This window comes from Colobus angolensis, unplaced genomic scaffold (assembly GCF_000951035.1).
Source record: "Colobus angolensis palliatus isolate OR3802 unplaced genomic scaffold, Cang.pa_1.0 Scaffold77, whole genome shotgun sequence".
Classification (NCBI taxonomy): Eukaryota; Metazoa; Chordata; class Mammalia; order Primates; family Cercopithecidae; genus Colobus; species Colobus angolensis.
In genome coordinates this window covers 3,639,361-3,705,490 of record NW_012121487.1, presented here as the reverse complement: position 1 = coordinate 3,705,490, position 66,130 = coordinate 3,639,361, and the positions used below count along the sequence as shown (strand labels likewise).

The following is a 66,130-nucleotide window of genomic DNA, read 5'->3' as shown; positions in this document are numbered from 1 at the left end:
AGGATGGTCTCGATCTCCTGACCTCGTGATCCGCCCGTCTCGGCCTCCCAAAGTGCTGGGATTACAGGCTTGAGCCACCGCGCCCGGCAGGTTTTATTTTCTAAGATGTCCATAACAAAGTCTCTGCTCCTTCATGCTCTTCTTATAGGGGCATTATCCATCATCCCATTGAGAGGGAGCATCCCATCCACAGCCCCTCCCTTTGAATCTGGGAAGGCCTCTAACTACAGTGAAAGTGAGATTATGTGACTTATGGCTTCCACCTGGTCCTAAGGGCCATTTGCTCTGGGAACCCTACTGCCATGCTGTGAGGAAGTTGAGGCCACATGGAGAAGTCCACATCTATATGATGTTCCTGTTGACCTTCCCAGCTGAGGTCCTAGCTGACAACCAGACATATGAGGAAGCCTTTGAGATGACTCCAGCTGCTGTCTGCAACCACATAAGAGACCTGTCAAGCAACAACTGCCTAGTTCAGCCCAGTAGAGCTCAGGACCATAATAATAATGAAAGAATGTTGTTTTAAGCCTCTAAGTTTTAAGGTGGTCTGTTACATAGCAATAGATAAATGGAAGAGTGGAGCTGAACATTTGCCACTGTTTTAATCTAATATAGTCAAGTGTTTTTGCACCAATAAGCCACCTTCTTGCTAAGTCTGCCTTTTCTCTTTCCAGACAAAAGTGCTAACCAGGACAGGGCAATGTATGGAGCTACCAGTGATATCTCTCCAAGCTGACTCAGATTTATTAACAAGATTTTCTGGGTATAACTGTTCCATTAACACACAGTAGGCATTCACTGACTATTTGTTAAATGAATGAGTAATGTTGTCCATGTTCCTGCATCTTTTAAAAAAGATAATATAATCAACCTAATGAAATGCTTTCATAAAATTCAGATGCATTATGCAACACTCCTCAGCAATACCAATCTATTAAACCCTTTTATTATAAAAAGCCTACAGCAAATTTTTCTTTCCTGAGTTCCCTTTTCATTAAACAAATAAAATAACGTATATATCATCTCAATGTAAAAGATTCAAGTCATACGTACAAAAGTAAGGTAAAATATATCTGCATCTTCCCCAGAAATAAACCTTGTTGATAATTTGGTACAGATTCTTCCAGGCCTTCTTTCTATACATTTGCCCTCATATATATGTTCATATTGTGGCAGAATGTATTTTCCAAATATGGCCACAACATTTCCCATTCCATGGGCTCTTCCAAAACCCTGAGGTTTGGAGCCTCCACATGAGGTGGAAGGCTCTGTCGTCTACCCTAGAACATGAGCAGGACTCTGTGACTGCCTCCACTAATGTATGACAGCGATGCTCCGTGATACCCAAGGCTAGGTCATAAAAAGCAATATTGATTCCCCTTAGCTCTCTATCTCAGGATAATGCCTTCGGAGCCCCAGTCCTCCTTGTAAGAAGGCTGGCTACCCTGAAGCCCCTGTGCTGGAGAGACCACAAGGACCACGAGGAGAGACCAAAGACAGAAAGAGACTGTAGCTGTTCTGGACGTCATCTGCTTAAGTGTTCCCAGCCTTGGTGGCAGACATGTGAAGAGACCCCTGATTCAAACCTTGTCACACTGCAACAGCATGAGACCCTGAGGGAAAATCACCTGGTGGAACCCAGTCAATCCCCAAAAACAAAACCAGTCATTGCTGTTTTAAGTCACTGAATATAGATAGTTGATGAATACACACATACCTATACATGCTTATTTACATAAATAGTCTATTCTGTAGATTGCACTGATAATTACTTTTTTCTTTTTTTTGTTCTTTTCTTTTTCTTTTTTTTTTTCTGAGACAGAGTCTCGCCCTGTCACCCAGGCTGGAGTGCAGTGGCACGAACTCGGCTCACTGTAAGCTCCGCCTCCCGAGTTCATGCCATTCTCTTGTCTCAGCCTCCCGAGTAGCTGGGACTACAGGCGCCCGCCACCACGCCTGGCTAATTTTTTGTATTTCTTAGTAGAGACGGGGTTTCACAGCGTTAGCCAGGATGGTCTTGATCTCCTGACCTCGTGATCCGCCTGCCTAGGCCTCCCAAAGAGCTGAGATTACAGGTGTGAGCCACCGTACCTGGCCTTTTTTTCTTTTTTGAGATGGAGTTTCACTCTTATTGCCCAGGTTGGAGTGCAGCGTCGTGATCTCAGCTCACTGCAATCTCTGCCTTCCAGGTCCAAGCAAGTCTCCTGCATCAGCCTCCTGACTAGCTGGGATTACAGGCACCTGCCACTATGCCCAGCTAATTGTGTGTGTGTGTGTGTGTATTTTTAGTAGAGATAGGGTTTCACCATGTTGGTCAGGCTGGTCTCAAACTCCTGACCTCAGGTGATCCGCCCGCCTCAGCCTCCCAATGTGCTGGGATTACAGGCATGAACCAGCACACTAGGCCCTAATTTTGTATTTTTAGTAGAGACGGGGTTTCTCCATGTTAGTTGGGCTGGTCTTGAACTCCCGACCTCAGGTAATCCACCTGACTCGACCTCCCAAAGTGCTGAGATTACAGGCATGAGCCACCACGCCTGGCAGCTGCTTCCATCTTTCTTTCTTTCTTTCTTTTTTTTTTTTTTTTTGACAGTGTCTCACTCTGTCACCCAGACTGGAGTGCAGTGGCGTGATCTCGGCTCACTGCAACCTCTGCCTTCCTGGTTCAAGCGATTCTTGTGTCTCAGCCACCCAAGTAGCTGGAATTATGGGCACCCGCCACCACGCTCAACTAATTTTTGTACTTTTAGTAGAGACGGGGTTTCATCATGTTGGCCAGGCTGGTCTTGAAATCCTGACTTCAGGTGATCTGCCCGCCTTGGCCTTCCAAAGCGCTGGGATTACAGGTATGAACCACCACGCCTGGCCTGAGACTTGCTTTTTTCACTAAACAATTTGTCTCTGGGACCACTCTGTCAGTGGGCCCAGATCCAGTTCATGCCTCATAAGGCTGTGCAGCATTCCATAGCACAGATGCTCCACAACACGGCACAGACGAGTTTCAAACATCTTTCAAACATCTTTGGCTGTGGTCCGGCTCTTCAAAGGAAAGCTTAGTTGGAAGCCCACTGTGTAAAACAAGTGAACGAAGCCACGGGGCAAAGGAGGCAGAACCCCGCCCTGAACAGTGCCCTCCAATCCTCTCCTGGAGGACGAGGTTCTTAGCTTTCCATGGCACCTTTATAATCACTCACCTATTTATAGGGTTCAAGAACAGGTTACGGGCTGCGCACAGTGGCTCACGCCTGTAATCCCAGCCCTTTGGGAGGCTGAGTGGGTGGATCACAAGCTCAGGAGGTCGGGACTAGCCTGGTCAACATGGTGAAACCTCGTCTCTACTAAAAATACAAAAATTAGCCAGGCATAGTGATGCGCCCCTGTAATTCCAGTTACTCACGAGGCTGAAGCAGCACAATCGCTTGAACCCGGGAGGCGGAGGTTGCAGTGAGCTGAGATCGCGCCATTGCACTCTAGCCTAGGCGACAGAGCAAGACTGTCTCAAACAAACAAACAAACAAACAAACAAACAAAACGAGCAGGTTATGGCAGTGCATCTCGGTCTTGAATGTACATTTGAATCACCTATGCCTCTTGTTAAAGTGCAAACTGTGATTCACAGGTCTGGAGTGGAGTAGGATCCTCTGACGTCCTGACAATCTCCTGGGTGATGCCCATTTAGCCAGGGATTAATTAGTGAACCCCATCTAGCGCCTGATCGTCCCTCTTTTTTTCTCTAGCCTTCCACAACAGTCATAGGAATGAAATCCCAGAGTTTTGAAAATATCTTTCCCTCTTCTTAAAGATTAGAACCTCCTATTTTCATCTATAGTATTTTTACACCTTTTCTATTCTCCAAAATTCTTCACACACCAGGGACAATGCCACCACAACCATCTGGGCAAGTTCCCTCGATGCCTCTGGTGAACTTCACAGAGTGGAGATAGGAAGTCACTGAACGAATGGGGCTGTAGATTTGTTTCTCACATTTTCAGAACTTCAATTCTCTTATTTCCACTTTAAACATCTGTCTTAGGAGAGAAACGAGAAGGAAATAGGAGTTGGGAGTTCTATTCACTCTGTCATCTGCCACCGTTACTCTACCTGCTCCAGCAGAAGTCCCTTTTTTGGCTTTTCTTGATACTCTTGCTCCAAAAATGACTCCCTCCCCCCGGTTCCCTCCTCCCACCCATCACCCCCCACCCCCTCGAGAGAGAGATAGGGCCTTTTGCTATCCTTTACCTGTTCTACAAACCTCTGCAAGGCTTTGGCCTTCCTGATACTATACCAACAGATTTGCACCCTCTTGAATTTGTTCTTGGTTACCTCTTCCTCCTTCTGTAGAGGACGGAAGGAGAGGCGCCATCCATTGCTGCAAGGCCACGAAGTACATTGCACATAGTTTACATGATCTATTGTAATTTTGGCAGCACTTCATGAACATTGCTGTCACATAATCATTGAGAAAACTGAGACTCAGAAAGGGCGAGTGACTCACCCAAGGTCACACAGCTGGAAATGACTGAGCTGAGATTGGATCTCAGGTCTGTTTGACCCAATCTTCTCTCCCCACCTTCTCCAAATCTGAGCAATTGAGAGGTCCCTGGGTGACTGGATCTTTCAGTGCCCTTTCTGTCTCATTAGCACTTTATTTATCTATTTATCTATTTATTTATTTATTTATTTATTGAGATGGAGTTTCACTCTTGTTGCCAAGACTGGAGTGCAATGGCGCGATCTTGGCTCACCGCAACCTCCGCCTCCCGGATTCAAGCGATTCTCCTGCCTCAGCCTCCCGAGTAGCTGAGATTACAGGCATGTGCCACCATGCCCGGCTAATTTTGTATTTTTAGTAGAGACAGGGTTTCTCCATGTTGGTTAGGCTGGTCTCAAACTCCTGACCTCAGGTGATCTGCCCACCTTGGCCTCCCAAAGTGGGGGGTTACAGGCATGGGCCACTGCACCCAGCCTTCATTAACACTTTCAACATTGAATTTGTGAGGGTATTATCCTAACAGTACTCTATGGGTTGAAATCCCGGAGCCACTCACTTTGTGCTGTATGAACATGAACATCCTCCTTCAGTTTCACCATCTGTAAAATGAGGCTGATCATTCTTTGTCAGATGTCAGACAAAGTATTATGGGCTATTGTCTGATGATGAAAATAGTGCACACAATGCCTTTCAGAGCGCCTGGCATCAAGCAGGAATGAAAGCAAAACAAGCCTGTACCCTTCTTGTCCTCAATGTGGCATCTTTCTCGTGTGCCTCACGTTGCCCCTGTGTCTTCTCGGCAATGCAGCCTCTGGGGTGTGTGAGATGGAAGACTCAAAACTTCCTAGCCCTTAGTGAGAGAGGGAGGGGGCTGAAGCACACCCTGTTCCCTGCGGAATTTGGGGACCGTGCCAGAATGGACAGCAAGAAGCTATTCACCAGTATGTGCAGCATGTGTGAGTGTAGCGTCTGATGGGAGAACAGGAGCCTGCCAAGATACCAGAGAGGAGACGGGCACTGTGGAGGAGGGGCTGGGTGTCCGCCACCACGGAACACACCCCTCATCACTTCCCCAGCACCCTGGCTGGCAGGTCATGAGTGCTTGATCCATGCTTGCTGAATGAAGGTGCCCTCTTCTGGATAGGGGCTGAGGCAATGCAGGAAGTGACAGAAAAAGGGAGACAATGGCCCTCTGTCACCCCTGAGCTGCTCCTCACATTTACAGGCCCACAAGCCTGTTAGAGATGCAGTGAGGCAGGTGACAGGGTCAATCGACAAGTCTTTCCCTCTTGATCATTATCTCATTCAAACTCCAGTCCACCAAAAAATAATAATAATAATAATAATAAAAGAGAAGAAAAATAATGGCAAATAGTGCAGCACTTCAGTTTTGAGGACACTGAGACTTCCAGCAGATGGCTGATGGGTGCAGGGCCCCTGTTGCCCCGCCACCTCCCTTCTGTGTAGGCTCCTCAGTAGCCTCTGTGACTGGGAGGCTGGCCCAGGGTCCAACTGGCTTCCCTTCCCATTCTGTCACCTCCCTACCAAGTTTTCTCCCTCAGGTCTTTGCACTTCCACAGAAGTTCCTACCTTTTAGCAGACGGGCAAGTCCTCGACCTTCCTCCAAGATTGGTGTGAAAGCTGCTCACCCTTGTCTTTCATGTCCTAGCCCTTGCCCTCTCCAACTCTCAGTCCATGGAATGTCACACAGGTTCGCATGCACAATCGCAGCCTCCCGGAGGATTGTGAGCTAACTCAACAGGCTTCCTGAGCGATGGGTCCATACCTCTGTAACTGTCTTGGGGAGGCTGGGAGAGGGAGCCTTGAGCTTGGTCAACCCTTTACTGTCTCCCTGCCTCCCCCATATCGTTGGTGACAGGGTCTTCTCCTAGGACCTCCAGGTGCACAGCCTCTCGTTGCTTAGCGACGGCGTACCTCTTCCCCATAGCTCAGCCACCTCCCACAGCAGCTCAAAGAGCAGCCGTGAAAAGGAGAGCTGAGCTGGACCTTGCAGGAGCTGCCACTGCTGCTGACGGAGATGTGTGGGAACAAACCCCAAAATAGGCCTGAGTGTGAAACCCAAGGCTCTTTTTAAATACTCAGGTCCCACACTGACTCTTGGAAAGCCCTGCCATGCTCCCCTGTCCCCGGCTTCTGCCACGATGCTGCCTTCCCCCAGCACACTGGGCTTCTTACTCCACTTCTGTGCTCTTGGCTGTCTGCCCCTCTGTCTGCCCTGGGTCTCTGGGTCTGCTCCTGGGGTCTCTCCCTCTCTTGGGGCTCAAGTATCACTTTTGCCGCCCCTTGTCCTTCTGCCCATCCTATAACTCCTGTCCATGTGTGGGTCTCTGGGTCTCTGTGGCTGCCACAGCCTCTCTTGCCCTCCTTCCTGCTCAAGCTGTGTAACTGCCAGTCTCTCCCTCGCTAGCAAGAATCCTCTCATTCCCAACCCCATGGGCTGCTCACTGTGATAACCCCACATTGCCAGAGCCACCATGACTATAATCCTGTTACTACCTTTTTAGGAAACGCCTGTGGTAGGAGGGGTCACAGAAGTGGCCATCAGGGAGACCTGCCTTTCTCACTTAGCCTGCCCTGTGCTTCTGTTTCAGTGGAAACTGACATTGGACTTCAGCGTAGTCCAATTAGAAGAGGACCAGGCCCGGCTGGGCACGGTGGCTCACGCCTGTAATCCCAGCACTTTGGGAGGCCGAGATGGGCGGATCATGAGGTCAGGAGATCAAGACCGTCCTGGCTAACACGGTGAAACCCCATCTCTACTAAAAATACAAAAAAATTAGCCGGGCATGGTGGCAGGCGGCTCTAGTCCCAGCTACTCGAGAGTCTGAGGCAGGAGAATGGTGTGAAATTGGGAGGCGGAGCTTGCAGTGAGCCGAGATAGCGCCACTGCACCCCAGCCTGGGTGACAGAAAAAAAGAAGAGGACCAGGCCCAGGAAAGAAAAGAAGGACTGCCTTACCTCCATCCCTTCAGCTACCATGTCAGAGTTCCCAAGAGAAGCTCCTGAAGAGGCTCAGCACCCGTGACAGCCAAGAGCTGCCCCACCCAGAACAGTGTTCTCCACCCCCAGCTGATGGTGATGCCACCCAAGGGCCTGGTGCCATCTCCCAGTCTCTGTGTTCACCAAACTAGTCCTCTGCCATCCCATCTCCCTCCACTGCTGATGCTTGGGTCTAACAATATCATCTGCGGGTTAAGAATCCTGAACTAGGGAGTAGGTTGGCAAAGGGACAGCTGACAATAAGTATGGCCAGAGTCAAGTGGGGTGGGGTGGAGGACAGTTCCCAGGAAGGATAGGGGCTGGAGGGGTGCTGAAGTGAGGGCACGAGGGAGCTTTGGGAGGGAGGCCTGGGTTCTGCCTTCTAGCAGAGGAAGCAGCCAAACAGCAGAAGGAACTTTCAGGCCGGAGGCTGGACCAAGTGACCTCACCCAAACACTGTGGTCTGCTGCTATTGCAACCTGGCGAGTCTCCCAGCTCTCCTGGGTCCCCAAGTAGGAGAGCTTTTTATAGTTCACTCCCCAACTTAGGTTTGAATAATTAAACAAGACAGACAGAAATAGCAGCCGGACAGTGAAGGCAGGTTATTTTGGGGTTTTCTGGAACACAGTGCTCCTGGGTGTCACCCCACCCCTGCAGGGGGGCGGAGCTAACATCAAGGCTGATGGGAGATTCCTGTGGGGGAAACCCACCCACACCCCCAGGGTTCCTTGTGTTGAGGAGGTTGCTTTCAGCCAGAGGAGGGTCTCACCACTTCTTCCTCCTCCTCAAGGAAAGAGAGGGCTCTCACTGCCTTCTGATCATAGCTATTCCCCTGGCAGGAAGTCCCTCCTGTTGTCTGTCAGGCCTTCTACTTCAGAGATGGTGACAGATATTGAAAATCAGATCAATAAGCAGCTGCAAGACAGGCTGAACAAGGACAAGGTGGCTACTGCTCCTCTGGCCAAGGAACTGGAACCAGGTGATAGGAGGTCTTGTCCCCCCTCCACTATAATCACTGGGGAGGTGTGGAGGGAATGAAGGTGGGGGTGGGGAGTGGGAGCCAGAGCTAGGGACAGGAGAGGAATTGGCTGGGGGTCAGGAGTAAGATGAGGCTCCAGAGAAGAAAAGGTCAAACGTGGGTTAGTGTTTGGATGAAAAGCTCCCCTTTTCCAGCTCTCTTTTAGTGTCCTCTGTCCTTGACAGAAGCCCAGCCTGGGTTTCTTGGGACAGGGTTTCAGTAGCTAAACTGGGGATGAGGAGAGGTCAGAAGCCCCCTTCCCCACCCAGGTCTTCATCGCAGACCAATCCTTTGTGGCTTGTTTGCATAATACAGTACTTTTGGTTCAACTGTAGAGATTAACCTCAACTCTACCTTGAGGTTCTACCACAGAGCCTTAAAACCTGGGGCACAGAAGGGGCACAACAGGTGGTAAGGGGGTATTTAGAATGTTTTCTTCCTTTGGATAACAACTTCAGATTTGAGTTTGGAGGTCAAATTTCAGGGAATACTGAAATTGTTCATGTATCCATTTAATTTTTAAAATTTTTATTTAAGAGATGATGCCTCGCTGTGGCCAGGTGCAGTGGCTCATGCCTGTAATCCCAGCACTTTGGGAGACTGAGGTGGGTGGATCACAAGGTCAGGAGTTCAAGACCAGTCTGGCCCATATGGTGAAACCCCATCACAACTAAAAAGATAAAAATTAGCCAGGCATGGTGGCACTCACCTTTAGTCCCAGCTACTCAGGAGGCTGAGGCAGGAGAATCGCTTGAACCCAGGAGGGGAGACGGAGGTAGCAGTGAGCCGAAATTGTGCCACTGCACTCCAGCCATCCAGCCAGGGCAACAGAGTGAGACTCCATCTGAAAAAAAAAAGAGAGATGTTTATTCATTCAAAAAACTTTTTTTTCCTCCTTGAGACGGAGTCTCGCTCTATTGCCAGGCTAGAGTCCTGTGGCACGATCTCAGCTCACTGCAACCTCCGCTTCCCCAGTTCAAGCGATTCCCCTGCCTCAGCCTCCCGAGTAGCTGGGACTACAGGCACGTGCCACCACACCTGGCTAATTTTTTTGTATTTTAGTAGAGATGGGGTTTCACCACGTTGGCCAGAATGGTCTTGATCTCCTGACCTTGTGACCTGCCCACCTCAGCCTCCCAAAGTTCTAGAATTACAGGTGTGAGCCAACACACTCGGCCCTTTTTTTTTTTTTTTTTAAATAGAGACAACGCCTCACTATGTTGACCAAGCTGGTCTTGAACACCTGGCCTCAAACTCCTGACCTCAAGTGATCCTCCCATCTTGGCTTCCCAAAGTGTAGGGATTACAAATGTGAGCCACTGCGCCTGGCCGAAAACATTTTTAAAGCACCAATTATAAGCCTTCATCCCCCAGCTTGATGCTGGGGAATAAATCAGGATGGCAAGGTCCTTGTTCTCAAGAAGCTCACACTTTAGTGGGAGAGAGGGCCATGTTAAAACCTACCCCCCACAATTATTGAATGCTTACTATGCAACAGGTACCATACTAGAACTTCACAGAAATGGATGCATTTAATTCAAACAGCAAGTCTAGCTCTAAGTAGCATTAACCCCATAGGACAGTTATTACAACTAAGATGAAGAAACTTGTCTAAGGTCACTCCACTAGTAAACAGTATTAATGGAATTGTAACCTAAGTTTATATTATTCCTAGTTCTGTGCTCTTAACCACTGCTCTCATGGCCTCTAATGCATGGAAGGAAGCGACAGGTTTATTAATTGCTGTGAGCGTTCAAAAGACAGTGCAATTGTCTTTAGCTGGGCGTGTTTGTGCTATGCATGCTGGGTGGAGCAATCAAGGAAAGCCACCTAAAGGAGGTGGTTTTGCACTGGACTCAATGGATCAGTTCATTCATTCTACAAATACTGTGCATCCAAGGATTCAACCAACCTTGGATGGTGAATACTCAGAAAAAAAATTGCATCTGTACTGAACATGAACAGACTTTTTTTTCTTGTCATTATTCCTTAAACAATACCGTATAACAACTATTTTCATAACATTTACATTGTATTAGATACTAAGTTCTCTAGAGATGATTTAAAGTGTATCGGAGGTGGTGCATAGGTCACATGCAAATATTACATTGTATCACAGATTCAGCAGATTTTGCTATGGGAAGTGTCCTGGAACCAGTACCCCATCAGGTACGGAGGAAGGACTGGACTTAAATTGAGTCCCTACTACATGCTGCTTTCTAGATGCTGGCGACACAGAAGTGAAAGAAGTCCTTGTGCTTATGGACATGCGGGGCAAGGATAAGGGAAAGGCTAAAATTATAACTGGGCGAGTCTCAAATGCCAAGCCTCCACTTTCACAGTGGTTCTGCTCTCCTGCTCCTGGGTTTCTCTCTCATGAGCAAATACACCCTCCTACTCTGGGAAGTCCTTCTTAACGTCTACCCTGCATTTCTTTTTTGTTGTTTTTGAGACGGAGTCTCGCTCTGTCTCCCAGGCTGGAGTGCAGTGGCGCCATCTCGGCTCACTGCAACCTCTGCCTCCCGGGTTCAAGCGATCCTTCTGCCTCATCCTCCCGAGTATCTAGGACTACAGGCGCGCGCCACCACGCCAGGCTAATTTTTGTATTTTCAGTAGAGATGGGGGTTTCACCATATTAGTCAGGCTGGTCTCGAACTCCTGACCTCATGATCCGCCCACCTCGGCCTCCCAAAGTGCTGGGATTGCAGGCGTGAGCCACTGCGCCCGGCTCTACCCTGCATTTCTTTCTGCTCCAAGACATTTCCCCACATCCCATTTCGTTCCTCCCAGGCCAAGTCTCATAGCCAAAACCTGGCAGGCCGTGAGCGTCTGGCCCTTTAAGTGTACCTTCTTCCCCCCACGTGCCGTCTGGTTGGGCTGGCGACGCTGACGCACGCGTGACGTCAATGGCAGCTGGTGGAGTCTGGGCACGAGGAGCGAAGTTGGGATGGGGGTGGGGGGCGAGAGAGAAGGCGGTTAATTTGCATTTAAAGGGGCCACTCCCTGGTTAGCGATCAGGGCTCTAAAGAAATGTGTATTCGGCAAACTTTCTGTCCTGGGTTATGGGGCAAGAAAAAGGCGTGGTACAGCTGAAATAGGCGGCGACTGGAGTTTGCGATGACAATTATGTCCTTCCGCGGAAAGGGGGAAATAGTCCGTCGGTGCCCTGGCTGGGAGCACGTGACCGGGAGGGGGCGGATGTGGGGGGGGCAAGAGAGAAGGAGGGAGGAGCTGGGGAGACGACTGTCAGGCTGTGTTTCAGCTGCCCCCACCCCCACATCCTGCCCACTCTCCTGCAGCTGCCACCACATCCTGCCCAGCCGGGGGCAGGGAGCTTCTGTGGGGGTGATGCACTGACCGAGGACCTGGCTTTGGCACCCCCTCCCTGCCCGCTTCAGCTCCAGGGTGGGCCGTCTGCCCTTTGCTCCAAGCACCTTGATCCTGAGCTTGGGGCACAACTCTGCCAGTACAGCCTGACACCTCTCTGCCTGACTGCCCTTTCCCCCCAACTCTGGCCTAAACTTAAGTGGGACTTGTGCGGAGTGGTGGGACAGGCCAGACCATAGCCCCATCCTCAGGCTAGCACAGTTTTCAATGGACAAATGAGGTGTTCAATAAACGGTTTTATAATCTGAACTCAGATACATAGCTGCACACACATACACACACACATATACAGATTCATGTTAACACATTTGCTGAGTGCATTCTATGCCAGGTCCTGCAAGGCCCAAAAGACTCAAAGTCGAGTTAGATTGCTGCCCTCAAGGGGCCCAGGATCTGGTGAGGAGTGTGCACAGAGGAGGCAGATACACAGAACAGAGTGCACTGTATAAGCAGGTGCAGAATAATACCCAAGTCCACACACAGCATGTATACACAGAACTGCTGTACACCTGCTGATGGCTTTTCCTCTCACAAGACAAGGTGGCAGATGTAGGGACTGCTGGGATCACTTGAAAACTGGGGGAAAAATGATCAGCTCAATGGAAGGGATGAGGTGGATGGACATAGGGGACTGGAGATTGTCCAGATGGCTGCAGGGAAGGTGAGAGGGGGCCAACCAAGGTGCCAGACAGATTAGAGGCTGGACCAGCAGTAAAGGCTTCCCAGGGCTACGGGATAGGCAGGCAGAGAAACGGCCCTTGGGACACGAGGATGAGGAAGACTTTTACAAATTTAAGTTGGATTAGGGATGCTTGGGAAGGGGTGAACAAAAAGAGTTGTCTATGTCCCTCTGTCATATAAACTTACGAAGATGATATGGTGGAGAGGAGTTTACACACACTTTTAAAAGACTTCAGTGAGCATGTAAGTGTTTGATTCCTAAAGGATTTTATAGCAGCTTTGGCCTGTTAGGTAACTTTTCTCTAGGAAAAATGGATGGGTAGCCAGAGTGGGAGGAGGAAAAATGAGACCTAGGCATCTGAACTCGCTCAGGTATACCCTACCCAGGGGATTCTGGAATGGGAAATCCAGGGGCCAGAAGAAAAAGATTTAGCGAGACACTTTGAGGAAGTCCTTATTTCAATCTAACTTCCAGCAACATTACTCCCAAACCCTTTCTTACCCCTCCATGGGTATTAAGGCCCTATGTTTGTTACTTTTGCTCACTCATTTGGTTTTCTCTGTATTCTAAATTATACCCCAGTTGTAGTGTCTGCCTTTCCTACTCTGTTCTCTAGGGAATTTTGTCAGCATCTTGGGGGTTCAGCACACTGCATCTCACCCACTGAGCTCTTCCCTCCTTTCCCTTTTCCCTCCTGCTCCTGGCCCTTTAAAACCCTCCCCAGGTGACTCACCTTCCTTCCTCATTCCTTTGTTAAGGACCCAACATTCCAAGACTGGGAGGATCAATCAGCCAATCACAGCCCTGGCAAGCCTACCTCAGGCTTGAGATTGGCTGGAACTGTGGTTGGCGGGAGGCTCACCACGCTGATATAAAGGATGTTGGGGAGGGGGTTTCTGGGAATCGGCCCTGGGAAAGAATTTGTTCTGGTGTTGGTTAGTTTTTGGAGAGACTCCTTCAAGTAGAGCTGGAGCCAGAGGGTTCTTCGACTTGGAGAGCCTTGAAACTGAAGGTGGCTGAGAACCTAGCTCTCTTGGTCTCCTGGGGGTTTGGCTGACCGCTGCCCACTTTCTTTTCTTTCTTTCTTTCTTTTCTTTTTTTCTGTGATCTGGGACCCAGAGGTCTGAAGGCTGAATTCCCAGGCCTGATCCTAAGAAGTCTTTTCCAGCAGCCTTGGATCTCTTCAGTCTCAACATTCTGCTTTCCCGACGTCGGAAACAGCCGGAAAATAAACACCCTGATGACTAAACGGTTTCTCCAGCTAGAGCCTAGGGAAGCACTAAAAATAGAGGCCACAAGTGAGGGGAGGTTCCCCACTTGAGGGGGGTTGGCACTTTCCCATCCTGCTACTGCCATAGCCTCAAGCCTGGCACAAGGCTCTGTTCTTCTCTGTCCTTGGGGGAAGAGGCAGATGGGCTCCCCCTGCCTACCCTGAAGTCTTTTGGGCAAACTAGCCCTGCTGGCAGGGGTAACTCACATCTTCTGGTGTTGGGGGCCTAGCCTCCCAGACCCAATGAGGAACTGAGAAGCTATATTTGGGGACACGGTGGGACACTGTTTCCTGAAACGGGGGTCAGGTAGAAGGGTTGGAAACTGAGGCCAAGGAAATAGGAGCTTGCTGGCTTCCTGTCTTAGGACACACAAGATAAGTCTCCAACCTATTTGCAGAGCAAGTCCACTGAACTCATCTCCTTTGAGGCTTGCATGGGCCAATGAAGGCCTAGAGGGTTCTTTGCAGACCAGCCCTTGGCCCAACGGTCTGGTTTGGGTTATTATACAGTATAAGACATTGTACTAAGCAATCTGCTTAGAAGAACTAATTTAATCTTCACACTAAATTTCTGAGTTAGCTACTATTATCACCATCTCTTGTCTACCCATGAGGACCATGAGGTAGGGGGAAGTTAAATAATGTGCCTGTGTTCACAGTTAATGAATGATGGAGTGAGGATCTGAACCACGGCAGCTTGACTGCAAAGTTGACATTTCTAACCACCATGACATGTTGTCTCTCTCTATATATTGAAGTCTTTGTCCGGTAAATCAGATCCAGCCAGATAGAAATCAGGGTGTGTGTCTGGGCGCGGTGGCTCACACCTGTAATCCTAGCACTTTGGGAGGCCGAGGCGGGCGGATTGCCTGAGCTCAGGAGTTCGAGGCTAGCCTGGGCAACACGGTGAAATCCCGTCTCCACTAAAATACAAAAAATTAGCCGGGAGTGGCGGCATGCGCCTGTAGTCCCAGCTACTCGGGAGGCGGGAGGCGAGGCAGGAGAATAGCTTGAACCTGGCACGCGGAAGTTGCAGTGAGCCAAGATCGCGCCACTGCACTCCAGCCTGGGCGACAGAACAAGACTCCGTCTCAAAAAAAAAAAAAAAATCAGGGTATGTGAAGAACTCAGTGCCCTTCTGTTCTGCAAGGTTCTTTGAGATCTAAGCCAGATGCCATCATTTCCTTACGCTCCTGGGACAAAGCAGCAGGACTTGGAAGTAACGCGGATACTGAAGAGGACGGGTCAGTTGTCCAGTAGGCATGGCACCCACACTCCTGTTGTAGGGCACGTAAAGATTCACCACACCCTGGAGCAACCAGGAATTTGAAAATAAAAAAAAAATTGAAGAGCTACTACTGCTCCTTTAATAAGATATCTCTGGGTGTTTACTGTGCGGCGGGAGGTGGGGAGGAATTAGGGTCCCGCCCCTTTAAATTGCCCCCTCGGCAGTTAAGTGCTGTGGGGCCCCGCAAGCACTGGAGATTAGGTCACCCAAGAACTATGAGCTGTCGCTTTAAATTGCTGGGCGTCTGCCGAGCCGGGCCCTGGGACGGGAGGGGGCCTGTCACAGGTAGAGGGAGCAACTGAGCTCCCTAGGTAACCCTCACACCCCCAAGAATGTCGCCCTTAAGTGGGGCTTTGTCACACACCAAGTGGGGGAGATGGGAGCTTTTCACCACTTCCAGTCTCCCCTTAATTTATCTACTTAGACTCCCACCTCCCAACTCTCCCGGGGCCCGGGGCCGGGAGGAGGTCCCGAGGTGGCGCGTGTTGAGAGTGTGCGTGCAGCTCGCATGGCCTCCCCGGAAAAGACCTCCTGGAGCACGCGGTGGCAGCAGCGCCAAGCGGGCGGCCGGCGTGCTCCGAGGGGCACCGTGGGATCGGACCGATCCCTTTAAAGGCCTCTGGGTCTCTCTTTCCTACTTTGCCTCGCTTCGTCCCTTCCTCCCTCCCTCCCGGCAAGCGGAGGGATCCGCTGCTCCCGGCGCCACAGCCTAGCTTGAGAGGGCGGTAGGGCGGGGGCCGACCCGACTCGGCCCGGCCCGGCCAGCCCTGTGGAAGCGAGGGGCGGGGCCGCGTCCTCAGGACCGCCCCAGCCCCGGCTCCGCCCCGCAACCCCCACACGTGCCTCCCATTGGCCCCCACACCTGTCCGTCACCCCGTTCTCCCCACCCCTCAAGCTAGGCTGAGCTGTGACTACGTCGGCCTCGACTCCCGGGGGCTGGAGGAGTTACCTTTGGAGCCCGAAAGGAGGAAGGAAGCAAAATATCAACAACAGCCAAGGCGGCTCGGGCGCTCGGCCCCGGTTCCCTGCTTGCCCGCCGCCCGCCTGCTGGCCCCCGCGCCCACGACGGGGGCCCAGGCCCCACGGCGCCGCCCAGGGCCCGCGCGGACGCCGGCCTCATTTATTATTCCCCCCGCCCGGAGCTGCGGCTTCCTGGTGTTGAAGATCCCCTGGACCAGGGGCGAGGGCTACCCGCTCTTTGCCGTGACAACACCGTTCCCCCAGGCGGGCTGGTGAGTAAAGAAAAATAATGCGCCTGCCACTTTAAGAGGCCCCCTCCCCCACCCGGTCCAGGGGTTGGGGTGGAGGGTGGTCTAGACCGTCCCCCTGAGGGGTGGGATTGGGCAGCCCCCGGGCCGGGAGGAACTCGCGAAGCGGGCCGTGTTTTCGTGTGGCGTTGGCGGGGATTATCTAGGGGACTGTTTGTGTCAGGGAGTCTGCCGTGGGGGACAAGTGGAGTGGGCTGCAATTCCCTTGGGTGTTGGGAGTACGGGGTGGGGACGGGCGGATTGGGGGTGCGCCCGCTTGTTCGCCTAGGGGGTTTACGACGGCCTCCGAGCGGTCTGGGACGGGGCGCCATCCTCCAAGGGGGTCTCCGGTGACAGCCGGGAGCGACTGACATTTTAACAGCCGGCCCTCCCTCCCTCTCCCTCCTCTCGCCGCCTGTTCCCTCCTCCTTGGCCCGAAATGGTGCAGAAGGGGGCCTGGGAGGGCGGCGGGAGGGTGGAGGCGGGGGGAGCCGCAGCTGTTTGGGAAGCGGGGGAGGGAGGGGGGATGTTGTTCAGATGACACCGGGGTGGTGGGTTGGGGTGTGTGAGTGTGTGTGTCTCCGGGGCCCGTGTTTGCCGGGTGCCTGTGGAGTTGGGACGCGGAGTCGCCACGAGGTGGGCACGCAGGACCCTTTCTTGGGACCTCCTAGCCCCGCTTCCGAGACCCCTGATGTGGTTTGTCAGCAACCCCAGCTGGAGAACTCCCTGGCCAGAAGTTTGCAGCTGTTCAACATCTGGGCAAGAGTTCTCTAGTCCCTCTCTCCACCTATGGCAGGCGGAGCTGGGCTGCGAGTGGGGGTTTAGGGAGTTTGGGTGGGCTTTTGGGAGGGTGGGCCAAGGAGACCAAAATGCATTTAGTCCCCCACTCCAATGCCAGCCTCCTTCCTACCAGGTTTGGGTCTTAGGGGGATGGGGGAAAGGGGCCCCCTCCCCTAGTGAGTCACGCTGTCCTCTCAGCAGCCTTCTGAGGGCTCCCCCTGAAAGGAAGGCACTCTAGGAGCCACCGACTGGGTTATCCCAGGTTTGCCTTTCTGAGTGGGAGCCTCCCTCTGCCTCCCCTTACTTGGTGCACTGTTGATGGATTGGGGGAGGGTATCGCGGGCTTGGGGAGATCCTGTGTCCCTCTTTGCTGTGCCTAACCCCCATTCGAGTTTTCCTCAGAGTCCTGGTTTCTTTGCTTTGGGGTGGGGGTGGCGCTTATCCACTCCTCCTATCCCTTCAGTGGGTCTCCGCAGCAATTCAGGGTCCAGCCTAGACTATGGGAAGTTTGCCGTCTGGGGCGGTGACCTTGGGCTGCTCTGGCCTGGAGATAGGAGGGAGAGTGCAGGTCAGCCTGAGATTGGGTGTTTTGGCGTTTGGGAGCTGTCCACCTCCCACTCCTCTCCCAACCCCAACAGGAAGGTCTCAGTAGCTGAGGAGAGCACCGAAAAGGCACATGTCAGTGTTCACAGATGTCCACCGCTTGTGGCCACGGGGTCACACCCGCCCCAGGACTTAGTCTGGCTCTCCCAGCTCCCACGGCCCTGCCTGGGAATGAATTTCCTTCCTGTGGTTTCCCAGTGTGTTGGGCAGGAGATGGGGGTGGGGTAGGACTATTGTGGGAGTGGCTGAGGACCTATTTATATGGGGTGATTGGGGGACACTGGAGCTTATATGGAACTCCTTCCCCACTTGCCCCAGCATAGGCATTTGGGCCCTTGGGTCTCAGTGGTTATATTCTCTTTGTTGTAACTCCCCTGCCCCCGCCAACACACCCTGTATGTTTGCATATGTGTGTATATGTATGTGTGTGCATGTACGTTTGTAAAGGGAGGGGTCTCTGGTCTCTCTGGAGGGAAGGGGGAAGGGAGGAGCTTTTACTCACTCCTGTAGGGACCAAAAAGGTTGAGTTTTTTACCTGAGATCACACAGCAAATCTGTGTAAGAGCTTTCGTCTTTCCACTCGTTTAGGCACAACTTCATAGTGGGGAGGGATTCTAGGAAGGGAGACATACAGTCCGTGTTCATGGAAGCCCCAGTCCAAGGGGAGAAGCAGGACCCAGAAAGCGTCATGATCCTTATGTTGGGGGATGGGCGTGGGGAATTGGCTAGAGCTTCTGTCTGCTGTACTCAATGCCTGAGAGAGTGGTGGAGGACTTGGAGGGGTGGCAGGTGCTGTCCTTGTCCACTCCACTCTGCACTTGGTGCCCCTGGGCTGGAGGGCCTGGGCATCCTGGCTCTGCCCCCTTGGCTCCTGGTTCTCCTCATAGGCTGGGAGATATGATAGTCTTTCTGGCTGCTGTTATATAATCTCTCTGTAGCAGGGTTGTTTTTTTTTTTTTTTCCAATCTTTCCTGGGAGATGTGATGGGGAAGAGAAGGCAGAGGGAGACTCTTCAGGTTGGGGGGCGCTAAAGGAGCAGTAGTAAGGAAGATTGGGGTGGGAGGTATCTTGGCCCCTGAGGAGGCCTTGGGGATAGGCCCTCATTGATTATGGCCCAGCCCCTCCGACCCTTCTCCTCTACTGTGCCCTCAAAGGGTCCCTCTGCTGTGGTCGTCCCTTGCTCTTATACCCCCAGAGAGGCCTGGACCTCTGCCCATTTTGTCAACCTTCTCTTCCTGGCCAGCTGGGCCCCCTGCTCTCCCTGGTTGGCACTGGATCCAGAATCTCAGTGCTTTTGCTGGCCTGGTATGGGCCCTTGGTTGCACACTTTGCCACACACCTGAGTACCTCTATGGGGACAAGGGAAGTCCAGGATCTGATGGGTGGGCCCAACATTTCCCTAGTTGTATTTGAGCCAGGCCCCCTGTTTTTTTGCCCCTCTAGTCCAGAGGGTGGTGGCCTTACTGGAAAAGAGGAGTTGAGGGCCTTGACTTAATACAGGCCTTGACCTCTTGGACACATCGTTGCTGTTCATCAAGTTCTGTAAGTGGATATGAGGATCTGATGTGAGCTTGGAACCTGCCATCAAGGGTTGGGTTCTCAGCCTCCCGGCACTGTGGTGGTGGGATTCTCCCCATCCGCCGGGACCATGGCTGGGACTCTCGAGACTCTCTCAGGCCAGCTGGTTTAAGGCAACTATCTCTCTTTTATAGGGAAGGAGGAAATGGTGGCAGGCCGGCACAACCTCAGCATCACTGTAATCGCTGGTGGCTTTTATGAGCCAGTCATGGGGCCGGAGTCCGGCCAACTGTCTGTCCTTCTGTCCCAGTTTGGTGACTTACTCATGGAGGGAGGGGCGGTTAGGTACTAGAAGCTGTGTTCTAGAAGCTGGACGGCTGACTGTATTGTGGTTGATGTCACTCGTCTATCCCTGATCACATGGATATATCACATATAATCTCTCTGTAGCACGATGGAGGTAGGATGGAGCTTAGACTTCAAGAAGAACTTCCCAGTGGGGAAGCTGGGGAGAAAGAGATGGCTCTAATTTGGCATAGGAAAGGAGGGGAACTCAAAGCGCTTTCTTTTCCAGTGGCTCTCCTGAAAGGCCTTGACCTTTTGGCCTGGCGGGGTCGGTGCTGTTTGGATCTTGGAATATTTATTTTCTTTTTCCTCTCCCTGCTTGTGGCTGAAAGTATTCTGAGGCATTTGTCCTGAAACTGTGGGAGAACTAGCCATTAGGCCCCTTTCTCCTAGTAGTGGGAACTAGATAGAGGTCTCATGTAGACAGGCATGCCCAATGCGGTCCACAGCATTTAGTGGTACACATGCAGGAAGGTGTGCAACGCATACACACTGGTATATAGACACCCACAGAGCAGCTGCTGCACTGCGGGAGGTGGGGGGTAGTGAATGGCAAAGATGATTAAAGGATTGGAGAGTTGGGATGGGTTTGAGGGGACCGGAGGCAAGAAGGCGAAGGGCATAGCAAGAACTTTGAAGAGAGAAGGGCTGACTGGAGCAGGAGGGATTAAGGTTAGACCACAGATGGGCAGGCAGAGCTCTGTCTGCAAAATAAAGAGCATGGCTTGTGAGTCAAGGAGCCTTGGCTGACTTCCATCCGTGCCCCCTACCCCTCCCTCACATGCTCCTCTCTGTGGTCCTGGCACAGCCTGCCTCTGCCCCTCACACTGACCGTGTGTCCCCGGGTCACTCCTCTTGGGCCCCAGCTTTCCAGATGTACAGAGTTTCGCCTTTCGGTGATTAACACCTGGGTGTTTTGGTGGTTTGTCGCTGGTCTCTGTTGCCCTCCCCACTCACCTTGATGAGCAAGGCCACTGTGAGGCATCAAGGCTACATCAAAGCCCTCAGGCATTTGGGGGTAGGTCCTTGGCCTAGGTGATCCCCAAGGCCCTCTTCATCTGACATTTTCCTTTTCCTGTGGCCGAGGCTACAAGCCTCTCTTTTCTGAGAGCCAAGTCATGCTTCTGGTTAGTCCTGGCTGGTGTGGAGACAGGGGAATGCATTCATTGATTCTGCACAGGACCCTGATAGCCAAGGGGGTGAGAGGCTCTTGTGCCTGTCTTACTTCTCTTCTTCCTGCTGTAGGCTGGGAGGGGAGGGACATGTCCAGAGCTCTGGCCTGTCGCTTGCCACACCCAGGCGGGACCATATTTACTCATTTAAACTTACCCTCCCAGGAGGCTCTGGGCTCTAGGCCTGGTCACTGACCTTGGCTTGTTGCCTCTGGCTAGGTGCTCTGGCCACTCTCCTAGGAGCTGGGCAGACCAGGAAACCATACAGAGGGAGCTTTTTTTTTTTTTTTTTTGGTCCCCTGGTCAAAGGAGCTTCACCCTCAGCATTACCCCACTTGCCCAACTTTCCAGTATACTTTGAAGACCAAAAACCAAAACTTTTTAATTTTTTTTTGAGGCAGGATCTTGCTCTGTTGTCCAGGCTGGAGTGCAGTGGTGCCATCATGGCTCACTGCAGCCTCCCATTCAATCGATCCTCCCACCTCAGCCTTCTGGGTAGCTGGGACTCCAGGTGTGAGCCATCGTGCCCCGCCCAAAAACCAAAACTTTTGAGATCCCAGTGGAGAGAGGTGACGGATTCTCAAAAGGGAAGAAGGAAACTTCCATTTCTTTTCTTGTGTTCGTGTGTAGACAAGCTTCGTACTGAGCATGGGAACATAAGAAGACTGTTTCTTTCTAAAACTGTTATTTTGGATTGGAAAACAGAGTCTCGGAGATTTAAGTGACTTATTTAAGCTTTCCTAGTTATTAGGTGTAAAGGGCTTTTGTCTGAGATTAAAGGAGAGATCCTGCCCTGCAGGACAGGGCAATGGAAAGGAGGCCTGAGAGGAGGAGGAGAAATTGAAGGGAAGAGAAAACCAGGATTCCTCAGCAGAGGGCGGAGAACCAGCCTTTGGTGGCAAGGTGAGGGAGGTATTGCTTTGACTTGAGTGTCATGGAGAAAGCCCCCAAAGCAAGGGTTTGAGGGCAAGATCAAATGACACTCCAAGACCCCTCCTGCTATGCCTGTGAGCTGCCGCATGGGACTAATGAGAAGACACTGGAGTGGGAAGGCTTGAACCACAAGAGGCTGGGCTTGTCTCAAGGCAGACACAAGGCCAGTGTGAGCCTGCCAGGCCCAGACCTGGGGAGTTGGCCCTGGAAGGAATGTGCTAGAACTCCCAGACGGAGGGAGACTCGCTCCCACTCCCATCCAGGTTGTGAGCAGAAGCCCTGTGCCCAACAGTCAGTCTGCCTCTGCCCCTTATTTCTGGTGACCTTGAGCAACTCCCTGCCCATCTCTGTGTGAGTTTCCATACCTGTGAAAGGGAAGTGGCGCTACCTGCCTCACATGGGAAGGGAAGGGAAGGGAAGGAGGTTCCGCCAGAAAAAGTGTGATGGTTGCATCTTTTCTCTCAGACCTTGAGCTTTAGGCTGGCCCAGGACTTGCCTGAAACAGGGGTGGGGGCAAGCAATGCCTTTGGTGTCCAGGGTAGGGATTGAGGAGGCCTTGAGGGTTCCTCCTGGCCTAGGGCTCTGTTTGGCCCTGGGATGGTTTGGGAAGCTGAGCCCAGCCCTCCCCTCCCCATCCAGCCATCTCCTTGTCTGAGAACCTGCCTCCTCCACACTTAGCCCCACGAGTCTTGCCAGATCCCTCTGGCTGCTTGATTGCTTACCCCTCATGATTCTCTCATCCTCAACCCACCAGCAAATACCTAGGGTTGAGGTTTGAGAGAACAAAGAATACGGAGAGAGCCCATCCCTGAGTTTCAAGTAGAAATGCGCGGCAGGAGGCTGGAGTGAGGAGAGGGGGCTTGGTCCCTTTTCCTGGGGTCTTTCCACTCCAGCTGGATCAAGTAATGTGTAGGCAGGGGAATAGAGCAAGGGGTTTGAGGGATGATCTCAAACCTTGAGATTTTCCCTTTAAAGCGTGCGTGTATTGTGCATTTGGTGAGAGATGATGGTTGGGGTAGATTAGGAGGATGGGAATGATCTGGAAGTGGGTTTTTCAGACCTTCCTGTCACCTCTTTCCTTAACCTATGGGCCCCTTTCCTCCAGCCACCACCACTGCCTCCTCTGTGCTGAGTCTCCTTATGCAGGCCTCTGGGGCCGGGAATGGCTGGGTGGGGACAGGTGTCCTAGCCCAGCTGCTTCCTCTTGTCTCCCCCACCTGTCAGCCTGGGGGTGGGGAGCTAAGGGGGCGGGGAGTCAGGGGAACCACTTAGCCCCTCACCTGTTCTGAGGGGTAGGGCCCTGGTTGTAAACTGTAGCAGGGGAGTCAAGAGTAGACAACAGGCAGGACTCCCCTCAGAGGAAAGATAACTGCAGATCATAGTAATGGCAGGGAAAACTTGATAGGCAGAGGTCCTTGCTGGCAAAAATCTGAAGGGTCCCTGCACAGTATCCTCATGAAAGGGTTAGAAGCCAGGTATCGGTAAGGGGCACGGATTTGGGGACATGTATCTGCATAGCCTTGTGCAGGTACTGCTCTCCCTACCCCCTTCCCTCTGGGCCCCCCCTCCATCTGGCTGGGCATCTTAGCCTCACCTGGCACCTTTCCTGAAAGCAGCAAGCTAATCCTGTAAGAGCTGCCTGGCTGGCCGCCTCAGCAGGCCCACGCAGCCACGATGCCCGCCCTCCCTCCGCTGCCAGGGGCTTAGAGGACTGTCCTTCGAGTTAGAAGGAGACCCAGCCATTGCCCTGAACAGCCCCTTTAAATCCTCAGTGGCTTCTCGAGGTCATGATGTCTCTAGGAGGATTTGCTTTCCCTGATTGGATTGGCCTCTTTCGGGTCCCCTGTCATCGTCGTAGGTGAACCCTTCATGTTCTCCACCTCCCCTTTCCTCATAATTAGTGCTGTCCAGTCTGAGGTCCCAGACCTTGGACTCTCTGCCCTCTCTCTTTGCTCTCATGTCCCAGCAATGAGGGCTCAGACCCCTTCATCTGCTTCAGCCAGAGCAGCCTTGTCTCAGTTCTGTGGGTCAGAAGAAAGGATCTTGCTGCTTTAAGAAAGGGGACAAACACTGCCCAGGAAGAGAATGCCCTTCTGAGACTGTCTGCTGCCTGCCTCTCTCCATTTTTCTCTCTTCAGCCTGCCCTTCCTTTGGCCAGGGGCCCACACTCCTCATTACCCCATGCCCTTATTTCCATGGAAAGTCCCTCCCCTGGTCTAACCATTAGCCCACCCGCTGCAATGGCAGGCAGCCCAGACCCAGCACTGGTGGCATTATGCTCATTCCAACGGCTCTCAAGCAGATCCGCCCCCAAGGCCCCAGCTGCCACTTTCACTTCTGTCTCCTGAGACCCCAGAGGGAAGTTGGGTTGGGGAGGTGGAAGGTGACACACTAACCGTCCCAACGGCCCCCACCTCTCCTCAGTCAGGGCTTCTGATGGCTAAGGGCCCCTGTCCATTTCTCTTGTCTAGATGACCAAAGTGGGTTAGGTAATAGTGGAAGGATTGGCTGCGGTGGGAGGGACGGCAGTTAGATAGCAGGAAGGACTTCCTAGGATTGGAGACCACTGCTGGGCTTCATTGTTTCAGAGGATATAGGGAGCGGTGTAGATACTCTGGACAAATGTAGGTCAGACTTAAAGGTAGGTAGGAGATTGGTTGTCTGCAGCTCCCGTTGGTTGGCATACAATGCTGGGGCCTCCATGCCCTCCCACGTGTCACCAGCCTCACATGCTTGGTTGGAGGGCTTCTGACAAAGCAAGTTTGAGCCCCAGAGACTACTTTGAGTCCAATGACTCAGCCCTGAGAAGTTCTTTCTGTAGTCTTATATCTATCCTACCTGCTGTCCTGGGCCATTTCCTCCCACCCTGCGCTGTGGATGGGTTTTGGAAATGGAGATAGAAATGGAAGTAAAGGACAGCTCACCTCCATCCTGCTGCTGCTGCCCCAACCTTGGCACTAAAGAGGGGAATGGGATTCTTCTCCTGTGACGCCTCAAGGCAGTGACAGAGCCACGCTTCACCCTGTGAATCTTACCAAACTCCTGTAGCGGCCGTACTTACTTATTCCTCGTGATTTCACACCCCTCCCCCATCTCTGCCTAGACAAGAGTAGGGGACCCAGTTGGACTGAGAGCTCTAGACTCTATCACTGTGGGTTACTATAAACACAATAATGCTTTCTGGTGGGGAAAGATGGGAACAAAGGCCTGAGGTGCCAAGAACTCCACTTGGTGTCCCCAAGTGCCTATGGATCCTGGGTGGGGGTGACCCACGTCCTGGAATGGGAAGTTGAGCCTGAAGGAATAAGGTCAGAGACACTATGCAAATCCTCATGCAAATGAGTGGTGGTGAGTCATTGCAGCTTGGCCTGCTGGGATGGAATCTGAAGACAGCCTTAGGCTTGGGTTCTAGAGCTGGTCCCACCAGGGACCAAACAGTGACCTTGGGCTAGTTGCTACTCAGTAACCACAAGCAGGTGGTCTGATAGGCATTCCCAGTGTGTGAGGGGATTGGGATGGCTGAGCCTCTGCCACAAGGGCATTGTGTGCCCCACTTGGTACTTGTTCTGGCTGACCAGAGCCTTTGTCAACCCTTGGCCATCTGTTGGAGGGTTACTGTTTAGAAGACACCTGCCCCTTCACCAGCCCCATCCTGACTCTCTTCTAGCACCCTCATTGCCTTTCCTCCCCAGCAGGAGGATGACAGACCCAACCAGGCCATCTCTTTGGTTCCTCTCCATGAATTACACAATTCTGACCTCCCTTCCCTTTGGGCTTCCCCAGAGAGCACAGGAGCCATGTGTTCGGGCCAGAAGGGCATTTGGGTACCTAGTCCACCCAGCTACCCATAATACGGGACAGTGGGGTGAAGCCTGTAGAAGGCAGTGACTTACTCAGGATCACACTTTAGACCAGAGCAGGGACTAGAACCCAGGTATCCAGAATCTCAGCTTAGAGACCCCATATTTCCCTAAGTTGTTCATTCCCCTGCCTCACCCATCCCTTCTCTACTGGGACTCAATCTCCTGTTGCTCCCAAATACTTCCTGAGATCAGTCTGGGTAGCTCTAGGAGCTTGTTTTGCGGGGTGGGGTGGTTACCTAGGAGCCAGTCCAGAGGCCATAAGGGGAAGGTCAGAGCTGGAGTGGGAAGTGCTGGACCCTGGGCCTCACAGCTGCTACAGGAAGGATGAGAGCTAGACTACAGGAAGGACAGGCTGGGGTGGGGGAGACATGGAGGAGGCTCAGGAGACAGACCCTCACTGGAGAGGCATCTCCTGGGCAGAGAACAGGATGACCCCATCCCAGGAGACTTGCCAGGGAGAAGAGGGCGGGAAGCCTAGGGTGGGGCTCAGGAGAGTTGTCCAGCGGAAGCTAGAGGGAGGGCTCAGCCCTGCTGTCCATACCGGGTGCTCCCCTTGGCAAGTCAGTTCCTGTGCCTTAAGCTGAGACTGCAGGACCTGCCCCCCACTTGAGTTCCTAGGGTGCCTGAGGCCTGAGACCACCCCTGCCCCAGGCCCAGCTTTCCTGGACTGCCTGCCCCCACAGCCCGACAGCCCGCCCCCAGGTCCCCTGTGGGTGAGTTAAAATTAGCTCAGTGCCCAGGCTAAAAATAGCCCCTGCCCAGCCCTGAGGCTGCTGGACTGGGGGAGGGGAGTCCCCGAGGGAGGGAAAGACGGTGGGAACCAGGGATTTGGGTAGTGAGCCTGCCAGACAGAACTTTGAAGGGTTGGGGCTGGGGCCCTGCTTTGAGATCAGACCCTAGAAGCACTTCTGGGGTAAAGAAAAGAGGCTGCTGTGGGAGGGGGCGGGGACAGAGAGGGGGCAGAGAGAATGCAGCATGAGAGGGAGACCCAAGAGGGGCCCAGGAGCAGGGGCGTGGGGAGCAGGCCATGCAGCTGGGGGTGTGAGAATTGGGCTGTGTGTGGAATGGGGAGAGGGACAATGTGAGGCTCCTGCCTTGGCTCAGACTTCAGAGAAGTAATGCCCCCCACTTCCTTTGTGAAGGAAGAGCTCACTATGTGAACCACAGAATGATCCTGGACCATCTTGCCTGGGTGTTTGGGGGCATCACCGGGTTCACCTCGCCACCCTGTCTCCCAGAGCTCCTTAGCCTGTGTCTCTGCACTAGGGAAGAGGTCCCAGGGCTGAAGTTGGGAGAGAGAAATGACTAGAAAGGTTGTGAACCTCGGGGTAGACTGGGTAATAAGGCAGGGCCTGGGGATCGAGCTGGGCAGCCGTGGTCCTTGGTCCTCGGTCCTCACTTCTGCTGCCTCTTAGGGCTGGCCTGCCTGCTCTGGGATGCTCCTTCCGGGGCTGTGTCTGGGTCCAGTCCAGGCCCCCGAGGGCCCCCTTTCGTCTCCCTGCCCTTGCCCTGGGTGGGACCTGCCCCTCCCTTGTCTGTCTATTGGCTGGACTGCAAGTTCTCAGAGGGCAGGGGTGGTGTCCTGTTGAGTTATTCCCCCAGCGCTGGGCCAGGAGTCAGTCCTGGAAGCCGTTGTTGAACCTGTCTCTTGTTCTCTACCTGCTTCTCTCTGAGTCTTTGTCTCTGCGGGTCTCCTGCCTCTCCCTCTCCTCTAGCCCTCTCCTTGTCTGTCTCTGCTTCTGCCCCATAATGCCTTCTGGCCTTGCTGCCTCTTTTTCTCTGTTATCTTTCCTGTGTCTGTGTGTCTGTCCCCCCTCTGCCACCCTCTTCTGTGTCTGCCTCACCCACGCCTCCTCCCTCATTAGTGAGCAGGCTGCTTGAGGCCGCCTGACTGTGGGGGTGACAGGTGGATTGGATTGTCACCCCCTCCCCCAGTGCCTGCTGCTTATTTCATGCCCTGCAGCCCAGCCACAGGGAAGGGGCGGGAGGAGGGATGACAGCTGTCTCCAGCGCCTCCTGCCTTACCCTCCAGTCCTCAGCCTGCAGCCCAGAGCAGCCTGGGAGGGAGAGATGTAGGGCCTGCCTAATGAGAGCTCCCTTTCTTACCATGAGGAAGAGCAAGTCGAGGCCCACTGCTCTGTGATGCGTGGCTGCTCACTCAGCCTCTCTGGGCATCTGCTCCCTTTTGACCTGTGCTGGTATGGGAACTCTGGAAGCAGATGCCCTGTGGTTTCTTTGAGCCTTGGGACCACTAGGATGGGAACAGATATGGGTGGAAGGGTATAGGGGAGAAGGAAGGTAGGTACTCCCCTGCCAAGAGCAAGAAAGAGAGGATAGAGGCTGGCCATGGAAAAGGAATTCCCCTGCAGCTCCATGGGAAGGACAGCTCTGCTCAGCCCTGCTGCAGCTGCAGGGAGGCTGCCCTGACCTCTCCCCTTCACCGCTCTCCCCACTGGCCCCAGGCCACCTTCACACAGGAACTGAGATAGCATCATTCTGAAACCCGAGAATGGTTTGAATATTGCTCAGGTACCAAGAGGTGTTGCATTGGGGGAGCCAGGGACCTGTTTCTTCTCCCATGCCCCTTGCAAACTAGTCCTCCTTTAGGGTACCTTTTGCACATCATTTGTAGCTCATTTGTATGTAAACACAACCCACAGGTTCTAATTGGGTCTGTACCTGGGCTTGGAAAAATGGCTATCAGTGGGGTCCTTCTGGATTCCCCCTGGTCCCCTGAGCTCTCCTTCTTGTCAAGGGTGTTGTCAGAGGGGCCTCCTGTCCTGCATCCTCCCTGCTGTCCATTTGTGAAGTCTTCTCCTCAGCCACCCTTCTCTATAGTTGGTAAGTCTGTGCCTGCTTCCCTCTCTGGGCATCTGCTCCCTTTTGACCTGTGCTGGTATGGGAGCTCTGGAAGCAGATGCCCTGTAGTTTCTTTGAGCCTTGGGACCACTAGGATGGGAACAGATATGGGTGGATATTGCCAAATGGCCTCCCCGTCTTTGCTTCTCACATGTATACCAGGAAGGCCCTGCCTCTGCCTGTCCCAGCCCCCTGCCACCCACGAGGTTCACCCTGCCCCACCCTTGTCCTATCCATGGAGTCAGGTGAATCAGAGTCAAGCAGCCAGAGCCTTGAGAGCCTTTGAAGGGGAACTTTTGGTGACATGGATACTGTCAGCCCGAGGAGTCATAGCTGTGGCCTGAGGTCAGGATTCGGCAGGCCCTGGGGCCGTCAGAACAGGAAGGCCATCCTGACCAACCCCATCTCTTTGGTAGCCCAAGTCCTCCTGAGCCCTGGGCTCCAGATACCAGGCAGGGTGAAGGAGAGAGGGTTAGAAAAGAAGCAGCCAAGGGCCAGATCATCTGCGAGGGCTTCCTAGAGGAGGAGTAGACCAGACAGGAGAAGAATGGGGCCAGAAGAGACTGGAGAGGAGAGACTCACATCTGGAGAACAGATGCCCAGGCCTCTGGCTCCTGCCAGTTGGTTAGGTAATTAGGCAGAGGGCCAATTAAGGAGGTCCAGGTGTTCATTAAAACCTCCCTAATTGGGTAGGAGGGAAGTTTAGCCAGGATAGGCCTCCAAACCTTGGATAGGGTCAGGTTAAGGTATTTTGTGCCTACCTAGGCCCCAGCTACCCCTTCCTCCAAAATGAGGGTTGAGTTCATGTTGTTGCCTCTGGGCTTTCAAAGACCCTGCAGCAATGTGGGATGGAGAGCAGAAGGAAAAAAGGTCAGTACACACTACGCCTGCTTTGTAGAGAGATTTGTGGTTAGATGGGAGGAAGGACTGCCTAAGGCAGGGGCATCTCCTCCTCTGGCAGTGTTGGCACAGAGGTGGGAGCAGCAGTGGGGAAAGGGCCCTGGGAAGCATGGAATTATAAAAAGTGCTTTGGGCTAGCTTGATAGGGAGTGTGGATAGATGGGGCCTGGTCTTTTTAACCCTGACTTCTCTCTGTCAGACGATGCTCAGTGAATCTCTGTGGCTTCCCTGTCTTCTCAGCCCTGATCCCTCTCTCGTCCCAGCTCCCCCAGCTTGAGGCGGGGGTGGGGGGGGGCGGTGTAGGAGATCAGCCAGGGAGCTGGTTGCCAGGCGACAGTTGCCTAAGCAACCCCATCCTCTCCATCTCCATGTGCTCAGGGCTGCTCCTTAGAAGACTTTAGAGTCTCACCCTCTGCACCAGCCAACCTGAGGGTGGGAAGGGTTGAGGACTAGGATACCAGGCGTGGTTGGAGGGTGGGTGGTGTCCAAATCTTCAGGGGCCGTTGGGAGAGGAAGGGTTCTAGCTCCATAGAGGATAGAGTGAGAGGAACTGGTACTGCAGCAAGACTATTGGAGGTTAGACTGCAAGAAGGACTTCTCACAGCACCACAACAATGAAATAGTATTTTCTTCTTTTCAACAGATATTTCCTGACCTCCTTCTGACAGGAGATAGAGTAGTGAAAAAGACAGATGTGATTCCTGCCCTCATGAAACTTTAGCCTCATGGAGGAGCCAGGCGTTAAATAAAAGCATAGAATCATAGTTATTCACAATGGTGATAAGTGCTAGAAAGATTACAAGAGTGACTTTTCTGAGGGTCATGAAAACAAAGAGGGATTTATCTTCCAGTTCGGAGGAAGAGGCAGTATTGGTCATAAGCTGACAGAGGTTACATCTCAGCAAGAATTTGGTTATGAACTAAAGGTGCTAAGAGGGAGATAGTAAAGGGGAGAGAGGGAAGGTAGATGCTCTGAATCAGAGGAGCCCAGTAGTTCCTGCATTTACCAGTCTAGATTGACTTTTCAAGGCTAAGCCAGAGAATCCCATTTAAAAAGCCAACTATTGGTAGCCCCCTCCCCTTGCCCTCTGTGTGCCCTCCTCTCCTACCTTCCCTGCCAAAGCCCACACCACTGTAGCTCTAGAAAGCGCGGTCTTTGGATTGCAACGGGAAGGAGGGAAGCTGAAATCCCTGGGCTGGAGCCTTTGCAATGGGAACTTGGCAGACACTGGGGTCACAGGTGAGGAATGGGGTGTCTGGAGGTGTTTGGGGCCCAGGTGTCTGCTGGGCCACTCAGGACTGGCTGGGCTGGTGTTGCTCTTGTCCCAGGGTACCAGTAGGAGGCCCAGGGCCCATGGAGCACCTTGAGGACAAGGAGGAAGGGAAGAGGAGGCCGGACAGGTGGCTCACACCTCTAACCCCAGCACTTTGTGAGGCTGAAGCAGGAGGACTGCTTGAGCCCAGGAGTTCAAGACCATCCTGGGCAACATAGGAGGAGACTCTGTCTCTACAAAAGTCAAAAAATTGGCCGGGCGCAGTGGCTTATGCCTGTAATCCCAGCACTTTGGGGGGCTGAGGCGGGCGGATCACGAGGTCGGAGTTTGAGGCCAGCCTGACCAACATGGTGAAACCCCGTCTCTACTGAAAATACAAAAGTTAGCCAGGTGTGATGGCGCGTGCCTGTAATTCCAGCTATGCAGGAGGCTGAGACAGGAGAATCACTTGAATCAGGGAGGCAGAGGTTGCAGTGAGCCGAGATCACGCCACTGCACTCCAGCGTGGGCAACAGAGTGAGACTCCATCTCAAAAAAAAAAAAAAAAAAAAGTCAAAAAATTAGTTGAATTAGTTGAGCATGGCAGTACACACTCATGGTCCGAGCTACTTGGGAGGTGAGGTAGGAGGATCACTTGAGCCCAGGAGTTTGAACCAGCCTGAGCCACATAGCGACACCCTGTATCTACAAAAAAAAAATTATTAATAAATTATCTGGGTGTGATGGCACACACCTGTATTCTCATCTACTTGGGAGGCTGAGGCTGGAAGGTTGAAGCTGCAGTGAGCTGTGATTGTACATTCCAGCCTGGACAACAGAGCAAGACCCTATCTTAAAAAACAGCAACCACCACCAAAAAAAAAAGAAAGGTAGGGGATCATTTGAAGAGCAATGCATTTATCTGCATTGTTTTCCGTAGATATCCAGGCAGAGCAGAAGCTCTCCAGCTAGGCTGGGGAGCAGTCTTGGTAATGGGGCCGGTATTCCCAGCTCCTCCCCAATTCATAGATTCCATGTCTTCCCTCTCCTGCTTCCCTCATGAGCAAGAGACCAAGGATGAACTTTAGCATCTACTGTGGTACCTTAGGGGCCATGTTGAGTTGGGCTGGAAAGACTCCAGGGAAACTCAGCAGCCATTGGCAGTGGGAGCTGGGGGATAGGGGTAGGAGTTGTTCTCTGTCATCAAACACCTCTACCTAGGTAGTGGGCAGTGGGTGCAGAGGATCAGACAGTAGATGGGGGTCTACATCCCTAGACTCTGCAGTAGGGTCTCTGGGCATGGTGCTCTATGGAAGGGGAGCTCTGGAGGGGAGGGTGGGCATTCTCTGGTCCAGGCTTCTCCCAGGACCCAAATAGAGTGGCTTTAGAAAGCCTGGGCCCCGGTTCACTGTCCTCTTCCAACATCTTCCAGAATGCTCCACTTTTGATGCAAGGACTCCTGGAATCAGAGCTGGAGGGGTCCTGAAGTCATTCCGTGCCTCCATCCCATCCTGGGCCTTTCCAGTCCCCAAGGACTCACCCAGCCTGTGTAGGCACTGCCCACACTGGAGAGAATGCACCTTTTCTAGCCCAGGCTGTGCTGCCATCCTTGAGCCCCCTCCCATCCTGTGGTGCCTCCTGGAGTTGTGCAGTGCAGGGGCTGTTTCTCCTCCTGGCTTTAGCATGGAGCTGTTCAACCAGTGGGCTCTGAGGGGGTTACAGGTGTCCTGAGACAGCAAGTTCTCTGCCTGGTGCTGCCAGTGGCCTCCCCAGGGTGTATCATTTGGCCCTGTATTTTCTCTGTCTGCTTCAAGATGTACAAGGTTGGGAAGCACTACTCTTAGACTGAGCTTGGATTCTAGATGTGGCCCGTACCGCTAGAGCAGGAATCGGCAAACTATGGCCCGTGGACCAAATCTGGCCCATGCCCATTTTTGTAAATGTAGTTGTATTGGATCACAGCCATGCCCATGCTCATTCGTTTGTGTGTTGCTGTCTGTTGCTTTCATGGTACAGTGACAGAGTTGAGTAGTTACAACAGAGATTGTATGGTCTGCAAAGCCTGAAATATTTACTATCTGGCCCCAAAATGTCCATCTCCTGGTCTAGAGGAATGGTTTCATTGTTTTAAGCAGCACAACTCTTTCCTCAAATAAAAATCTTAGGCTGGGCGTGTCCGAAGGTAGCGAGTTAGCTCAATTGATTGTTCACAGTCAGTTACAGATCGAACTCCTTGTTCTACTCTTTCCTCTCTTCTCATTACTGCACTTGACTAGGCTTGTAAAAATAAAAATAAACCTTAGGCTTAAGCTCACTGAGGAAACAGATTGGTGTGGAGGAACTCTAGTTGAAGGGAGATATGGGTGCTACAGTGGGTGCCCAGGCCCCACTACAGGACTCCAGGCCCCAGCTCTGGTATGTTCTTGAGCCAGGGGCACCAGAGACATCCCATCCTGGCACCAGGTATACCATGCTTGTTGTTCACTGACTGGGCAGATGTCCTCTCAGCATTGTCTCCAGTCTAAGCTCCAGAATGGGAACCATAGTTCTAGGCCAGAGGAGCAGCTGGAGCACCCGGGTGTCCCTACTACAAGCAGGTTCTAGATAGAAGAATGGGCCATGGGATGTTCTCTGAGACCTGGACCCTTAGAAGCCAGGAGGTCCATTTACTCTGACCTAGAGCCTGAGGACAGCAGTGACCGAGGAGAAAGAGCCTGGGCCTTGGTATGAGCTCCAGCTTGTGCCTGGCTGTGGCATACCATTCCCTCAGACATACCATTGCCTCATGTTGAGGGTGGAGCTCGGATGCTGCCAGGCTCTCACAGGGGTGCTGCAAGCCTGGCCTGTGTGCCCAGGGAGCAGGGCTGGGGGTTTTGGGGGCTCAGAGTCCTCTCATGACCCTCCCCTTCCAGGAGGCTGTGCAGAAGGTATCCTGCAGACCATGAACTGAGCACTGTTCCCAGACTGTTCATGAGCACAGTGTAAGGTGTGCCAAGATCCACCACCCAGCGAGCCCCTCCCCTCCGTAGCACGAGGACCCTCGGAGAAGATGGGGAGGAAAAAGATTCAGATCCAGCGAATCACCGACGAGCGGAACCGACAGGTAGGGAAGTCTTAGAGCCACACGAAGCGGGTGAGGACAGGGAGCAGGCCTCTGCCTCTACTCCCTCCAGGCATTCCAAGAGGGCTTTGTGGAAGAGGGGAAACTATGAGCTATTACAGAAGGGGAAGGGAGATTGGGAGAAGAGGAACCCCAACCTCTTCACAGTTCCTGGAGCTCTGTGTCCCAGGACTCCAAGGCTCATCTGCTGCCACAGCTAGATGAGCCCATGTTCCCATCCCAGAGCCATATGCAAGCCTTAGGTCGTACCCCCAGGCACTCCCCATTTCCCAACAGGAATCCTCCCCCTCTTCTTCTCCACTGACCTCTTCATAGCCTCCAGCACAGAGGTGTGGAGTTCTGTCCACCTGACCCCTGCCCTTTCAGTGAGTTGGGCTCTGGGTTGTATCTCAGCTGTGTGTTGGCCTACAAGCACTAGCCTGGTCCTTCCCCAAACCAGGGACTCCTGAGACCAGGGGCTGTGTCACACTGAGAATGGGGGCTCCTGAGGGCAGGGGTAATGTCCAGCCATCCGTAGGCTGGGACTCCCAGTCAGGCCTTAACTGAGCCAGATCTGGCCACCCACCCATCCTTCTCTGCAGGTGACTTTCACCAAGCGGAAGTTTGGCCTGATGAAGAAGGCGTATGAACTGAGCGTGCTATGTGACTGCGAGATCGCACTCATCATCTTCAACCACTCCAACAAGCTGTTCCAGTACGCTAGCACCGACATGGACAAGGTGCTGCTCAAGTACACGGAGTACAATGAGCCACACGAGAGCCGCACCAATGCCGACATCATCGAGGTGGGCCCACATACACAGGCACCAGGACACACCCCCTGCCTGCATCCACATGGACACATGCCCGCGTTGCATGTACACGCAGACCTGCCTATGCACACACCCTGGTATACATGCCCCTTGTAGCCCCTCACCTGTGTGCACACACATGCAAACCCTCCTCCCATCACACAAACCCAGGGCCTGAGGAGGAAGCAAGGGCAGTTCAGGTGAACAGGCCGGTGCCAGGCTGCCGGCCCACACCCACCCTGACCTCTCCGAAAGTCTATCTTCTGTCGTCCAGCGTGATGTAACATCTCTCTTACCTTCTTGCATCCTGTCTTTCTCTTTGTCTCTCTTTCCCCACTTCTCCATCTTTTGGTGTGCTTCTGCACCTGCCTCTTCCTTTTTTAAATCTCCCTCTTTGTTTCCATCTCTCCTGCTGTCTCTGTCTGTTTGTGGGCCTGGTGGTTCTATTTTCTGTTTCAAAGAGAGCCAACATTGTGAACTGTTGAAGGACATAGGCTTTGGAATTCAGCTCTGACCTTTATTGGCCACATGGCCTTGGGCAGGTGCTTAGGCTTTCCTGAGCCTTGGTGCCCACCTCCACAAAATGGGGCCAGTACCCACTTTGAAGGGTGCTGTGTGAATTGAATGTCCCTGCTTCTCACGCTGAGGTGCGTGCACCTTGGGGGTACAGAACTTGTGCTGACGAAGAGGGTGCCCGGGAAGCCACAGGCCCACTCAGAGATTTGGAGGAAAGTCCCTTATTTTTATGTTAGAGAAGACAGATTTACTCTAGACTAGAAGGTAAAATTTGCATTCATTTTAAAGACAAAGCAAGTATCTGTAAAGCTATTTTGAGCATGAAGAGGGCAGCTTTGGAGTCTACTGCAGATCCCCCAGCTGTGCCTCCACTAGAGTGTGGGGTGGTCACAGTAGGGACTCAGTGTTCATCCCCCTTTCCTTTTCCACATCCCATTCCCCGCTCTCTCTGTCTCCATCTCTATTTCTCTCTTCCTCCTCTTCTCCTAAGCAGAGCCCAGGGGCTGGGATGAGCAGACCCCTGCCTACCTCCCCCTGGAGAACTCAGTACCTTCTGGTCAGGGCTTACCACAGAGTGGTCAGGCAGGGACTGGCCCAGGGCACCAGCCCCTTAGCCCATCCCCTGGAAGCCCCCTCCCTGCCTGTCACTTTGGAAGTACATGTCTCCCTGCCAAGGGCACCCCCAGGTTAGGCTCACCTTCCAGCCTTGTTCTCTGTGTTCCGATGGCTCCTACAAAGCCGATCTTCACACGGTGCCCCAGGAGGCACTGTCAGTGGGGAGGGGCAGGTGACATTGAGTCGGGCTGGGGAGATTCTGGGAACCCTGAGGAAGGAGGTCCGGGAAGAGGAGGGGCCCCTTAGGGAGGGGCTGGAAGGAACTCAGGTGAGGCGGGTGGGAAGGACTCTCACCCAGCTGATGGCAGTGGTGCGGTTACAGACCCTGAGGAAGAAGGGCTTCAACGGCTGCGACAGCCCGGAGCCCGACGGGGAGGACTCGCTGGAACAGAGCCCCCTGCTGGAGGACAAGTACCGGCGCGCCAGCGAGGAGCTCGACGGGCTCTTCCGGCGCTATGGGGTGAGCCCCACTCACTCTGTCTCTGTTGGCCCCCCTTCCGGCCCCTTCCCCCCAGGCGCTGCACAAGAAGCACAGGGAATGTGAGAGCCCTGAGGTGGACGAGGTGTTTGCCCTGACCCCCCAGACGGAAGAGAAATATAAAAAGATAGACGAGGAGTTTGATAAAATGATGCAGAGTTATAGACTGGCCGTGAGTAGTCGCATGGAGCAGAGCCTCCCTGTGGTGCATGGTGTGGCTTCGCGCCCTGGCTCTCGGCTGCCCTGATGGGTGCTCCGCTCTGAGCCATGCTCGGGTTCTTAATGACCTCTGAGGAACCTCTGACCTTGGTCATGATAAACCTGCATCCCTTGCTGAGACTCTACTGGGATGGAGCATAAGTTGTAAGTTGGAGAGGCCTGAAGTGTCCCCCTCGCCAGCAAGAAGTGTGTAGATGACATGAGATCCTTAGAGGACAGCAAAGTGGAGTGTGCTCTTTGTCCAGATGTTATTTTGGGGGAGAGGCCTGCTTGGGCTTTCTTTGATAGCCCAACCAGAGACACTCAGCCTTGTGTAGGGAAAGCAGAACTGCTGAAGGGGAAGGCAGCGAGGTGGGGGTGAGCTCTCTCTGCAGCAGGCCACATGGGTGGAGACTGCAAGAGAAATGATGTCCCGACTTGTGGCACAAGCCTTTAACAGCCGTGTGTGTGAATCTGGGTCTGTTCTCAGGGCCTCTAACCTACTCCCCGTGTGTCCTGCCTGGCTGAGGACTAACCCACCTCCACTAGGGGGTGTCCCTGGTCCTGTCTGCAGTGAGCAGAGCCCTGTTCTCATTCTCTGGGCCAGAAATGGACCCAGAGCTTCTCCCCAAAGTTCTTCCTTGTTGGGAGTGGCAGGCAGGACTCCACAAGGGCACAGGGCAGGGAGCTTGAACTGCTGGCCCTAGGATGTGTAGCCCGGAAATGAGAAGAACCCTTGCCTGCCCTCCCAGGAAAAGTAGGATCCATGGAAGGGGTTGACCTGGCCTGATCCTGCCCCTCCATCTTTCTGTCTAGTCAGCTGTCCCGGCTCCCAACTTTGCCATGCCTGTCACGGTGCCCGTGTCCAATCAGAGCTCACTGCAGTTCAGCAATCCCAGCGGCTCCCTGGTCACCCCTTCCCTGGTGACGTCATCCCTCACGGACCCGCGGCTCCTGTCCCCCCAGCAGCCAGCACTACAGAGGAACAGTGTGTCTCCTGGCCTGCCCCAGCGACCAGCTAGTGCAGGTGAGTGGGCTGGCAGGTGGGTAGGTGAGGTGGAAATTAGATGTGATGGGGACTTTGGGATTCCATTTTCAACGGCGAGTATTTCTCTTCACCTACCACAGCATTCTCCCATTTATGTGACTCCTGAGGGAAGAGAGTATGACTCTTCCTCCTGGAGTCATCTCTTCATGTTCAGTCCCCAAGACTCACTCTTGAAGGGGGAGTGCTGTCAGCTCATCCTGGTTCTGTTTTTCCTCCAGGGGCCATGCTAGGGGGTGACCTGAATAGTGCTAACGGAGCCTGCCCCAGCCCTGTCGGTGAGTGCAGCTATCCTTCTACCTGGAGGTGGGGAGGGGTGCCCACTCAGTGGCCTCAGCGGGTCCAAGGACCAGGAGGGACCTAGATGAGAGGAGAGGAAGATCCCAGAGCCAGAACTGGATGAAGAGTCAGTTAGAGATTTTTAAGCCCCTGGATTTTGTTTTCTGTAGCAATGATTGGTGTGGGTGATCAGCAGAGATGGAGGCTCAGGGAATTCTGGGCAAACTGTGAGAATGGGCCAGCATTTCTAGTTGGAGGGGAAGACCCAAGTTTTTGCAGTTGAGTGTGGTTGGGATCTGGAAGATGAGAATGCCGGGCGTTGCCCAGACAAACAACAGGGACAGACTCACGTAAACACTCACACAGTCTCTCACACACATACGTGCATTCTCCCTGTTACAGAAGTATCCAGATGTTAGATGTGCACTTGTGAGCACACATACATAAGCCCCAGAAGAGGCTGGGCGTGGTGGCTCACGCCTGTAATCCCAGCACTTTGGGAGGCCGAGGTGGATGGATCACCTGAGGTCGGGAGTTTGAGACCAGCCTGACCAACATGGAGAAACCCCATCTCTACCAAAAATACAAAATTAGCCGGATGTGGTGGCTCATGCCTGTAGTCCCAGCTACTCAGGAGGCTGAGGCAGGAGAATCGCTTAAACTCAGGAGGTGGAGATTGTGGTGAACTGAGATCATGCCATTGAACTCCAGCCTGGGCAACAAGAGCGAAACTCCGTCTCAAAAAAATAAAAAAATAAGCCACAGAAGAAAGGCTGTCCCCCACCCCTGGCAGCCGACAGCCCCTCCTACCCTGTGCCGTTGTCCGGCTGGGTGACTGTGACTTCGAATGTCACGATTGACGTCACCCTGACATTCCTGCCATTCCCAGAGTGATCCGGGAATTGGGATGGAGGCAGGCACACACTTCCAGAGCAGCAGTGTGCTCTTAGGGGACAGAGCAAGGAGGCATTTCTGACTGTGGTCACCCTCACATCCTTGGACCTCAGCATCCCCCTGCTCAGTTTTGGAGCACTATGTAATACCTCCCTGGTGATAATTGTGTCACAGGGTCAGAGGAAATTAAAGGAGTGGGTGAGTGTCACCCTCTTCAAGGAGAAGGTCAGAGAAATGCTTGTAGAACTCAAGGGAGCAGTGACACATAGAGACCCTTGAGTCCAGCATGTGGAAAGTGGGAGAGAGCACTCACTTGGCCTCCAGCCAGCTTTGTGGCCCTGGGCAAGTCGGTACACTTCTCCCAAGCATGCTCTAGTTTCCTCTTCTGTGAACAGGGCTAATGTCCTGTCTGTCTTGCAGAGTTAATGTGAGGATTAAATAAGATAATACATGTGTGAAAGGCCTGTGTGGATTGTAGAATATGGAGCAGATATAAAAGATTGTTATTACATTTGTTATTACCAGGCTAATTATGGTGGTGGCTGTGTTATCTGTCTCCCAGTGCCAATAACACCATCACCAACAGTGAATGGCTTGTTTCTCCCAAGCTGTTGGCAACTTGTCACGTGTTGATCCAAATCACATCATCCACCCCCAGCTCACGGCAAATGGAGCAGTCCGAGTGGTTGTGTTGGTTTGTCATGGTGACCAGGCTTCTCAGTGAGGCCCAGATTCCAGGCTGCCGCCCCTTCCACATCCTGGTCATGGTGGGTCCTGTCTGGGGGAGACTGTAGGATCTCAAAATGCTGGACTTCCTGCCTGTGGAGACTAAAGAAGAGAGAAAACAGGGAGAGGCTTGGGTACAGAAGAACCTCTTGGCCGTCGCAGAGCCTAGAGGCAGTGGTTGCTTTCCAGTTCTTCCCACGGACCTCAGAGTCCCATCACCGAGTCCCATCACATGAAGCTTGGAGTTAGGGAAACGAACCTAAAGATTCAGGAGTAAGGGGTACTTGCCTCCCATTATTCCCAAGACATGAAGTGTTTAGGGAATATCAGATAGCTCAGCCCCCACTCAAAGCCTGAATGTGGCTTTGAAAGGTTCCAGGTGACAGGAGTATTGGTGTGGGGAAGTTAACAGGGCTGAAGGGTAGGCCTATGTTTTTCCTTTTACCCTCATGTTGTCACTTCTCCAGGGAATGGCTACGTCAGTGCTCGGGCTTCCCCTGGCCTCCTCCCTGTGGCCAATGGCAACAGCCTAAACAAGGTCATCCCTGCCAAGTCTCCACCCCCACCCACCCACAGCACCCAGCTTGGAGCCCCCAGCCGCAAGCCCGACCTGCGAGTCATCACTTCCCAGGCAGGAAAGGGGTTAATGCATCACTTGGTAAGTGGGTGTCTGGGCCAAGGGTGGGGGCTGGGGAATGGAAGAGTAGGGACAGGGAAAAGAGCAGACCTCTAGCAGGAGAGATGAAGGCTAGCCAGCAGTTAGGACTTCCCGGGAGAGATCATGGAAGCATGACTTTTTATGAGCTTTTTCTTCCCAGAGGACCTTTTAAGAGGTTGCAACACAAGAAGTACCAGCCTAAGGCACTAAAAAGGGACAGGAGGTGAGAGAGAAGGTTCTGTGATGGGGAGGATCATAGAAAGGATTTTCCACTACAGCAGAAGGGATGGGGGATTAGATTGTGAGCATTTCCTAACTGGTGGAGATTGGGATGGAGCATCTCTGGAAATCAGTCAGGACAGTGACTCTGCCTTTGTAGGCTGGGTAGAGCCATCCGACTCTTATGCAGAGAAGTGACTCTAACAGCTGTGGGGACAGCGGTCGGGGGGAGGGCAGTGGCCAGAGACTGAACATGCCCTTGGTTTTATTTCTGCTCTCAGACTGAGGACCATTTAGATCTGGTAAGTGAGGCTGTGAGCTGTTTGCTGTGGCTTTGAATTCTGGGTATTGCTCTACGGTCCCTCAGCATGAAGTACGTGTGCGTCCTTGGCCTCTCGCCTGTGCGCAGACTGTTGCTGCTTCTTCGCTTAGTTGCCAGGAGCTGTGCTTAGGTGCCAAGTGGGATTCAGAGGTGAATGGGGCGGGGGTGAGAGGTCAGGCGTGTGTGTGTGTGTGCCTGTGTGTACATGAATGTCTGCATGTGGTGTTACATTCATTCAGACATGCCTTTCTCTGTATGTACGTGTGCGAGGGGGAGTGGGCCAGCCCAGGACTCAGAGGCCCCACCCTGATGCCTGTACTAGGCCCACTAGTCCTCTGACTCCACTCAGGCCCACACTGCATTCTTGGGATCCAGGACAGGATCCCTGTTAGGAGGGAAGTCAGCTGGAAGGAGAAGTCAGTGTTTCAGAGGAAGCCAAGGCCCAGGACCAGGCTGGACTTGTCCTTCTTGAGGGGGGCGTCCCACCTCCCCTGTCTCCCTGTGCTTCCTCCTGCACTTAGCCCATGGCATGGGCACTCAGAGGCATGCACAGCTGCTCATTTTCCTCCTCTCTCTCACACACTTACATACTCACCCCCAGCCAGGAGTGGGGCGGGGGCTCCTCCCTCCCCATCTCCCTGACGGGAGGCCAGAGAGGCTGGAAAAGGCAGGCAGGCTTTGGCGGCCAACACGGCAGCAGTTTCGGCCCCAGCGTGGAGTTGGAATAAACAAGTGACTCAGCGGCAGATGGAGCTGACAGCCCCACACACGTGTGTGCATACGCGCAGGCACACGCCACGCCAGGCCCCACATTCCCCTCGCAGATGCCAGCACGCCTCTGCCAGGGCGTGTACTGCAGTGTGATGGATGGAGAGTGGGCTCCAGAGGGACAGGGCATGGACGATGCCTCCCTTCCCTCACTCTGCACTGGGAGGCTGGGCGAGTGTCAGTGCTGGGGCCACAGGGCCAGCACACGTGCCTTTATCTTTGCACGTGTGTTGGTGTCAGTGAATCTGTGTGTGCATGTTTCCCTCCATGGATCTGAGTGTCTCTGTGAATGCACCAACGTGTCTTTGTGTATCTGTGGGGGCCTCCGTGCTAAGACACCCCACCTTGGCTTTGGGATTCAGGGACCCCACCTTGGCCTCGGGATGGAGGGCCAGCATGAAGCTGCCCACCTATCAGCCACCTCCTGACAGACAGTTTTCTCCTACAGAACAATGCCCAGCGTCTTGGGGTCTCCCAGTCTACCCATTCGCTCACCACCCCAGTGGTTTCTGTGGCAACGCCGAGTTTACTCAGCCAGGGCCTCCCCTTCTCTTCCATGCCCACTGCCTACAACACAGGTGAGTGTTCATGTGACATGTGCATGTGTGCACCTGGGCTTGGGGCAGGCAGTGGCCAGACAGAAATGCTAGATATCCCCCGGACAGGCCCCATCTGAGGAGGGCCATTGATTTGGGGGAGCCCGCACCTAATTATGGTTAACAGATTTAGCAAATAAAAGCAAAGAATGCTTTTAAATTCGAATCTCAGATAAAATAAGTAGTTTTTTAGTACAAGTATGTCCCAAAAACATTCTTCTGCTAATGTATGTCCCAAAGACATATTTTATTTTTGGGTTTTTGTTGTTTTTTTTTTTTTTCTTTTTTGGAACAGGGTTTCGCTCTGTCGCCCAGACTGGAGTGCAGTGGTGCCATCTTAGCTCACTACAGCCTTGAACTCCTGGGCTCAAGTGATCCTCCTGCCTCAGCCTCCTGAGTACCTGGGACTACAGACACATGCCCCCATGCCTGGCTCCTTTTAAGTTTTTTTTTTGTACAGACAGGGTCTCTCTGTTGCCCAGGCTAGTCTCAAATTCCTGGTCTCAAGCAGTCCTTCTGCCTCAGTCTCCCAAAGTGCTGTGTTACCGACTGTGCCCAGCACCAAAGACATACTTATGCTAACAAATTATGCATTGTTTCATCTGAAATTTGATTTTTTTTTTTTTTTTTTTTTTTTTTTTTTTAAGGCAGTCTCTGTCACCCAGGTTGGAGTGCAGTGTTGTGACCTTGGCTCACTACAACCTCTACCTCCTGGGTTGAAGTGATTCTCATGCCTCAGCCTCCTGAGTAGCTGGGATTACAGGAACGCGCCACCATGCCCAGCTAATTTTTATATTTTTAGTAGAGACAGGGTTCTGCCATGTTGCCTGGGCTGTTCTCAAACTCCTGAGTTCAAGTGATCCACCAAAGTGCTGGGATTACAGGCATGAGCCACCGTGCCTGGCCGGCGTTGTTTATTTTTTAAATAGTACTTAATGGAGGAGGGAGCCCCTGTCCTCAGGAAGCCTGCAGCCTGAGGAGGAGACAGGACAGAGGCAGGTCTGCAGATGATTCAGGCTGACCAATCTCTAGGCTCCAGGTATGGGGAGTGGTAAGGGGGACATGGTCAGTTCAGAAAAGCTTCCTGGAAGAGAATGAAGGAATGAGGGAGAAAAGATCAAGGAGGCTGAGGAGGCCAGAGAGAAAACACAGTCAGGGTCAGTTTGCCAGCTTCCTGGGAAAGCCACATGGGGGCTCCAGGGCAAGGCGGAGGGGGAAGAAGAGCGTCTCTCCTCTAGTTTTGGCATGGTGGTGGAATGATGATGGGGGAGGGAAGGAGGAAGAGGGAGGAAGGTTGGAGAAGGGGATCTGAAGGTAAAGAGTCACTTAAGGACATGAGAAAGGTCTCTGGATAGAAGAATTCAGGTAGGATGCCCAGTGCCCAGGCCGTCCTGGGTCCCTAGGGCCATCCTGGCCTGTGTCACCCACTCACACCTGCACAGGAACAGTCTGTGATACTCTCAGCCATCCTTGCCTGTACTCTTAAGCCGCTGTGTCAGGAAGGACTTGCCAATAAGGAAATGCCTTGTCCCCTGGTTTCAGAGCATTCATGTGGCTGGGGAACCTGGGCTCTTTCCAGCTAGAGACCTCTGCCTTCCTCAGGTTCTCTCACACGTGAATGGTTATGTCAGGCCAGTTCCTATGGTGAGTTTAGTCTGGACCAAAAGACCCATAAACCTCTCCCCCTTCCCCAAGCCTCCCAGAGTTGTACCATGCTAGGTTCCAGACACCAGTGCAAATACCCACAAAATCCCACCTCCTCCCCACGTGTAAAAATCCAGAACCCAGGCCGGGTATGGTGGCTCACACCTGTAATCCCAGCACTTTGGGAGGCTGAGGCGGGCGGATCATGAAGTCAAGAGATGGAGACCATCCTGGCCACATGGTGAAACCCTGTCTCCACTAAAAATACAAAAATCAGCTGGGTGTAGTGGCGTGTACCTATAGTCCCAGCTACTCTGGTGGCTGAGGCAGGAGAATCACTTGAATCCGGGAGGCAGAGGTTGCCATGAGCCAAGATCGCACCACTGCACTTCAGCCTGGTGACAGAGTGAGACTTCCCCTCCAAAAAAAAAGGAAAAGTTCAAACATAAAAAGACCGGGCATGGTGGCTCATGCCTGTAATCTCAGCACTTTGGGAGGCCGAAGTGGGCAGATCATGAGGTCAGGAGATCGAGACCATCCTGGCTAACACAGTGAAACCCTGTCTCTACTAAAAATACAAAAAATTAAGCCAGGTATAGTGGAATGTGCCTGTAATCCCAGCTACTCGGGAGGCTAAGGCAAGAGAATCACTTGAACTTGGGAAGTGGAGGTTGCGGTAAGCCGAGATGACGCCACTGCCCTCCAGCCTGGGCAACAGAGTGAGACTCCGTCTCAAAAAAAAAAAAAAAATTGCTGGGTGTAGTGGAATGTGCCTATAGTCCCAGCTACTCGGGAGGCTGAGGCAGGAGAATTGCTTGAACCTGGGAGGCAGAGGTTGCAGTGAGCCGAGGTCACACTGCTGCACTCCAGCCTGGGTGACAGAGTAAGACTCTTGTCTCAAAAAAAGAAAAAAAAAGAAAAATCCAGAACCCAGCCCTCTGTATAGGAAAGCCCCTCGTGGCAGGTAAGAGAGCTGGAGGGACTGCCTCATGTTGAGGGACCAGACTCTGGCTTGTGTGTCTGTGTATAGTTACCACCCAGGTGTCTGTGAGCCCCTTCCCTTCTTCCTTGCATGTGCACCCATGTGTGTGCCCAGCCCCAGGCACACATGTCCTGGCAACTTCAGAGACAGCTGCTTCAGAAGACACACCCTGTGGGCGCGTCTCCCCATCTGTAAGAGGAGTGAGTAGACAGGAGGTCTATGAGGCTTTTCCAGCCCTGCCACTGGGCCTCTGGGGCCCAACCAAAAAAACCAGCCCTGAAGGGGGGGTGGCCTGGGGACAGTGACAGTTGGCAGAGGGCAACTCAGACCATTTTTTAGACCACTTTTCTGGAGCTGTTTATCAGGGACTCTATGAGGGTGGTTTTCTGTTTTTCTGCCATCTTCTTGGGCCAACAGTCTTTGTGAAGCTGGAGGAAAGTTAGTTGGTGTCAGCCAACCTGGGACAGGCACTCAGGAAGGCTAGACTTAAAGATTCTCATCTGTCACTCTGGCATGAAAGCAGTTTCTGCCCCCGGGCCACTCTTGGAGCCCTGCTGGGAAGTGTGTGAGATTTCTCATCTTCTCTCAGAGACCACAGGCTCCCTTTCCTCTTGTTACAGGAGCAGCTAAGCAGATCTCAGTTTAAACAGCAGGTGTTTTCAGGTGACCCTAGGTGTATAAACAAAACCCCAGTGAACACATTGCTGTTTAGTTATTCACTGTTTACAGTCCTTGGCTGCAGTTCAAGTTCCGGCTGGGGGTAATCGGGCTATGGTAATGCCTCATGTGAGGACCTGGCCCCTTGTTGACACTGGCTGCAGAGGCCTGGCTGTGGTGGCTCTGGGAGCAGACCAGTAGGCTGCCAGGTGGCCTTGGGCCATGCTCCTCCTTGGAGAGCCAAGCCTCCCAGTAGATAGGGCTGGAATCTGGTGGGACAGTGCAGGGCTGGGAGCTAGTCTCCACCACTCACTCACTGAGGGACCTTGGGCTACACTGTTCTGGGCTTGGCTTCCTAGTTTGTAAAACAAGTGTTAGAAATAGTTGATTCTGGCTGGGCGCGGTGGCTCACGCCTGTAATCCAAGCACTTTGGGAGGCCAAGGTGGACGGATCGTGAGGTCAGGAGTTCAAGACCAGCCTGACCAACATGGTAAAACCCCGTCACTACTAAAAATACAAAAATTAGCTGGGCGTGGCAGTGTGCGCCTGTAATGCCAGCTATTTGGGAGGCTGAGGTAGGAGAATCACTTGACCCTGGGAGGCGGAGGTTGCAGTGAGCCGAGATCACGCCACTGCACTCCAGCCTGGGTGACAGAGCGAGACTCTGTCTCCAAAAAAAAAAAAGAAATAGTTGATTCTAGGGCCTGGTTCTGCCCTTGCTCTGCTTTTCAAATAAGCATTTCAAAACTCCTGGCCAACGTTAGGAGACTAGAGCCAAGCACAGATCCCCCTTTAGAGTGAGATTTAAAGGTAATAGAGTCCTGAAGTACTGTCTTATCTCTGCCACTGGCTTGCTCCATGACCTGGAGCCTGTTCCTCAAACTTGAGGCTGCAGTTGCCTTATTTGTAAAGTAATAATAGGTAAATCTTTTGATTATTTTCTATGAACCAGACACTGTTCTACATGCTTTTTGTGTACTAACTTGCTCAATCCTCACAACAGCTGTGTGATGTAGGTAGGATTATTACCTCCAGTTTATAGTCAGAGTAAGTAACTTACCCAAGGTCACATGGCCTAAGTGGAGGTAGCCTGGAAGTTTGACCTCATAGCTCATGCCTTTAACCTTATTGCTATATTGCAGAGATAATACTATCTTCCCTGCATAAAAACAGAGGTCTGGAGCAAATGACTCGCTGAGTAATAGCATAGTGGTGGAGTATTAGGATGATTGAGGGATGCATTCCCCATCACTGCCCTCCCACTACCAGAGTGCAACCTCAGGGAGGACATTTTCTTTCTTTCAGAAATTCTTTCTTTTTTTTTTTTTTTGAAACAGAGTCTTATTGCTGCCCAGGCTGGAGTGCAGTGGTGGTGCGATCTTCACTCATTGCAGCCTCCACCTCCCATGTTCAGGCGATTCTCCTGCCTCAGCCTCCCGAGTAGCTGGGATTACAGGTGCACGCCACCGCCTGACTGATTTTTTGTATTTTCATAGAGATGGGGTTTCACCATGTTGGCCAGGCTGGTCTTGAACTAGGGAGGACATTTTCTAAACTCTCCCAAACAGGATACAGCATGAAACAACAGCGCTGTGTAAATTAGGAAACATTCCGTGATTCTATTTATTCTGTGACAGTGCAAACATCAGTTTCTTCTTTAAGGTAGACGTTTTATGATGTAATGAACACCCCCTCATGGGGAGATCTGCTGGAACCTTGACCAGCTGTGCTCCCGGCATGGTGCCCTTGCAGCCCCTCTGCCCCGTGGGCATGAGGCCTCAGGGGCTAACTTGTGTCCTCTGTGTTTACATGTGTGTGTGGACACAGCAGCTCAAACCCTGCTGCTATAAATTTTAGGTATTGACAGCTGAGGAGGCTTGGGGGCTGTGCCGGAGGTGGAATAGTAGTTGCAGGGATTTGCCTCTGAAGCCCTATTCACCAAGCTTTTACCAGGGCTCCCCACTACCTTAGAAAGGCAATTGGAGCTTTGGGCAGTGGGATATCATAGTCAATGAGGCTTATTCAAGATGTTATAGTTGCTGATTGAAAACTTTACCAGTACCCACCAAGATGACTTGAAATATAATTGGCATTGGCAGTTTTTGACAGTCTTTACAGAGACTGAACCAAAAAAATTTTAAAAAGGCAGTTGGAGACTTGCCAGGTGAAAAAAGACAAGTTAGACATAGACCTTCTCTACTTATGTTTTTCCATCTTTTTATTTTTTAAATTGTTATTATGAAAGTGATACCTACACATGATTTTTGTTTGTTTGTTTGAGACAGGGTCCCACAGGTTAGAGTGCAGTGGCATGATCATAGCTTACTGCAGCCTCAGCCTCCCAGGTTCAAGCAAGTCTCTTGCCTCAGCCCCCTGAATAGCCGGAACTACAGTGCATGCCACCATACCTAGCTAGTTTTTAAGTTATTTGTAGAGATAGAGTCTCTTCATGTTGCCCAGACTGGTCCCAAACTCTGGGCTCAAGTGATCCTTCTGCCTTGACCGCTCAAAGTGCTGGGATTACAGACATGAGCCACTCGCCCAGCTGACTTTTTTTTTTTTTTAAGTTCAACACTGTTTTTAAAAACCACCTTGGTGGGGCACAGTGGCTCACGCCTGTAATCCCAGCACTTTGGGAGGCCACGGCGGGCGGATCACGAGGTCAGGAGATTGAGACCATCCTGGCTAACACGGTGAAATCCCGTCTCTACCAAAAATACAAAAAATTAGCCAGGCGTGGTGGCGGGCGTCTGTAGTCCCAGCTACTCGGGAGGCTGAGGCAGGAGAATGGAGTGAACCTGGGAGGTGGAGCTTGCGGTTAGCAGAGATGGCGCCACTGCACTCCAGCCTGGGGGACAGAGCGAGACTCCATCTCAAAAAAAAAAAACAAAACAAAACACCTTGGTCAGACGCGGTGGCTCATGCCTGTAATCCCAGCACTTTGGGAGGCTGAGGTGGGCAGATCACTTGAGGTCAGGAATTTGAGACAAGCCTGGCCAACATAGCGAAACCCCATCTCTACTAAAAATACAAAAATTAGCTGGGTGTGGTGGCATGTGCCTGTAATCCCAGCCATTTAGGAGGCTGAGGCAGGAGATTTGCTTGAACCTGGGAGGCAGAGGTTGTAGTGAGCCAAGATCGCACCGCTGCACTCCAGCCTGGGCAACAGAGTGAGACTCCATCTCAAAAAAAACAAAACAAAAACCACATCTTTTAATCCTGTTAAAACACAGCACCTCATGGTTATTATGACTTAGGTTTCTTTAACTCTGAGTACCATCTTCACTGAATTTTTGTGGTCTTCTGGAATTCTTTACATCTGTCATTGCACACTCCCTGTCCCCTTACCCCACCGTCTTCCTGGAGGCAGCTCCCTCATAGGAGCCTTTGTGCTCTCCCCAACTCCAGGTTCATCCTCACTTTTCCTCCATGCAGATTACCAGTTGACCAGTGCAGAGCTCTCCTCCTTACCAGCCTTCAGTTCACCTGGGGGGCTGTCGCTAGGCAACGTCACCGCCTGGCAACAGCCACAGCAGCCCCAGCAGCCGCAGCAGCCACAGCCTCCACAGCAGCAGCCACCGCAGCCACAGCAGCCACAGCCACAGCAGCCTCAGCAGCCGCAACAGCCACCTCAGCAACAGTCCCACCTGGTCCCTGTATCTCTCAGCAACCTCATGTGAGTCCTAGGGAGACTCCGTGTGAGTGTGTGGGAAGGGAGAACTGAGGAGCGGGAAGAGGAGGGCCCTCTGGGGAGCTGGGTTCCCTGCAGGGTTCTAGTGGACATCCTGTGAGGCTGTGCACTGCACAGTCTGTTAGGCAACAGTGGCACCCCTGGGGTCTCTTGTATAGACCGAAGAGGCTCATCCTGAACCCCTTCGGAGAGCCAGCCCCAGGGTAGGGGGTGGGAGGTGGGGGGCCCTGGGTTGCAGAAGATGACATGGGATGGAAAGAGAACTAATATTTCTTATTTCCCTTCTCTTCCCTTCATTTGACCCTCTTCTGATCACTCTCCATCCAATTGCCTCTCCCCAATACCCCATCCCCCATATTCTCATCCTCTGTTCTCTCTCACTTTCTGTCTGGTGTCCTATCCCTTGTTCTGTCACTCACCCCCTCTGTCTTTATCCCTTGTACCCCATTTCCACTGCCTGCCTCCAGCCCGGGCAGCCCCCTGCCCCACGTGGGTGCTGCCCTCACAGTCACCACCCACCCACACATCAGCATCAAGTCAGAACCAGTGTCCCCAAGCCGTGAGCGCAGCCCTGCGCCTCCCCCTCCAGCTGTGTTCCCAGCTGCCCGCCCTGAGCCTGGTGATGGTCTCAGCAGCCCAGCCGGGGGATCCTATGAGACGGGGGACCGGGATGACGGACGGGGGGACTTCGGGCCCACACTGGGCCTGCTGCGCCCAGCCCCAGAGCCTGAGGCTGAGGGCTCAGCTGTGAAGAGGATGCGGCTCGATACCTGGGTACTGTAGCATCACCTCTCCTGTCTGCCAGTGTCTGCTACACCCAGGGACTGCCCCGCGTGCCCCCAACCTGTTTTATTTCCCACCCAAGAGGCCTTGTGGCCGGCTAGCCCTTCCGCCAGCCCTTCTAGGGCAGCACCAACACCCCTTCACCCCTGCCAAAGGCCCATCTTCTCCCTCCCTCCAGCATTAGTCCTTCTGCTCGATGACTTCCTCCCCTCACAGCTGGCCCTGCCACTAGAATCCTGGCCCTATGGGGAGAGGGGAGTGGGGGGTGCATACCCGTAGCCTGGGCCACCCCCTCACACCCCCTTCTCCATCTCCTCTCTTCACAGACATTAAAGTGACGATTCCCACTCCCCTCCTCTCAGCCTCCCTGATGAAGAGTTGACAATCTCACCGCCCACCCTTCCCTGCCCCGAGCTCCTCCCGCTCGACCCCCACTTCCTTTCTTGTGCTCCGTGTCCTGTTGACGGTTACATTTGTGTATAATTATTATATTATTATTATTATTATTATATTTTTTTTAATTTGGATTCTCGCTTTGGAGAGGGGGATGCTCTCATCCCCTCTTTCTGTACCCCCACCATTTTCACTGGCTGGGGGGCTCTCTTTTTCGCGGGAAGGGGGGACACTTTGCACGTTGTACACATATGCTGCAGGAAGGGGGTGGGGGGCCCAATAGGCCTTTGGGAAAGGACAGGTGCCGAGCCCTGCATGTGGAGCCCTCCCACCCCACCCCCAGATAGAGGGAAATAACCAAAAAACTACCAAACAACAGAAACCCACACTCTAGACTGAAACCCCAAAGTGGGCTTGATGGGTGGGTTTGTGTTTTAAGGGGAAAGTGAGGCAGAGGTTCTGAAAAGGGTCTCTGTTTTTGGGTTCATGTAGCCATAGGCACATGGAACAGAATACCTAAGCCTGGCCCCCAAATGCCCCTGCACACACACGTGCCACACCTGTGCTGATTCTTGTGTGTGCTGCACCCCCAAGGTGTGTGGGTGCTGGCTGAGCTTTGGGCTGGGACGGCAGCCTGGGAATCTGAGGCTGGGGACAGGGGTTTGAGGTGGGGGCCTCTCTGGAAGCACATTTGGAGAGAAAGACAGAGAGCCATGACGAGAGGGCTGAGGAGGGCAGAAGGGCTAGGCAGGGGGCAAATTGGGCCCCTCCCTTCCCCAGCTTTTCTCTAAGATATACAGTGCAATAGCTCCCCACCCCTCAGTTGACACCAGCCCTGTAAAGCTGGCCACATTGTGCAGGGAGAATGGGGAGAGGGTCTTCAGTGAGGTGGCTGGGGTGAGAGTCGGCCTGGACTTCCCTGGGGTGCTCCAGGCCAGAGCTCTTTGATCGGGGCGAGTGTGGTGAGGGGATGTCCTTGGCCTTGCACACACACTACCTGGGGGAGTGGGCACTGGGATGGTCTGTGGGGTGGGAGGTCCTACGGATGGGTCCGTAGAGGTCCCACCTCCCTCATTCCTCCTTGGCCCCTCTCCCTAGCTTCTCCCGTTAGCTCCTTCTGCTCCTGACCCCGCCTCCTTGCTCTTGGCGCCCCCATTGTCTCTGGCTACCTCCTTGTCCCACCACCTCCAGGCCGCATCCCACCTTCCCTCTTGGCTACTGTAATTGTAAATAGCGACCTTTGGAAAACGTTAGCGGTGTAACAGTCCAGGAAACTGTTTTTTTGTTGTTGTTGTTGTATTGATATGAAATGAGATTCTATTTTTGTCAAAGTATATTGTAATAATAATGACTCAAACGGCCCGTACTGTACAGATGAGATTCTTCTGCTGTTGTTCTTGCTCCCCTCCCCTCCTCTGAGTCCGCCCCTCTCTGCTGCCTCCTCAGCGGGGCAGTGGGCAAGGGGCCCAGGGGCAGCCGAAGTACGGGGTCCTGAGACCTCAGGCAGGATGGGAGATCAAACCAGAGGGGGCAGGCTCCCAGCCTGCTCTCTAGGATCACCCCCCGCCCTAAGGGGCCTGGCCTGGGGTGACGTAGGCAGGCAGACTGTCTACCCCACTCCTTCACACAAGCCCAGCTCCTCTTCCCAAGGGGTGCGGTGCTCCCTTGGGGTTTCCTCCCAGTTGGAGAGTAGAGTTAGACAAGGCCCAGTTTTGTGTTAGCTGACCGTCTTTGCCCGCCTCTATGACCCAGCCTCTTGCAGTATTCCCATACTTGATGCAGGGAAGGAACCAGAAGCAGAGGAGCCTCTATGCAGGTACACACGTGTACCTGAGTGTGTTCATGAGGGCATCTGGTGTTTATGTGTCTGAGTGTAACTTTGTATTTATGTGTGTGTGTGTGTGTGTGTGTGTCTGGTTGCACGGGTGTACCTTTGTATTTATGTGTATATGTGGTTGCGTGGGTGTGCCTCTGTGTGTCTCTGAGCCTGGCCGAGTGTGTATGCAAATCTGTGACTGGAGCTCTAGGAGCATCTCTGTGTCTGAGCGTGCCTGGTGTGTGTTTACAAAGGGACAGTTGGCTGCTCCAGCTCCACAGCCCTGGGACCCCAACTCCCATCTTCCCTACTCCTTTCCCTGTGTTCACCCTCAGCTCTGACGCATTGAACTGCAGTTGGGGGGATTGACAGGTAGCCCTCTGTGCTTCTCCCTGCAGCCCTACCTCTGCCAGGGCCTCTCCCTCCAGGGACATCTGCTTCCACCCACATTTTTCCACTTAGTCGCCCATGCTTGACACACAGTTCCTGGAGTACCCTCTTTCCCCGACCCCAACCTGCTTTCAGAGCAAAACTCAAGTCCCTCTTCCTCCGTGAAGCTTCTCCCTCAGCTGAGCAGCACTGATCCGTTCTTACTCTTTTTTTTTTTTTTTTTTTGAGACAGAGTCTCGTTCTGCCCCGAGGCTGGAATGCAGTGGCGGGATCTCGGCTCACTGCAAGCTCCGCCTCCTGGGGTCACGCCATTCTCCTGCCTCAGCCTCCCGAGTAGCTGGGACTACAGGCGCCCGCCACCTCGCCCGGCTAATTTTTTTGTATTTTTAGTAGAGACGGGGTTTCACCATGTTAGCCAGGATGGTCTCCATCTCCTGACCTCGTGATCCGCCCGCCTCGGCCTCCCAAAGTGCTGGGATTACAGGCGTGAGCCACTGCGCCCGACCCCCTTCTTACTCTTAACCCCAATCCGCTGACTGGGTGGGGGCAGCACGTCCAGCCTTCCCACCTCCCCTGCAGGCTTCTAGAGGGAGTTTCAAAAACTGATGAGCCTCGATCCAGGGCTTGAAAGAAGCCAGGGTGTAATCTTGTTCATGCATGCATCCCCAGAGCCTCGCCCAGTGCCTGGCACATAGTAGGCACTCAATAAATGCTGAATGGGTGAATGGTTGAATGATAGGTGCTCAATAAATGAATGACTGGCCTTCCCTTCTCAGGCTATTCCCACCATTAGTCTGCCCACCTTTCTAGACTGGGCTTGGCCACCATTAAACACGGGGTGGGGGTGAGGGCCCCTGCAGTTCACGGTGCAATATTCACCAGTTTTGCCCTCTGCCTCATAAAGGCAAACCTGGCTTTTGATTACCATGTGTGGATGTTTCTGTGTCCTTTCTTCTCTGTCCCTGGGGACAGGGTGGTCTGTGAATATGTGACATTTCTGCAGTTCAGTATCCGAAGGTTTCTCTTGGGGGTAGGGGCTCCAGGGCGGCCAGATGAATTGGGTCCCTGGGAACCCAGACCTCAGATGGGGACTTAATGGCTTCTTCCTCTCAAGCCAAATTCGCCTCCACCCACTCCCTCTGAAGAACTGGGCATTTGCCAAAGTAACCACTGGAGTCATCTAATGGCCCTCCCCTCCCCAGATTTCCCACAGCTTTCAGGGACAGTGGGCAAGAGGACCCCCCCCACCACCACCTCAATGGAACACACCATCCTCCCCTCTCAACAGCACGCTCAGTGCAGCGAGACTGACCCCTGACCCCCTTCCAACCCTCCCCGCCTTGGACAGGAAGGAAGTAATGCACCTTCTCTTGCTGATTATTTATTTGTTTGGAGAGACAGAAATGTAAAAGTGTATCTAGAAATATCTATATCTCTATATATTTTTAACTGACTCTTTGGAATCCCCTGGGGTGGGGTGAGGGGTAAGTTTAGGCTTTCGCGGAGGGGAGGAGACATGGAGCCTGGGAACTCCTTGTTCTCCCCTCTGCTGCCTCTCCCCACCCCTTAAAGCGGTTGGTAGAAGGAATGGCATTTGTATGGGGGGAGGGAGGCTGGAATGGAGAATCTGGATTCTCTCCTCTTCCCCATTCAAGTCCCAGAGGGAGGGAGGTGGTGAGGAAGAGGAAGGGAGGGGCAGGACGGGCCATGGAGGTGCCCCACCCCCACACCTGACAATCACCCACACTCCTGGGGCTCTTCCTGGGTCCTGGGGCAGGGCGAGTCCAAGTGTGAGGCTGTTGATTTGTTTTCAATATTTCTTTCGTGCTGTATGGTGATGCTTTCTTAGTATTCTACACAATAAGAAAAGACAAAAGTCCTCGAGATTCTTATGAGTTTTGTTTGAAAACTCTTTCACTATATTTGTTGTAAAGAGGTTTACTATTAAAAGAAAAAGAATACACGTTTCTGATACTTCGGCGTGGGTTTTGGTTTCTTTGGTGCCGCGAGGATGGGAAGGAAGGACTGGTGTAGCCCCATGAGGATGAGAGGCAGCGCTTCACCTCAGCAGGGAAGAATGGGGGGCGGCCTGCAGGGTGGGGCACCTCACAGGTCTCAGGTGGGGTTTTCAGGTGAGAATTTCTTCTAAGTGTTCTATCAGAAGGAGGCAGCCCCAGGCCACACTAAAGAGGAGTTGCCCAGCTAGAAGCCTCAGGAGGGATTCTGGGACACAAAAACAGAAATGCCACCCAAGGTTGGGTTCAAACCAGGATGGTGTTGGGGGTGGGAGTGTGGCACGGTGAGGACCTTTGCCCGCTGAAAGCCTTCTTCAGCAGAGAGTTGCCTGGGCACTGTGTGAGGCACAGGCGGATTCCACCCTCGTGCTCCTCACACACCCCACAGGACCACCCCACCCCACCATGCCCTCCAGACAGTGTGGCCTGCTCTTAAACGTGCCTCCTTGGCCGGGCGCCACGTCTGTAATCACAGCACTTTGGGAGGCCTAGGCGGGTGGATCACCTGAGGTTGGGAGTTCGAGACCAGCCCGACCATCATGGAGAAACCCCGTCTCTACTAAAAATACAAAATTAGCCGAGCGTGGTGGCGCATACCTATAACCCCAGCTGAGGGAGGCTGAGGCAGGAGAATCACTTGAAACTGGGAGGCGGAGGCTGTGGTGAGCTGAGATTGTGCCATTGCACTCCAGCCTGGGCAACAACAGGGAAACTCCGTCTCAAAAAAAAAAACCCTGCCTCCTCATACCCAGCACAGCCGTGCCCTGGGGCAGATGCAGTGGCTGTAGAGGAAAGCAGATGGAGGAAAGCAGATCCGGCTTGACTTCCTCCAAACAGGCTGTGGCTGCTTCTCTGTACCTAGCCCAGGTGCTGCAGAGACAAACGTGGAGTGTGAGGGGCCATATACAATGGCAGAGACAGGCCTACGAACGCCTAAAATCCATGAGGCATGGTTAAGGCTGTGGGTGCTACACACGCAGGCTGTGGTGGGAGCACACGGGAGTCAGGCTTCGTGCCTTGGCTTTCCTCATTTGCAAAATGCAGATGACCATCTCTACTGGTCCTGCTTCCCTCATAAGGTCATTGCAGTCTTCCCCTCACTTCTCCCTCAGTAGGGGCAGAGAGGAACGATGAGCTGAGCAGGAAGGGGTTAAGAGGATACCACCCTCCAGATGAGGCTCCCTGCTGGTTACCTGCTCCCCTGTAGCAGCTTCCAAGATGACCTCCAATGATCCCTGCCTGGTATTCATGCCCTTGTGTGGTCCCCTCCTTCAGCGAATCATGGTTGGTATGTGTGTCCAATTAAAAAAAGACAGAGTGATAGCATGTGACTTCCAAGGCTAAGTCATGGCTTCTACTCCGTCTCCCTCTCCCTCCCCCTCCCCTCTCCCTCCTGTCCCCCTCCCCCTCCCTCTCCCTCTCTGTCTCCCCATCTCCTCATTTGCCCTGGGGAAAGCCAGATCCCATACTGTGGGATACTTAAGCAGCCCTATGGAAAGGCCCACATGGCAAACAACTGACGCCTCTTGCCAACCACCGTCTGAGTGAGGTCATCCTCTCCTCTGTCCTTGTAGTTCCCAAAATTCTGCAGATGTTGGTACAGGTGAGAACCCACTGGTAAAATGTACACTGTAGCTCAGCCACAGCCATGAAGAGAGGACCACTCTCTTCTGCACATCTGCAGTTGGTTCCTCAGACTGGCCTGTGCCTCCTTCCCTATAGCCATCATTCCATGATGTCTTGGGTGGGCGTTAGTATTGCCCACACATATTTCCAGTTCTCTTCCCTTCCTGGACACACAAAAGGCTGTGCATCCCAGTCCCTGTATAGTCAAGTGGAGTTATTGGACTAGTTCTGGGCTGTAGCCTATAATGGGAAGTAATGTGTGTCCCTTCTGAAATGCAGCTAGTGCCTGATTCTCCAAACACTCTTTCCCTGTTGTGGGAATTGCAGAAGCACATGTTGAGGAGGAGCGCTAGCAGATCAAAGCAGCCTAGACTGCTAAGCTGCCCTAAGGTTTTGTCCAGCATGAGTGGACTTTGTGTGAATAGAAAATAACTGTGTTTTGTTAAACCACAGTGATTTTGAGTACTGTGTCTGCCATATAACCTATCCTGACTGATACAGTATCCCTCTCACACTTGGACAACCTTGAAGCCTGATCTACTGTATACTCCTTGTTGGTGTGGCACAAGGATCTCTGAACTTGGCATAGTCCAGAACTAACTGGTTCAACTCCTAGTTCTGCCACTTACCAGCTGTGTGGTCTTGGGTAGTCACATTCTCCTTAAGCCTCTGTTTCTGTAAAACAGAGCTAATAGCTGCTTGTTTTCTCTCATCCCCCACCCTCCCCCTCTTAAATTCATCCTCCCCATCTTTGGCCCAGCTCTGATAATCTAACATGTCATGGTTCTCCACTGCCCACCATCTAAAGTCCTAACTCCTTGGCCTTGCTCCCAAGGCCTTCAAAGAGCCAGCACAACCTCTTTTCCAGGTTTAGTCCCTATGGCTCCCTCTGCATCCCTTGGACTCTAGGCAGGCCAGACAGCCCTATCAGTTCCCTTACAGATCTGTTGTGGTATGGCCCACGCCATAATCTGTCTGAAATCCAACAAACATCAAGCACCTATACTTTGTGAAACCTTGTGTTAGGCACTGGGGACGTAGGAATGAGATAGCTCCTGCCTCTAGGCAATTCACAGTCTAATGGCCACAGGAGACAAGTGAACCAACAGTTTATACTTGAGTCTGTGTTAAATGTCACATAGAAAGAATGTAAGTGGGCTTTTGAGATCAGAGATGTGGTACACCCAAATCCAGACTAATGAAAATGAGAGGAGGCTTCTTAGAGGAGGTGCTTGAGCTGGAGTTTGAAGACATATAGGAATCGCCTAGGCAAATGAGAGTAAGGAAGACATTCCTTATAGCAGGAATAACACATAAGGTATGGAGAGACAATAGTGGCTTCAGGAAATCAAATACAGTGATGCAGGTCAAAGGAACAGCACATAGAACCGAACAGGTGGGCAGAGGCCCCATTATAAAGGGCCTTGATTGCCAAGACTTGGACTTTATTTTGCAGATATTTGGTCATCAAAAGATTTTAAGTAGAGGAGGGATTTGACCAAACTTGCATTTCAGAAAGCTCCTGCCAGTAAAAGTTGCCCTCTGACAGTAACGCTGAAAATCAGCTGGAAAGGAATGCCGCATTGGAGGCAAGTGGCCTGTCAGGATCCTCTACAAGTAGAAATAGTGAGAGCCTACACCCAAGGAAGGCGTAGACAGAAGGATGGAGAAAAAATGAGTTTTGTAGATACTGAAGAGAACACTTGCTACTGCTACTAGTCAAAGACATGAAAATAGATGAACTTACTTGGTTTGGGTAAGAAGAGGTCTAGCAAAAAACTGCTTTACCACGCCTATTTCTATCTTCGAAACCCTTCCTATCTTTAAGGTTTTACTCCTACAATTTTCCCATCATGAAACTTTTCCTGATTTCTCTCCCTCCCCTGTCCTGCCTAGCTGGCTGTGGTATCCTCCAATGAAGTGTCTTAGGAATCTGCCCCCCACTTTTTTCTTTTTTTTTTGAGACAGAGTCTCTGTCACCCAGGCTGGAGTGCAGTGGCGTGATCTCGGCTCACTGCAAGCTCCCTCTCGCAGGTTCAAGTGATTCCCCTACCTCAGCCTGCCGAGTAGCTGGGACTACAGGCGCCCGCCACCATGCCCGGCTGATTTTTTGTATTTTTAGTAAAGACAGGGTTTCACCGTGTTAGCCAGGATGGTCTCGACATCTTGACCTCGTGATACGCCCACCTCAGCCTCCCAAGGTGCTGGGATTACAGGCATGAGCCACTGCACCCAGCCAGGAATCTGCCCCTTCTTTATAGCACCTACCTCATTTTACCTGGAAATGTAGGTACCAGATTCTGTTTTTTCTCTACAACCATACTGAAGCTCCTTTTAAAAATGTACTGCCGGCCAGGCATGGTGGCTCACACCTGTAATCCCAGCACTTTGGGAGGCCAAGGCGGGTGAATTACCTGAGGTCAGAGTTCAAGACCAGCCTGGCTAACATGGTGAAACCCCATCTCTACTAAATATACAAAAATTAGGCCGGGCGCAGTGGCTCACGCCTGTAATCCCAGCACTTTGGGAAGCCAAACTGGGCAGGAGTTTGAGACCAGCCTGACCAACATGGTAAAACCCCATCTCTATTAAAAATACAAAAAATTAGCTGGGTGTGGTGGCGGGCACCTGTAGTCCCAGCTACTCGGGAGGCTGAGGTAGGGGAATCGCTTGAACCTGGGAGGCAGAGGTTGCAGTGAGCTGAGATCGTGCCACTGCATTCCAGCCTGGGCAGCAGAGCAAGATTCCTTCTCAAACAAAAACAGCAGAGCAAGACTCCTTTTCAAACAAAAAACGGGGTATGGTGGTATGCACCTGTAATCCCAGCTACTCGGGAGGCTGAGGCAGGAGAATTGCTTGAACTCGGCAGGTGGAGGGTGCAGTGAGCCGAGATCATGCCACTGCACACTAGCATGGGTGACAGAGCAAGACTCTGTCTTGGGGGGAAAAGAAAAAATGCACTGCCTTGTCCATGTTTGTATGTGGCCCCATGCCTGGCACACAGTATGTGTTCAGTGGGGCTAAAATGAAATAATGCATGTGAAAGTGCACTCTGTAAACTGTGGAGAGTACTACAAACCCTATAGATTTTTAAAAATAATACTCAAGAGCATATAACTTTTTGCAGCTTCTCCTCTACTTTCCAGCTGCAAGATCAGCTCCTGAAGCAGCACAGATCCTTAGGGTCCCAGTTTCCTGGACTCAGATATGGGTCCACAGAAGAATTAGCACCCACTAGGCTCCTGTACCCAGAGGCAGGTGGCTCTTGGTAGGCGGGAGGCAAAGGGTGGTATTTGTTCCAGCCAAGAAGGCCAGACTGCCAGACCAGTTCTCTGTAGCTCATCTTCTTCTGACTCACACCCCTCAGTCCCATGGGCTGAGTAACTTTTCCAGCCTTGTGATTGTGGAAACTTGTTTCAGAACAGCGGATGTGAAAGGGACACTTGGGCGACCCCACCCCAGGTTTCAGAATGGCTCGATTCTACTGGAGCCAATACCCAGGCTGGAGTGCAGTGGCGCAATCTCGGCTCACTGCAACCTCCGCCTCCTGAGTTCAAGTGATTCTCCTGCCTCAGCCTCCTGAGTAGCTAGGATTACCGGCACGCGCCACCACACTTGGCTAATTTTTCTGTTTTTAGTAGAGATGGGGTTTCACCATATTGGTCAGGCTGGTCTCGAACTCCTGACCTCGTGATCCGCCCGCCTCAGCCTCCCAAAGTGTTGGGATGACAGGCCTGAGCCACCGTGCCCGGCACTCTGTTTGCAGTCTTAAATCACTGTGTCACTGCCCAAAGTCCATTCCCCTGCCCTATTTCACAGTTGGTAAACCAGAGGCCCAAGAGGAAAAGGAGGCACTAGGAGGCTCCTACAGCCTCCCGCTCTTCTCCCAGCTAGGTCTAGTTCAGATCAGCCTGGGTGGGGGGGGCCTCAGGATTTAGTGCTTCCAGTCGGACTGATTTATATTTGACAATGCCCCCGCCCCCCTCCCCGTCACCCTCTCCACCCTGCCACCTTTGTTTTGTACTTGCTGCCAATTGTTTACAGCTCCAAGGGCTTCGCTCAGGCAGTTTGTTTGGTCTCATAAAGTGCGGTCCCGCCTTCGCAGGGGAGAGTCACTCCTATTTACTGCGCATCAGCCGCCACGTGCCCCATAAAAGCTGGTTACCACGACGCCGGCCGGAGCTGGGAGGAGAGGGACCCCGCCTACGGGAAGGTCACGAGCCCGCCAGGCCCCGCCCTCACGTGACCTGCGGGGAACGTCCTCGCCTGTGTCACTACCCTCGGCGGAGAGCGAAGCCTGGCGCCGGCCGTGGCATCCAATCCCTGCCCTGCCAGCTATAGCCGGGCGGGGAGGAGGGAGCGGTTCCGGGTTCAGAAAGAGAAAATATCCATCTAAGGCGAAGGGGTAGAAGGGAGGTCGAGGGAAGGCAATAAAGTCACTTGTTCAATCTCCTCTATGCTGTAAACTCCCCGAAGGGAGAAATCGCCATATTCCTATGTGTATGGCACACAGGAGACGCTCAATAAATGGCTGATTGGCAACTGGCCCTCGGACCCCGCTCGGATGCAGCGCCAGTCCCGCCGCCCTACGTGGCAGCCCCTTCACCCCTCTCCCCCGGCGTCCTCCCGGCTGTGACAAGGCAAATGAGGCAATGGTTCGGCCAACCAACGCTTCCAAGCCTGCGGCCCGCGGCCGGGAAGGCGCCTCAATCCGCTTGTCCAACACTGCAGTGGGTGCGGACAAAGACCCCAGTCCACTCTCCGCGCCCCTGCCCATGGGCGGGAAGCGGAACCTCAGCCTCACTCGGCTGGCTCTGCCAGTGACAGACGGAATCATCAGCCAACTGCACCCGGGCAGGACGCATGCGCACCCAGAAGATGTAGCCCTAGATGGGGAAAAACCGAGCCGAGAGAGCCAATTTTGGCTGGGTCTCTCAAGGTCTTCCCAGAGAGGGTGCGCATGCGTAAATCTAGCACCTCCTCTAAATCTAAAGCCCTGCTCAGTTCGAGGGGGACAGCGCCCTCTGTCCTCCTGGCCGTTTTCCTGAACTCCTAACCTCAGTCAACACTGCCTCGGGACCTCGCGCTGCCAGGGAGATCCAGAAGAAAGGAAGCATCTTGGCCTCTGCCTCGGGGGCGACACGACCAAACACAGCGAGTCACTGGCCTGGGTCTTTGTGCAGTGGCCCCTCTAGGAGCGGGGTACCAACGATGGCACGAACATTAATTTGAGGAGGGTGCTTCGCAGTTTACGAAGCACGTTATATCCATTGTCTCAGAAGTTCTTCACACGCAAAAAAAAGGTTGGCAAGAAGCTGACGCTCAGGAAGGTGAAGGGGACGAGTCCAAGGACACTGCCTGTCAAGATGAAATGGCCTGGAACCCAGGCGACCCAACTCCCCATTCAATGCTCTTTGTTTTTATTTTGTTTTTTGAGACAGGGTCTTGCTCTATCGCCCAGGCTGGAGTGCAGTGGCGCGATCTTGACTCACTACAACCCCTGCTTCCCGGGTTCAAGCGATTCTCCTTCCTCAGCCTCCCAAGTAGCTGGGACTATGGCGCCCGCCGCCACGCCCAGCTAAGGTTTTGTATTTTTAGTAGAGACAGGGTTTCACCATGTTAGCCAGGATGGTCTGATCTCCTGACCTCAGGTGATCCGCCCGCCTCGGCCTCCCAAAGTGCTGGGATTACAGGCGTGAGCCACTGCTCCTGGCTCCATTCAGTGCTCTTTTACCATGATAAGCAGTTTCACAGTTTCCTTGCTCTCCAGGAGCTTGTGTTTAGTTGGCCTAACAGCACATAAGATCAAGGAAAAGGCGGTTTCAGTCTTTTTAAATTTTTTTTTTAATAGACAATGGGTGCTAGAGGCGTTCAGAAACGGGACAGGCCACTTTGTGCTCCTGTGATCTGAAGGCAGCGTGAAGAAGATGAGGCTTGGAAAATGGGTGCGAAGTACGTAATTGGAGTGGATCAATCTTAGGAACAGGCCAGGCTCAGTGGTTCACGCCTGTAATCCCAACAGTCTGTGAGGCCAGGGCGGGAAGATCACCTGAGCCCAGGAGTTCCAAAACAAGCAAAATTAAGCAATATAGGGTTTACTTGTATATGATAAAACTTTGGGAAAAGCAAGGAATGATAAGCACAAAATGTATTAATAGTTACCATAGAGAGATTGGGGATGGGAGGAAAAAAAACACACAGGTGGATGCCATTGGTAATGGTGCAGTTTTTGGGATAAATGGTAGATTTATGGGTATTCATCTAATTATGTATATAACACATATATACATTATAATTATTCTTTTGTATGTATAAAATGTAATTTAAAAGATGATAATGGAATCACAGCCTCCCACCCCAGTACATTACACAGTTGAACAGAGGGAAAGCCAGCCAGGCGTGGTGGTTTACGCCGGTAATCCCAGCACTTCGGGAGGCCGAGGCGGGTGGGTCACTTGAGTCCAGGAGTTCGAGACCAGCCTGGGCAACATGGTGAAACCCCGTCTCTACTAAAGATACAAAAATATAAGGGAAAGAGCACTGGAGTTGGAGTTAGGAGACCTGATTTCTAGACCTAACCTTGTCTTTAATTAACAGTGTCATCTTGGAAAAATCCCTTCATTTGCCTAAGTCTATTCCCTCATATACTAAAGATATATACACACAATGATAGCTCTAAGGAAGAATGTGCCCATCCCCTTCTTAAGATCCTACTCATCTAGTTAAAAAAACAGATATCCAGTATTAAAACTTGGCTTCCGTGGTGAAACTCCGTCCCTACTAAAATACAAAAAATTAGTTGGGCATGGTGGCGGACGCCTGTAGTCCCAGCTACTTGGGAGGCTGAGGCAGGGGAATCACTTGAACCCAGGAGGCAGAGGTTGCAGTGAGCCAAGATGGTACCACTGCACTCCAGCCTGGCAACAGAGCGAGAGTCCGTCTCAAAAATAAAATAAAATAAAATAAGAAACTTTGCTTCCCTCTGTTGTCCCACATTATGTTCGTTTTTCTATTATAGGACTTACTACATTTTACATTGTATGCATGTCTGTCTGCTCCAACAGAAGTGGCTTTCTTGAAGGAAGGAATTCTACCTTGTTCAACTTTATATTCCCCCACAGTGCCTTGCAGAAAGTAGGAGCCCAGTAAATGTGTATTGAATTGCTCAGAATTGTGTAGTGAGGTAGAAAGTATTGCTTAATCTCTCTGAGACCTCAATTTCCTTATTTGTAAATTAAGCTGCTGGTTAATTTCTAAATTTCTTTTGAGTTACAGAATTCTGTTACCCGACAAGGTTTCACAGATTGAGAAGACTGAATTATTTGATTTCTAAATTCCTTTTCAACTTCAATATTAAATGATTTTATAATACCGAGTTGCAAGCGATCTCCATGGAAGCTGAACAAGTTTTCAGAGGAAAAACATGTGCAAAAAGACTGAGAACAGAAGTAACATCTAGCTATCCAATACAAGAGAGAGAGAAGCCACTGCAAGTAACATGGAAGAGTCAGTCTGAAAAGCAGGGGAGATAATAATAGAAGGAGTGACAGAATCAGATGCTGAGAGGACTACCATGCAAATGAGTGAAGTGGTCCAGTGGTAAGCATAAGGGAGTTGTGGAGACTGGAGAGGCCATGGCCCATCTAAAGTCAGCTGTGTTATGTTATCGATGTGAGTGTTGCCACATCTTCCGGGTTTTTGTTTGTTTGTTATTGTTGGTTTTGTTTTTTGTTTTTTTGAGACAGACTGGCTGTCACCAGGCTGGAGTACAGTGGCATGATCTCGCCTCACTGCAACCTTCGCCTTCTGGGTTCAAGCAATTCTCCTGCTCAGCCTCCTGAGCAGCTGGGATTACAGGCGCACACCACCACACCTGGCTAATTTTTGTATTTTTAGTAGAGACAGGGTTTCACCATGTTGGCCAGGCTGATCTCAAACTCCTGGTCTCAGATGATCCGCCCACCTTGGCTTCCCAAAGTGCTGGGATTACAGACATGAGCCACCATCCCTGGCCTAGTTTTTAAGAAGCTGGTAATACAGATTTTTATTTGAAATCTCATTGTTTATAAGTGTTAGCAACAAGTTCAGATTACTTTACAATTCTGTGCAGGTCAAAAAAAAAAAAAAAAAACACACATCATTAGGCAGAATATTTGGGCCACCTATCCATAACCTCTCCAGTATAGTACCAAAGGAGGAACTCTTTTTCACCGTCAAATCATACATGCTTAAGTATGATGTTAGTGGAAGAGCTCCCTCTCTCTGTTCATAGCAGCTCTGTGATATGCATCCCAACCCTTCCTGGTACTTCCAGGACTTTGCCCCGTTGATTATCTCCTCACTCTCCTCTGTTTTCTTTTTTTCTTTTTTTTTTTGAGACGGAGTCTCGCTCTGTCGCCCAGGCTGGAGTGCAGTGGCCGGATCTCAGCTCACTGCAAGCTCCGCCTCCCGGGTTGACGCCATTCTCCTGCCTCAGCCTCCCGAGTAGCTGGGACTACAGGCGCCCGCCAACACGCCCGGCTAATTTTTTGTATTTTAGTAGAGACGGGGTTTCACCGTGTTAGCCAGGATGCTCTCGATCTCCTGACCTTGTGATCCGCCCGTCTCGGCCTCCCAAAGTGCTGGGATTACAGGCTTGAGACACCGCGCCCGGCCCGGAAAGAGTTTTCAAGAAAGAAGGATGGTCAGCGTCATCAAATTTGCAGAAAGATCAAAGACTGTGGTGGCCAAATGAAACCCACTGGATTTTAAGATAAGGAGATTACTAGTAACTTTTGAGGGTGCAGTTTCAGTTTAGGGAGTTGGTTGACATTGCCGTGGTTTATAAGGAAGATGGCCGTGGAGCGAGTGTAAACCATGCATTGGAGAAGTTTGGCACTATAGGGAGGAAACAGCAGGAAATATTGGAGACAATCATGCCAGTTAGAGTTCTCAGGATTGAGAAAATCCTGGCATATTTGTAAGTAAAGGAGACAAAACTAGTGGCATAGGAGATGCTGAAAATGTTTGATAAAGAGAACACCCCAGAGCACACCAGCAGAGGTGACGGGAGACAATTGAGAAGTTAGCGGATTCAAGGAATTGGTTGGCCTTTACAAGGAGGTGAGAAGTCACCTCTGAATTAGGCAGAAGGGTTAAAGGCATGAGTCATAATTATACACAGACCCTTGAGTGAAGAAAGGTGATGGAGGAGAGCTCCTGAGCATTTTATCAATAAAGTGGAAACAAGGTTACATGTTTCCAGTAGTCGGCTGGGATAGTAGAACTATAGATTGCTAGCAATCTTAGAGACTATTCTTTGCAGGCTCTACTCCTTTTGCCCCCCTTGTAAATAGTATTGTTTCCTTGCTGAGGATGGAGGTGGCGGTCTGTCTTTGACTGCCCTCTCTCCTTTTTTTTTTTTTTTTTTATTATACTTTAAGTTCTAGGTTACATGTGCACAATGTGCAGGTTTGTTACATATGTATACTTGTGCCATGTTGGTGTGCTGCACCCATCAACTCATCAGCACCCATCAACTCATCATTTACATCAGGTATAACTCCCAATGCAATCCCTCCCCCCTCCCTCCCCCACAATAGGCCCCAGTGTGTGATGTTCCCCTTCCCGTGTCCAAGTGATCTCATTGTTCAATTCCCACCTATGAGTGAGAACATGCGGTGTTTGGTTTTCTGTTCTTGCGATAGTTTGCTGAGAATGATGGTTTCCAGCTGCATCCATGTCCCTACAAAGGACACGAATTCATCCTTTTTTATGGCTGCATAGTATTCCATGATGTGTATGTGCCACATTTTCTTAATCCAGTCTGTCACTCCTTTTCAGGGCAGTATCATCTACTCCTTAGTTTTAAGCAACCCCTAGAGGCTGATGGCTCCTAATCTACGTCTATAGCTGAAATCTCTCTCGAGCTTCAGACCTATGTGTGCAGCCCTGCTTATGGCATATCCCTAGGATATTTCACAGGTTAAACCTAACAGGAACTCTGAATTTTCAGCACCAACACTGCTAATTTCTCCTAAATTCTTTGTCTTAGCTAATGGTCGCACTACATCCCCAGCTGCTCAAGCCAGATACCTCTCTCTCTCCTTGCCTCCCTCTCTCTAAATATGTGTGTGTGTGCATGTATCTGTGTATGTAGACAAGTAGGTATTTAAAAGAATAGGAACATACTTATATTTTATGTATTATATTATGTTTTCTTTTACACTTACTAATGCCATGATCATTTGATCATGCCAATAAATACTTTTCTACATTTTTAGTGCCTGATAAGTATTATCTTCTAACCATGTACTG

General features: G+C 52.2%; 1 protein-coding gene across 3 annotated transcripts; it reads left to right on the top strand.

The window, feature by feature from the left end:
* The first annotated feature begins 16,014 nt into the window (after nucleotides 1–16,014).
* Nucleotides 16,015–51,360, top strand: MEF2D (myocyte enhancer factor 2D). Of its 3 annotated transcripts, XM_011928430.1 has the most exons (13): nucleotides 16,960–17,143; nucleotides 17,366–17,426; nucleotides 33,523–33,713; nucleotides 34,313–34,516; nucleotides 35,976–36,113; nucleotides 37,146–37,356; nucleotides 37,596–37,652; nucleotides 39,741–39,931; nucleotides 40,432–40,452; nucleotides 41,689–41,818; nucleotides 48,556–48,796; nucleotides 49,279–49,585; nucleotides 49,921–51,360. In XM_011928430.1, the coding sequence occupies exons 3-13, from the start codon at nucleotides 33,660–33,662 to the stop codon at nucleotides 49,930–49,932; spliced, it is 1,566 nt and encodes a 521-aa protein (XP_011783820.1). In that variant the 5' UTR covers nucleotides 16,960–17,143; nucleotides 17,366–17,426; nucleotides 33,523–33,659; the 3' UTR covers nucleotides 49,933–51,360. The 3 variants fall into 3 exon arrangements, with proteins under 3 accessions (XP_011783819.1, XP_011783820.1, XP_011783821.1); XM_011928429.1 differs by lacking the exons at nucleotides 16,960–17,143; nucleotides 17,366–17,426 and adding an exon at nucleotides 16,015–16,369; XM_011928431.1 differs by lacking the exons at nucleotides 16,960–17,143; nucleotides 17,366–17,426; nucleotides 40,432–40,452 and adding an exon at nucleotides 26,226–26,311 and having other exon boundaries at nucleotides 33,535–33,713.
* The last annotated feature ends 14,770 nt before the right edge of the window (nucleotides 51,361–66,130 follow it).

What these genes read in the sequence shown, in the direction of transcription:
- MEF2D (XM_011928429.1), top strand. Translation starts at nt 33,660, where the DNA reads ATGGGGAGGAAAAAGATTCAGATCCAGCGAATCACCGACGAGCGGAAC. An exon ending in CCAGCGACCAGCTAGTGCAG is followed by an intron (nt 37,357 to 37,595) that starts GTGAGTGGGCTG and finishes TTTTTCCTCCAG; the next exon opens with GGGCCATGCTAGGGGGTGAC. An exon ending in AGCCTGCCCCAGCCCTGTCG is followed by an intron (nt 37,653 to 39,740) that starts GTGAGTGCAGCT and finishes TCACTTCTCCAG; the next exon opens with GGAATGGCTACGTCAGTGCT.